This window comes from Carassius auratus, chromosome 3 (assembly GCF_003368295.1).
Source record: "Carassius auratus strain Wakin chromosome 3, ASM336829v1, whole genome shotgun sequence".
Classification (NCBI taxonomy): Eukaryota; Metazoa; Chordata; class Actinopteri; order Cypriniformes; family Cyprinidae; genus Carassius; species Carassius auratus.
The window spans coordinates 8,523,639-8,594,478 of record NC_039245.1 but is presented as its reverse complement, the minus strand read 5'-3'; the positions used below and the strand labels follow the sequence as shown (position 1 = coordinate 8,594,478).

The following is a 70,840-nucleotide window of genomic DNA, read 5'->3' as shown; positions in this document are numbered from 1 at the left end:
TGGAAACTTCATTGCTTTGTGGGATGTAAGTGTGACTGGAAAAAGATCACTTAAACTTGCACGCACCCCTCTAAACACCAGCTCCTTGACCTTCTGTGGATCAGTGACACGGCCCTCTGGATCCAAAAACTGATCCCAGTTATCCAAAGGCTTCCCTCTTTTGACCTCCGGTCTGGGGCCGAGCTCTGCCCCCTGGTGGAATACACGATCTCTTATAATGTTTATGCACAATCAACATTTATACACAAACAGTCAGCCATCGATGCAACTCACACAGGTAATGAGTTCAAAGCCTGGCTCCTCATCAGCTGGGTGTGGGCAATGGGCGTCCTGAGGTGAGCGCTTACTGAGGGGCGACTCGTGATGTGTATGTGGAAGTGCTCCCCGGAAGAAGTTCGTCACTTTGGAGAAGCCCCCGAACGTGGTCGCGTAAGGGTCCTGAATGAACCTCTGTAGATATGACCAATCAGATGGCATGTTAACACGCTCTTGCTTATGGCTCTTACCACACTAAAACAACAACTAGGACTTACAGACACAAGATCTGCACTGGTATCATCAAAGAGGTGCAGCTCATCAAACGACTGCGACAGGGCCCCAGAATCATGCGGGTATGCCAGGAAGAGCCTACCATCCATGGGAGACCTTACAGCAGAATGTGTCACATGAGTATGTAAATATATGGGTACTAAAATGCAAAAGAATAAATTAGTATGCCACTCACGGGGCTAGTCTGATGTAACGCTGCATGGCTTTTAGCAGCTCTCTAGCGCCCCCTTGATGGAAGTGCAGAGGAGGGAGAGGATCGCCCCCTCTAGTGGTCAGCACCAAGAAGTTCCTGGCCAGAGAGAAGCGAGCCCTCCGAAGAGAGTACAGCTCTGAAAGGGGCAGGGAGAAGGAGCCCCACTGACCTACAAAAGACATGAATGTATGTGAGCATGCACAGCAGGGATTCTCAAATCTTGTCCTGGAGGGCCAATGTGCTGCAGAGTTTAGCTCCAACCTTGATCAAACAGTGATTTTCTTATGATCCTGAAGACATTGTGTAGCATGCTCAGGTGTGTTTGATTAGGGTTAGAGCTCAACTCTGCAGGAAAGTGGAACTTGTGGGCCAGATCTGAGGTACCTGTTGCTCTGACTGGTGGGTGCTCATGTCGTCTTTCCTGCTTTACTGTACTGATGACAGCCCAGTCTGGTTCATAGCCCGGGTCAAACTTAGTTTCCTCTTCCCCTCCTTCCCCCTCCTCTCAAGAAACAGAATTGAAAAGAGACAGAAATTCAGGTGACTTATTTTAAAGATGCTTTTAATGTTGTTGCGTTCAACAAGGGCGCATTCATTTGCTTAAAAATACAGTAAACAGTAATACTGAAAAATACTAATACAACTGTTTTATATTTCAATGTATTTTAAAATGAAATGTATTCCTATGATGGTAAATTTGAATATTACTCCAGTCTTCAATGTCACATGATCCTTCAGGAATCATTATAATCTACTAACTTGGTGCTCAAGAAACATTTCTTATCATCAATTATTGTTATTTTTGTCGACACTGTGATACTTTGTTTAGTAGTCTTTGATTAAAAGAAAAAGAACATTTATTTGAAAAAGAAGAATTTTGTTATATAAGTATTTGTATAACATTAATTTAGAAATGTAATATGCAATTAAATGGCAATTTACATTTTCCCATACATATGTGCAACATTTAATGAAAAATGTAATTTCCATTATATAATTTTTATTTCCCATTTACTACACTAGTTTTAATATATAAATTCAATACATGTTTAATGCTAGATTGCAAAATTAAAATGAAAAGTATTCCCCAAATTGATTAGATATATTTAACATGTCCAAGCAAAAACGGTTGCAAAATATTTTTTCTTAACTTAATTTAGACCAATGGGTATGACACTTGGGAATGCATTTTTATCACAATACCACGTGATAATTGTAGCAAAATGCAGTGTGAATTTCAAAATGCATTCTGAACCAAAGTTATAGCAAAAGGGTAGCAAACATGAAGAGCCTACACGTTTCATAGATGATTATTCAGTGTGCTTGAGAATAGTTTACTCTCACTGACAATGCACTGCAGAGACACACTTATTTCACTGACAAACACCAGGTATGTGTGTCTGTGTGCAAGTCCGTTTGTGTGATCATGTTTACTCCATATTGTATTTATAAGAGCAGTTAGCCACATCCAGAAAAATGAATGGATCGCTGTGGCCCTCTGCTGGATGTATTTGGTAATTACACCTCTTTTCTTCTAAAGATTTTTCAGTTACCAACAGATAGCAGAATTCTGGCCCAGAAACAATATCCAGAAACAACTTAAATATTTCATTTTGATTATCATTAAAGATTTTTTTTTATATATAAATAGTGTAGTTGAAGAATTCTGTGGTAAATGGATAAAAATTCTTCATATCCCCCTAAGCACAGCATAATCTGTATCATAATAAACAAAAATATTGTTAAAAGTCACACATCATTTGTTGTTTGTCACATGTATCAGAACATTTCTGTGCTGTGGGTAATAGGAGGATTTTCCACCCGGCTACCACCACAAATATATTTCAAACCTGTGGGAAGCACTGACGTATTAAGAATTTCTCAGGGACTTCACCACTTTCGAGGCTGAATATTCATGACCTTTACAATTAGACATGAATGGTTTTATAGTATGTGTACAAATATCTTCAGTAGGACAAACAAGTTTTGATTTCTATTAATATTCAATGACGTATATTTCCATGACTTTCCCAGGCCTGCAAATCACAATTTACAAATTTCCCCTATTTTTTCTTTTTCTTTCTTTGAACATGTTAGGTTCAATATGTGACATGTGACAAGTGACCTTTGAACTCTGTTGAGCAAACGGAGTGGTCCACCCTCTACCTTTTTGGTGTAGAAGACAGCAGGAGCATTTCTCATATCCTCCTCAACAGGGCTCCACTCCAGTGCCGGCTCTCCATCCTGCAAGAGTTTATATTTGATAACAGCCCTTAAATACTGTCAGGCTTTGTAAAAAGTGTTCATAAATAGACAAAATGATGTATATATCATAATACTTTATAACATCAAATGTTTATTAATACAATATGTTAATCATACCCGCTCAACTATCCGAATGAAGCCAGGGATGGTGGTGTCCTGAGTGCTTCTTTTGGCATTGGTGTGGAGGTAAACACCCTCCTTCTCAAAGATCAGCTGATGAATGACATTTAAAACATCACACTTTTACACCAGGACCAGGTCAGGTCAACAAAACTACAGATTAATCATTTTAAACAAGATGTCAATAATATATAATGATTATCTTTCAGTTTTGATCGTATCAACAGCATTAAATAGCTATAATGAATTTAAAAAAATTCTAAAAACCTAACAATAATTGTAATAACTGTAGCTTTAATACTATAGTGGACATTTCCTGATAGACTACAATAGATTAATAATTCAGCGGTTTACAAATAATTTATTTCAGGAGTGAGATAAGCAACAGATCATCATATGGAGGAATCTCATCTAGCTGCTAGTTGTAATCTATAATCTATAATATTGCTTTAGGTTATGAGCAAAGATCGCCAGTTAACCAGTCCGACCAGTGACGCCGTTCAATAAAATCCTCCAGGCTGAACGAGTTACCCAACGAGTGACAGTGGTATGTGAAATATCAAGCCATCACAAAGACATGACAGTGACTAAACCATCAGGTTTGAACGACATGTCAGTCATCAGCTTGGGCTAGCGCTAACTAGCTAAACCTGTAGAAATACTGAGGAAAAAAAACTTAACCTGACACATTAAATACGTAAAAAGGTTAAAAAAAAAAAAAATTGTACATATAGTTTTATGTGGTGTCATGTCAGATGTGACATCGTTGTAAGTAAGATTAGTGACAAACTCTATCGCTCCTCACCTTGTGACTTTCTGGCTTCGCCTCCATTCCTCCTCCTGAGTTCACGGTGTCTGATCAAAACAATCACACTTCCGGTTTTTTTTCTGGATGACACCGCCCACCTCCGCAGCAGCCAATCAAAAACTCATATCATATGACGTTGTCTTTATTTTGTTATTTTGTACATAAGCTGAGTATCATGTTCTTTCTTAGCATATATTTGTTGATAATTACAGCAATACAGTGATTTGTAATACAAATCAGATATCAGAATTGTGAAAGGGAATCATTGTTGAAAGTCATAGATTTACAACATTTACATTTTTTAATGTCACATTTAGTTTATTTTTGTAATATCGATAACTTTCTCATCCATTTTTTTATCTAAAGAAAATTTGCCTCCCTTGCCTTTCAACTGATACAACAAACAAACATCATACATGCATTCATCTTAAATTATGATCATTGCGGCTTTGAGGTTATGTAAAATTTGGCAGATTATTTTAAATTAATTTCATGAATGCAAGTTAATAAAGTGATGAATGGAAATTGGGCAGTTCAATTAAGTATAGAATTTAAATAAAAATAGGCAAATGGGCGATTACTGAGGAATTAAATGTTTTTTTTATTATTATTATTATAATTTGAATAACTACAGTTTAACTACAAATAGCATGTTTAAAGAGTGTAGCAAAACGTGTTACCTGTAATAACCTTTTTTTGTAATTTCATAAGTTTTTTTTTCAAACTATTCTTATTGTTATTTTATAATGAAAAACTGTATATATTTATAATATTTATAGAAAACATTCAATGTTAGAAAATATCATGTATATCATAAATGGTGTACGAGTTTGAGGCATTAATTGTACATTAATTTTGACCATACTTTTTTTTTTTTTCACAGCAGGAAAACTTTTTTTGAGAGACACCAGGACTGCTGATGACTGGAGTGGTAACAGAAATTGAAATGGATTTATATATTTAATTTATAATGTATTCATTTACAAATTATGAAAGAGTAATACATGTTTTTATTACTACAAGGCTTGATTATTGAAATTCTCTTTATTTGGGGATGAGTCAGTCTTCCATAAATCACCTTCAGATGGTTCAGAATAATGCTGCCAGAGCCCTGACAGGAGATCTCAAATGGGAGCATATAACTTCTGTCCTCCAGTCACTCCATTGGCTACCTGTGCAATATAGGATACATTTTAAAGTACCGTTATTAGTTTTTATATCTTTAAATGGGTTAGCACCATCCTACCTTTCTGATTTATTGGTGATCCATCAACCTACAAGAGCTAGGTCTGCCAACTTGAGGCTCTTAGTGGCTCCTAGATCGAGGCTCAAGACTAGGGGAGATCGAGCCTTTTCCATAGCGGCACCAAGACTCTGGAACAGTTTGCCCACTGATATTAGAACTGCCCCTACTCTGTCCATTATAAATATAAGTTTAAAACTTTTTTATTCGATCTGTCATATAGGCTATATGATGGGTGATGATGTTGTCCTGGTTTGATGTTGTGTTGTTTATCTGTGATTTTGTTGTTTTTAGTTTGTACAGCCCTTTGGTCAATGGTAGTTATGTTTAATTGTATCTTTATAAATAAATTGAAATTGAATTGAATTAAATATATATATATATATATATATATATATATATATATATATATATATATATATATATATATATATATATATATATATATATATATAGGCTACACCGTACAATGGTATATATATATATATATATATATATATATATATATATATATATATATATATATATATATGTGTGTGTGTGTGTGTGTGTGTGTGTGTGTGTGTGTGTGTTTGTGTGTTTTAGTGTGTCAGTATAAATATCATTTTAAATTTCCAAACATTATTTTTTGCCATTAATTGTAATAATCTAGTGACATTTTTTTTTGCAGCGAGTGCTCCACATAGAGATCTGATCTCATCATCATCAGTCTGTCTGGAATAACATGAAGAAACAGAACAAACTGTGACAGACTCAAGCAAGTTTTGGTTAAGTTTACTCTTTAAACTCTCTTAAAACTGATTATTATTTAAAAAAAAAAAATTACAGATCACTATAACTCTTGGAAGTACAAGCAAAGTACCTGAAGAAATGTGACCGTATTAGTTTGCACAAAAACACTAGCCTACTGCACGTGGAGTCCAGTAATCATTATATAGCATTTATTATCAGCTTCTTTCAATGTCACATCAGCTCGTTTTTTCTTTTTGAACGTTACCTTCGCAAATGTGTTTACGCCTGTGTACGCGCAAGACCACGGCGCGTGCACCCGCTCTAATGTTGCCATGTCCGCTTATTTCGCGTATGCGGGGCTTATATTGCTGTTTGAGTTTACAGCAGGCGATGTGACCTGTAGAACTGTGTTGTTCTAAATTCTACACAGCGTTTTATGGAGCGGTTATGACGACAGAGATATGTACTCGTTTATTTCATTAGGCAATAGAAACGATTATCTTGCTGATAGTTAAAATGTAGTGTTGGTTAATCAAGAGGTTTTTAAACTGGGGTCCAGGGACACACAAAGGGTCCACTGAAAAGTTGAGGGAAAAACAGTGTAAAAAATATTAAAAATAAAATAAATAAATAAATAGCAGAAAAAAGATTATATGAATAAAACATTGATTATATTAATTAAAAAATGCACATTTAAATAAAAATATATCTAATGGTATAGAAATGAGTAGAAAACTTCAATAATGTTATGTAAAGAAACAATATTTTGCTAATATTTTAAACATATTTACTGTATATATATATATATATATATATATATATATATATATATATATATATATATATATATATATATATATATATATATATATTTCGCAGTATAAATTGGGTCTTTATACGTGATATATGTAAACTATATACAATAGATGGATTTGACATTTTAAGAAGTGGTCTTTCGCACAAGGATGGTCATATCAGGGGTCTGTGGCACCTAAAACAATAAAATAAAATAAAATACTGGGTAAATCAAAAATGTTTTGTGTGTTTTCTATGCTAATAACTCATCAACACAGAAATATCGCATGAAAAAGAAAAAAAAAGGTCGCTTGTTTTTCAGAACATTTGCGCGTTTCTTTCGCGCAATCTGGCAACACAGGTCTGCTCCGACTGTATCAGCGCTGTGCGCCGTCGCTGCGCTGGAGTCTAGGGGAGAGACAGGCACGGGTAACAGCCTCCTAACAAAGAGGGTTTAATAAAGTTTGGAAGTACAGGACGATTGTGGCAGAGGCGGGAGGATATTGCGAGGGTATGTCTACTACTTGTTTTTCTTTTCTCGAATCATCCTTATGCCGTTTAAATTATGCAAAACGATGAAATAGGTTTTTAGCTGCATTGCTAACGCTGGAGCGCACTGGCCTGTTTATTTCACTTGGCCACTTACCAATGAACTGATCAACAAGCTCTAAATCAGGTAACGTCGTAATGCAAACACACCGCTGATTTTTCCAACTGCATTTTAAAGCTGACAGTGACAAACAAATAAAGAAAAGAGGCAGAAATCATGGGTGACTGTTCGTCATGTTGTCCCGAAAATGCGAGAAACAGGCAGATGTGCTGCATGCAGCTGCACAACAGGCCTCGAATTTTTTTTAAAGCCTTTTACAAAGAACTCATCCTCGTTTTAAACGAGAACATCCCAAGCAAACGTGTACGTGTGCTACACGTGCGAGGGAATGGAGGCGTAGATGACCCTTCACAGTCAGTGGGGGGGTTTGTTGCACAGCAGTTGATGAGCTTGATGATTAGTCAAACAAACTGGTTTCCAAGCCATTCTGCAGTTCCGAATAAAATGCAGGTGTATTTGCCTAAATGAGACTGATACTGCACTTTTGATGATCTATATTTATGCATATTATCTTTTCTTTTCTAGGTAACATCAGCGAGTTTGGGCATCCTCCCATCTCTCCCCTAGTTCTCTCCTGCATGCAGACACCATCACCCATTTCAGACGTGCCTCTTCTAACAGTCCCACCAGCATTAACTAAACCAAGTTCTCGTTACCAAAGAGCGCTAACCACAAAACGCATTTCATAAACACGCGCACACACACATTCTCACACACACACCAGCATTCCAACATTCCAAAATAACCTATTCTGAAAACAGTTCAACAGAGCCATAGGTTGTTGCATAATCACATCATGGCCTCGGTCACCAAATCGTCTAACCCCGAGATCCCCGATAATCACAAGGAGAGCTGGCTGGCGCTGCTCGCGGCTGCTGAGGCTTACTGTCAGACGTCCGGTTGTGATTTGGCGATTTTGACCGGGTATAAGAAGTTCCGTCCTCCCGGGGTTGAGGTGAAAGGAACAAGGAATCATGAAGGGGGTGGAACTCAGGTGCAGAAGTTTGATTATGCTTATCATGTTTGGGGACCAGGGGCCTTAGCTGAGTCTTCACGACGATACATGGATGACATCGCAGTCCTGCACTCCACCACTGTACTGACGGCTCAGAGACACACGCCTCTGAATAAAAAGGAAGGAGGAGCCAAGCTGGGTGTGGATGTGCCGTCTGACAGGCTGGTGAGTGCTGTGTTTTAAAGCATTTTTGATCGGAACACCTTTGTGATTTACTGTGTCCTCTTTCCAAAGAGCCTGACTGGAGATGGAGTCGGGACTGTTAGTCCCAACATGAGGCTCTATTCTCAGAGCTACCCGTCGATCTACAGCTCGGCCGCTGCTATTGGCCAGCCTGGCGGTCAGTATGGGAATGGAGAGCGTGACAGGGAGAAAGGGGTGATGGAGGAACGTGAGAAGGGAAGAGAAAGGACGGAAATTGAGGACTTGGAGGAAGATGATGAGGAGGAGGAGGAGGAAGATTTGGATGGGAGGAGACGTAACCTAAATGAATCAGCAGGTAAATGCATCTGTTTTTTTGTTTCATAAAGGAGGAGTTTGTCATTTCTGAACTCCAATTCGAATTGAATGGATCTCTCTCTCTTTTCTCAGGTGTCTTTTCAATGGATGAGGATTCTCTGTCCCGGGACTGCGAGCCCTTCTTTGAGTCTGATGGGGAGGAGGAGAGCACTGATGGTGAATAATAATTATTATTATATTATTTTAAATGCTTGTATACCAATATTGTGATGTTAAATGGCAAAAAAATAGATTACAAATATATAAAATAGATAACAAGTGTTATTTAATTGTTAGTATTTTAAACTAATAACTAAGTGGATGTTAAGTGATGTTAAAAATAGGGGAAATCAGCATGTATACAAAATATTTTATCTGGTACAGATTCACCACTGTTCAAAAGTTTTAGGGTCAGTAAGGTTTCTTTTTTTTTTTTTTTTTTTTTTATTAATACATTAATTCAGCAAGGACATGTTAAATAGACAGTAAACAGTAAAGACATTTTAAATGTGACAAAAGATAATAAATTATTTATAAAAAATAAAAAAAGTAAATAAAAAAAATCATCATGTTTTCATGAAAATATTAGGCAGCACAGCTGTTTTCAACATTGGTAATGATTAAATAAATTACATTTAAAATGAATACTAACAACATGAAATTATTACCGTTTTATTGTATTTTTAAATTAATAAATGCAGTCTTGGTGAGCATAAGATATTTCTTTCAAAAACTAAAAAAAATCTTATTGACCCCAAAAATGTGCATTCTTATTTTAAAATCCTTATTCATTAATCACAAGCGAATAGGAAAAGTCAAAGAAACTGTTTCAAGCACAGTGACTGTTCATGTAGTCAGTGTTGATTTCATCAAAGAGATCATGATCTGAATTATGATGTGCTTTTATTACAGTCGTTTGTGTATTTATATCTGTTTTATTGCTGCCAGGCTCTCTGAGTGAGGAAGCTCCTCCCCCTCCACGTGGCCTGGCTGTAGGTCACCTGGCATCTCGCTATTCTAAGCCCATGGCAATGGCTCGTTCACTGCCTGTCTCTATACCAGTGTGGGGCAAACACGCCCCTCAGGGCGACTCCCATAGTGGAGAACGGGTCAGTTACACACACCCTCCTACTACAGCTTTATAGAGACTGACAATTCAGATGACCTTTTTTTGCAGAATATGTATGCACTTTCAATACAAAGGATGTGTAAGATTGTAGGAAGCGAAATTACGCCACCTACTAGATCGCTAAATTGTACGTATCATTCATTGGTAAGACAATTTCATAATTTATGAAATTTGAGAAAAACAAAATCTTGGGACACTTTTTTTTTTTTACACATTTTATACAAGATGAAGGATAGGGCGAAAGGAAATCTAGATTGTCAGCATTCGCTTGTTAAGTCTGACGTCACGTAGCAGCGCTTCCGTGTCCAAACGCTCTATCAGTTACCACGAGAAAACAACAAAAGGTGCTATTATAAACTCACAATCTGATAGAATACTAGCGAAAAGGTTATGATCTTAACCTTTAACTCCATACTGAAGTCCGAGATAGCCAGACAATGAAAATATAAATATAAAAAATATATATATAAAAATTATTTGTGTTTGGGACGCTGTGAGCACGAAGACTGTAGTGTATACCGTAAGTTTGAAAGCGTTTAGCTTAAATGATTAATATGAATAAACAGTGCTCATAAACGGCTGCTGGGGTAGTATTTTCAAGTGAAGCAAGTTGAGGCTTGGACCCGGAAGCAGCGCTTCTTACATCATCACTTAACAACCGAATAAATACCTGTACATATATTTGAATGTTTATGGGAAAACTTTCATGTTTGTCAGGGCTGGAAAATGAGAAAATGAAAGTAGACAAAGAGATTCAAATCCAATCAAACGGCAAATGTTTGTGAATCTTTTCTTTCAGTATCTGTTGTGACCCACTTTTGCATCAATAACTGTAACTAAATGTTTCTTGTATCTGCGGATCAGTCCTGCACAGCTGCTCGGAGGAGTTTTAGATCATTCCTCAGTACAGAACTGCTCCTATGAACTTGCTTCAGGTCCTTTCACAACATTTCAATTGGATTAATGTCCGGACTTTGACTCGGCCGTTTCAAAACATTAACTTGGTTCTTCTTTAACCATTCTTTGGTTGACGATGTGTGTGCTTGGGGTCAATGCCTTGGTGCATGACCCACTTTCTCTTCAGATTCCGTTCCTTTAGAATATGCTGTTATTATTCAAAATTCGTTGTTTTGTCAATGATGGCAAGCCATCCCGGCCTATATTCAGCAAAACGGGCCCAAACCGTGATCTTCAAAACATTTCTCCATCTTCTGACTTGTCCACATGATCTTTAGCAAACTGAAGACGGGCAGCAATGTTCTTTTAGGAGAGCAGTGGCTTTCTCTTCACAACTCTGCCGTATACACCGTGGTTGTTCGGTGTTCTTCTGATGGTGAACTCATGAACATTATCATTAGCAAATGTGAGAAAGGCTATTAGTTGCTTAGAAGTTCCCCCAGGGTCTTTTGCAGCATCAGACTTGCTTTTGGAGTGCTTTTGGTCAGCCACTCCTGGGGAGTGTGACGGTGGTCTTGAATTTGTACAATCTCCCTGACTGTGGAGTCCAAACTCTTTAGAGATGGATTTGTAACTTTTTCTACCCTGATGAAGAACAGCAGCTCTCTTTCTGAGGCCCTTCGTGATCTCCTTGATACACTTCCACAAACATTAATAATCAGACTTTGACAGATCCCTGTTCCCTAAATAATACAGGACTGGCAGTCACACCGGATAGTCGCCCCACTGACTGACAACTCTCGTATTTCACATTAACTGCTAATCCTAGAGATTCACATACTTCTGCCGCTCACAGATATGTAAAATTAGATCAGTTTCCTAAATAAGTAGATGTCAAAGTATATATTTTCATCTAATTGATTTGAATGAGAGGATTCACTCTGTCAACTTTCAGGAAGTGTGTGAAAATCCAATCACGGAAATCTGATCTTTTGGGTCATATTTATGCAGAAATATAGTAAATTCTGAAGTGTCCATAAACTTACAAGCAGCACTGTTTAATTAACACATTTAGAATTTAGTTTTTAGAAGAAAAATGGAATAACGGCCATTGTTGTTTTTATGATGTCACGTTGTTTTTAGCTTGATTTCAGTGTTCAGTTTTATTTTAGGTGGGCTGCACGGACCTGGACCACATAGCTGCCAGTATGAAAGCCCTGCTGGTCCCCGGAGCCACAGACGGGACGGAGATGTTCGGAGCACTGCCACGACCTCGCCTTAACACGGGCGACTTCTCTCTCAAGCACTGAGAGACGACCAATGTGTGCGTATGTACGTTTGGGCGCGAGTGAGAACGAACCATGAGCATGTTCGTGTGCGAATGTGATTTAAACCGAACCAGAGAGTTTGATGGATGTTTTTAACAAAGATGTTGCCAAATCTGACGCTTCTCCCACATATCATTAGTACTTCTAGGACACTGAAAGTGGCGAAACCTTTACCAGCCCTTCACATCTGCAGCAGAAGGGGGAGAGGTTCGATTAGCATGTCTTAATTGGAGAATTTCTTTTGACGGATGGTTGTGGCAGACTTTAGTTACATAGTGCATTTCATTGAGAAACACTAACAGAGCAAAAGTACATCATTACATTACTAATCATACCCAGCAACTCTCCTCTGAAGTGTGGGATTTACTGATAGTATATGAGCCTATTTACACGCTGAGATACTCGCACAACCATCACCAGAGGAGCATTGTACATTAGCAGAAACACTACTTGTGCTTGGATATATAGACTGCTGCATTCAGATGTGTATTCAGCAGTTTATATTCCATGGCAAGATTGCCAAAGCTGACTAGATGTTGATGTGAATGCTTGCAAATGATGTCACTGTCTGCCTGTGTGCACTCGTTTTTATTTCAGATACTGTCCTGAAGACTTTCTGAAGCAATGCTTTATAAAGCAAAAGACAATAAGAGGACAAAAAGTTTCGGTAACCCGAATGTTTGGCATTTCTCACCCATAAATAACATGTTTCTGGATTATGGCTGATTAATGGGATGATAACTGATACAAATGCAAAATGTATAATTGTTCATTTTAGTATGACAACGTCTCAAATCTTGATAGACTGAAGGACATTTCAAATGTGAGGGTTTACAACACTACAGATCTCAACCAGCTATGCGTTCATCTTGAACATTTCACAACTGTTCAGTGTTTAAGTAAATACGTTTTGAATAAACAAATAGTTTGTTGTTGAATTCTGTTTCCCTGTGCATCTACCTGCATTGAAAGGTTCAGAGATTTTTGTCTAGGTGTGGATAAGCAGGCTGAAGAATATGTGTCAGTGCTTCCTGTGCTCTGCAGAGGGCGCTGCTGCTCTTCTGTAGTTTTTAATGTAAGACCACCCACAGTCTCGAACCTTTTACTAGTAATGGAAAAGAAGCCTTCATTTAAAATAAGTGTAAATTAGTGTATTTCGTATACTTTTACATATGCTGTTGCTCATTAAAAATAAGATAAAAAACAACATACCCTTCATATATAACACAATACTATTTTGAACTAGTTTATTAGACCACAGAGATAAATATTCATTACAGTATCTGCAGTTGTCATAACATGGAATATAAAATGAATACAGTGACTTGCTAAAATACTGTTTAATATTTTGAATCAGCCTTGTGGTTCGTAACAGGCAGATTCAGGTTCAGAATGCAATTCTCCACTTACGGTTTCAGTAGTTTTATTCTTTTTTTTTTTTGTGGTTAGATAAGTTTTGTATCTTACTCCCTACCAATGACTCTCTCAAAGTCTCCTGTCCTCTTTCTTATATCACCCTTACCCTGTTTCCTTCCAACCCCTCTCTCTTGATGTATTCACACCCCTACTGATCCTTCTTTCGGATCCAGCAGTAGGAGTTCCTTCCCACCCAGAAACCAGGGAAGAGTTTCTCCTTGAAACTGGATACAAAGCGATGAATCAGTCTGGTCTCCTTGAAGCCGTTCTCTCCATCTTCAACAAGGAAAAATTTGATGATGCCAGCTGGCTGGTCAGCGTAGATGCCGATGGTGGGACATAGGGGAGCCTGGAATTCGATGTTCTCTCCGTTATGCCAGACGTGGTAGCAGGATCCGGCCCAGCCCACACCCCATGACAGGTCATTCTCTCCCAGACCACATGGGCCATCCTTAGCTTTCCGCCCTGCACTTTCACACGCTGCCCCAATCACCACCCAGCCCTCGCAGTCCACCTCCCAGTACCCACGACTGCCCAGAAGACCCTCCTTACACAGCACCTTCAGGAGGATATTGGGAAAGTTATCCAAAAGCAGTTGCCTGGTTACTACATAGGCCATGACAGTCTTACACATTACTTTCTGTCATCATTTACTCGCCCTCATGTCATTACAAACTTGTGTAGCTGTCCTTTTGAGTTAAACTTGTGAGTGAGTGATTGAATCATTCAGATGGGTTTTGTGAACCATATCAATAGATCCATTGAAATATTACACTGAAAGATTTGTTCATGAAGCTATACAATCACATACATAGATTAATGGAAGCCCATTTCATAAAAAATATCATGATACATTAAAAAGAAATGCCAAATAATGTGAGATAAGCATGATTATAAAAAAAAAATGTGAGACTTAAATTTAGCAGACGCTTTTATCCAAAGCGACTTACAGTGTATTCAGGCTATCAATTTTTACCTATCTTGTGTTCCCAGGGAATCGAACCCCCAACCTTGCGATTGATAGCACAATGCTCTACCAATTGAGTTACAAGAACACTGATATAAAATAAAACTTCAGAATTATTAGATACAAAAAAAAATTCTACAAAGTTGAGTAATAATCAAGTTATAATTATGAGATTGCAAAACGTATGAGATAAAATGTCATAATTGAGAAAAAGACAAAATGTTGAGAGGGTAAATTATAATTATGAGATCCAAACTGACTATTTTTCTCATCATTATGACATTTAATCTCATCAATTCAATTCAAGTTTATTTGTATAGCGCTTTTTATAAAACAAATTGTTACAAAGCAACTTTACAGAAAATTATGTTTCTACAATATTTAGTAGTAGCTAGTAGTTTGTGCACATTTGACAGGATTTTAGAAATAATAATAATAATACAAGACGTAGTCAGCTAGACGAACTATCAATATTATTAATTAAGTTATTATATGATTCAGTCACACATTTAGCAATAATTGTTAGTTCTGACAATTATTTAGAATGTCATAATTCTGATGTTTTGTCTCATAATCATGACCTAGCTTCCCAAAATTTCGATTCATTTTAAGTCATGTTTTTTTTTATCCGTGTTTGTCTTCATAAAATCTTTTCATCAGATTAAAAACTGAGAATTCATTTATATATATATATATATATATATATATATACATATATATATATATATATATATATGTGTGTGTGTGTGTGTGTCTTTATGTGGTTTATGAAGCTTAAAAAATGTTGATTACTTTCAATCAATGGACAAAAAATGTTCTAAAGATGAATTGACGGCTTTTGGAACAACATGAGGGTGTGTAAATGTGACCCTGGACCACAATATTTTTTTTTTTTTCAAAGTTGAGATTTATATATCATCTGAAAGGTGAATAAATAAAATGTTCGTTGATATATGGTTTATTAGGATCGGATAATATTTGGCCGAGATATCTAATATTGTGCAATCTAAATATTGAGGAAATTGCCTTTAAATTCGTCCAAATGAATTCTTAGCAAAGCATATTACTTATCAAATATTAAGTTTTGATATATTTACTGTAGGAAATTTACAAAATATCTATTGAACATGATCTTAATATCCTAATGATTTATGGCATAAAAGAAAAATTGATAATTTGTTTTTTCCCTCTATTGCAAAAAATTTACCTCAGCGATTTAACACTGGTTTTGTGGTCCAGGGTCACAAATCATGACAACAGCTTTGTGTGAACTAACCCTTAAAAGCATACTTAAAAAGATAATACTGGAAAAATAGATTTTTAGAAATCACACTGCAAAACTAAACAATAACAGCGAAACATATAGAGACAGATTGAGAGACTCACTTACATACCTGTGGTGAATGTTCATATCTCTCAGGCCTGTCTAGAACAGGACACACTTCCTCTGACATTCGTGACACTTTGGCTCCACCTTCTGAGAGCCACAACATTTTCTGAGCAGTTCGGTCATCCAGAGAGAGATTGATCCAGTCTGAGAGAGAAATATCATTTCAGAGGTCAAGCGCCTATTAAACTATAATATAGAACTATATTTAAAAAAACAAGAAACAAAACAGTCCCTGTAATCTTCATGCGTACATTTGATCAGATCAGCTCTAGTATTGGGCTCAGTGATGTTGGGGTCATATGGTGGTGCCTTTTCTGTGAAGAAAGAGAAACAGGTTATTATATTCTATAACATGACTTCATAACCCTATTTAAATGTCAGCTGTATAATGGAGGCCCAAGCTTCATCTGATTTCCATTGTATTGTGATCCTCTCCCATTAACACTATTAAAACATGGAGGTGTAAAGACAGCAGCACTCACCTTGAAAAAGTCATGGCAATGATCATACAAACCATATTGTCAAATTGACATGCTGTTTTGATCTGAGTATACGTGTCTGTTCTATCATAAGAATGGAATGCTCTCCAAACCTTGAGTTACTTAAAATAATATTCTCAGGTGGTTTTAGTGAGCACTGGCCTCTGTGTCTGTGACCATCACGACACCTGCAGTGTTTACCAAGCTTTTATGAATGATCATGCAAAGTGAAGTGACAAGTATTAAAACTGTTACCACATTCTTTATAAATTATAATATGTAAAAATGCTTAACATTCAATTTAAACTTGGTTTGAATAAATATAACATTAAATACATGGTTAATGTAAGCATGAAAATACTATTGTAATGGTTGTTTTTGATAGTGTAATAAATGTTTTATTATTATTATTATGTAAATTCAGGTTCCAGCCCCATTTTGGCATTTCTGAGCAGTATTCAGGCGGACCTTGACACTATTATTTACTTGCCAGTCTACGGGACAGTCTCAAAGCATACCGGCTTTCATCCAAAATGTCTTAAATTGTGTTCTGAAGACGAACAAAGCTTTTACAGGTTTGAAACGACATGGGGGTAAGTAATTAATGACAACATTTTCATTTTGGGATGGAATATCCCTTTAACATTTAAATTTGAAATGACTAGAAAACATAATCTGCAAGGATTGTTTTTTTTCTTTTTTTTTTTTTTTTGTATCAATCAGTTTGGTGAATTAAAGTTACATCTCTGTGTCTTTGACCATCATGATGTCTGCAGTGTTTATCAAACTTCCATGATCAATGATGCAAAATTAAGTAAAAAAAAACTGTTGAACATCTCTTGAAATGCATGTAATATGACATGAAAATATGAAATTTGTTGCTGCACTCGTATATATTTTTTAACTAGGTGTAAAAATGCTCAAAATTGATAAACTACATTTTGCAGGTTTGCAGACATGCTTTTGGAGGGTGAGATTTTGGAAAGGGGGCGCTCTGATTAAGACATTAAAAGTCAACAGGATTGCGTAGTTTGCAGTTACCTGCAGGATTTGCTTCTGCTCTCGACCCTTTTCTTCCTGTAGGGGTGAAAATGTACATCGGTTAACATCAGAGGTAACCATTAAACCACTTTAAAGAAGCCACAGGCAGTTTGGAAAAGACATTGACACTGCACAAGCATTCTAGAGTCTTCCTTTTCCTTACGTTGCTTTTCTGATCCCCATTCCTTACCTCTCATGTGCAATATATATCATCCTATGCTATGCAATTCATCTATACCCCCACTGTTGTTAGCACTGAATCATATAGTTTACCCATGCCTGTCAGGGTTTAGGTTACATCCGAGAAGCATGCTAGACCTTAACTTACATTCACCATGGACACACATCATAGGCTCTGACAGCAGTTTCCAAAAATACATTTTTGTTTCTGCCGCGCTTCAAATTCATGGTGTTAGTGGTGTTGGCATGTTTATGTCCAGCTGGGCTGGGCATGCAGGTTTAACACTTTTCTTGTTACTATTGAGCTTCTCAAGCACCTTCTGAGAAATCCATCTGCAATCCTCTGGCTCATGTATTACAGCTCACACATTTCTTGCCTTCTTTTGTTACTGTGGGCATTAATATGTGCTGCTATCTTAGGTTACCATATTATCAGTTGCATTAAGTGCATTGGTGCAGTTTTTGTCAGTTAAAGTGTTAATTGCAGCAGCAGCAGACTGGTGGCAAAGATGGAAAAGGTCACAGTAGCAATGCAACACAACTATCCATATAATATCCTGCAAATGGAGGTTAGTAGGGCTCAGACTTGGGGCTGAATAGAAAGGGTTGCTGGTTTGAGCCCTGCAATGAGCATTCCTCAACGAGGAGTAGGTTTTGTATTGTTTGGTTAAATATCTGGAAATTTTAAAAGAAATTCTTTAAATGCATTAATTCACTTGACAAGTAACAATGCTAAAACAATGATTTGAGAGAATATATATGAAATCTTTAAGTGTATTTTTACTACAAACATAGATTTCATGTTGGATTTAATGTTAAAATATTTGCAAGGGTATTTCGTTTTACTGCAGTGAAATACTTTTTAAGTTTAAAATTGTTGACAAGAAATGTGAAACTTGTATTTTTATTTTAAATCTTAATAGCAGGTCTGTAATGCTAGTAAAAGCGGTTTGTGCTTCTGGCGATGGGCGGGGACAGAAGTGACTGACATCGCTATAATGGGTCTTCGTGACAGCGTCCCGCACCTCTAAGTGATCGGGTCAGCTGTGTTTCAGCACATATAGGACGGGGACTTCTGTACACCTGTTCAAGACCCCCACCTCTGTTTGTGATCTTGAGAACAAATTGTTCAGAGGTCACCATCATCATCATCATCGTCATCCTTAACATCTTTTATCTAATTTGTCATGCATTCTTAGAAAAAGGCACAAAGCTGTCACTTCAGCATTACGCTTTCAAAATGTGCACTTTAGCTATATTAATATGTACCTTTAATATAAATAAGATATGGAGATTTACATTTTTGCTTTTGTACCTCAGGATGCCACCTCAGTGACAACTTTTTTTTCTGAGAGAGTACATCTGTGAGTTGCCTTTATCAAAGACACAGATACTCTATGCACATTATGACAGGCAAGCTCTTACAGGCCATCATGCAATTATGAGATACAAAGCTCATACAAATGGAGGATAATGAAAACAAGCAAATGGCGCAGTCATTAATATTTCTGCAGTGAAACCTTAGACATAATCCTGGTGCACATATAAATTCCATCAGTTGCTTGGGACTTATAGAGGAATGGACGGTGCAGGAGCAAAGGGAACCGAGGTAGTAAAGGGATCAGGGCCAGAGATTAGCAACTGCTGCTGACAGCTCACTCCATCAGTCATAGCCTGTTTCACCCTCTCTTCGGGACCTCTCCCTTATAGGGGCTGGTATGGAGGGAGTCAGGATGAATAGGAGGGAGGGGTCGAACATAACAGCCATGGTCATGAAGCAGAGCTCCAAAATAAAACAAATTAAAGATGTGAAAATGCTGAGTCTGGGTTCATGCAGTTTGAAGCCACGCTGACAGCTCTTCAAGTCAGGGCTTTCTCCCTGGTGTGAGATTCAACCCTGGTGTTTTGTGAAGGATGACTTGGTGGAGATTGACCATGAACGGAAGAATGCTGTAAACAAGAGCCACACGGAAGGGGCCTGGTTTCAAAATCCCTAATGTCCGAAAAAGGGGCGATTGACAAAGCCTCGTTCACTCACATCTTTCACCAGATGAACACATAACAGTGAAAGCCTGATGGTCTGAAATAGATTGCAAATCAGAAACGGTGACGAGTACTGTGAATAATAATAATAATGATTTATTTATTGCAATCTTTCTCTTGTTATACATTAAAAAACGAATACATAATATTAATAATAAATACAATCTGAACACACTATAAGATTCAGTAGGAAAAACTCAATTGTATTACAAAAAAGAGCATTTTTTTTAATGGAAAATAAGACAAAAATACTTAAGAACTTTTACTTAAGTATAAGAACTTTTTTACTTACAAATATACTTAAGAACTCATCTGAACCACATTGTCAGTGTTTATCAAATCATTTAAATAAAACTGGCATCATATCAACTGGAACAACCGTGTGCTGTTGGGTAACTTTGAACTTCACCTCTTTTTAGCATCAGCAGTTATGTTGATGACCTCAGGGTCTTTGCTAGGCTTTGGTGTCTTTCGCTTGTGATGACTACAGAAAGCAATTTGTTTGTGTTGGACAAGTCTTTAGGGTGCTTTGCCAACCCCTGCCATGCACCCAGCAGCTACGGGCAAACTGGTAGGGTTCATATTTGGAGTCTAGATCAAGGAGACGCTATGCATGATGATTTGAAAGGGAAGGCGATGGATATGATCCTGCGGCCCCCAAAGTGTCGAAAACCACATGCTGAGTGTCGGCCCTCTGTTGATTGCTTACTTGAAACAGGCCCGAAGGAAAATAACATGAACAGACAGATGCACACATAGAGGGATTCATATCTGTAAAGGGAGATTTTAGAGGTGTGACCCATCACAGTCCTGGGAAAGACATTAAGCCCGCTTGGATAGGAGACGTTCTCAGATGGGTAGATCAGATCTCTCTTAACATTGATTGAGTTGATTTCCATGCTGACTTAAGTTAGAATTATGCACTCAAGGTGCACCGAGCACATGTGCTGTTTAATCATGCCAGATGCTGCCCTGTCCAGAAGTCAGACCCAACTAATCTCAGAAGGGAAAGATAAAAAGAGGAGGGCAGGGCTGTGGAGATGAGTTACCGAGGAGGGTTTTACACTTCATTACTTCTGTGATCAAGAAGGCCGCATGTCATCCTTGATAAGTTAATAAGAAACCGGCAAGAGCATCTTTTCATCTTTCAGTACAGTGCAAGCGGGTCCTTTTCTCCTAACAATGAGAAAAGCAGTACTAAAAATATATTATATTATATTATATTATATTATATTATATTATATTATATTATATTATATTATATTATATTATATTATATTATATTATATTTTAAAATGTTAGTTTTATTTTAATTTGAGTAAATATAAAAATCATATTTCTATGAAAACGTGTTACAAATTAAAAATGAAATCACCAAAAGAATTAACCAAACATTTTCCAATTAAAATACAATTAAAATGACAATGATATTGAGATCGAGAGAGAGAGTGAGAGAGAAACAGAGAGAGTTGCTGAGATAACAGATGAGGGCGACATGTGAAAGTAGAAGGGTGAAAGAGGTGCCTGGCAGCTATATTAACACCTGGAATGAATTCTGATGAATTCAGTCTTACTGTGTGATATTGAATTTGGAAACATTTTAATATCTGCAATGGTTTACTTATAGTGTTGGGCATGCACAATATACCTTTACAATATATGTAAATTCTGAGCCTTCCAAATATTTGTGCATTTGACTTCTTTAAAGAACTTCAAATAGTATGTTCGTTTAGAGGATGTTTCACCACATGCTTGTCTTAAAATATATGCAGGCTCAAGAGAATTTGCAAGGTCTTGTTTGACCATCGTTCCTCTTAATAATTTGTTGTCGAACGATTGAGTAGAGCAGCTGCTAAACTCTTTGTCACTGTAAAGACTATTATTATTTTCCGGTGAGATGTTAAGCTGTGCACAAAGGCCTGGAGAGTAACAGTATGATAATAATGTCCAAGGTGCCCTCTTCTCATCCTGTCGCCCATTAGTCTTTCCTGTGTACCTTTGATGTGGGCTGTCTCACACAAACTGTCAGAATAACCCTCCATCAAATCAGCATTGTGCTGACACTTTTAGTTTGTGTACTGTCACCAGCACTGTAAAATACTGCAGGTCTGTGTCTGAGGTGTCTAGAAAGATGTCTGGTTGCATCACCAGGTGCATTCCATAGACACTGCTCACACACACACACACACACACACACACGTTCATGTAGTGTTCATCTGAATGAGGACATTCAATATACCTCTGTTGTTTTCATAGCTAGTAAGAAACAGTAACCTAATCCTGATAAATACAGATTTTTACGCACTTCTGGGCGCATATTTGTCCTCAAAATATAAGTAAAGTGTATACAAAGTGTATGGTATTAAGTATTAAGTGTATACATAACCATGCACGCACACACACAACCACACATATATTTGGTCATATACCAAGATGGAAATGAAAATAGGAATTACTATAAAATGTAAAAATACATAAATATTTATACATATACATACAATAAAATATTTACAAAAAACAAACTTAAATGAAATGTTTATAAAATACATGACTTTTAAAATAAAATAAATGCAAGACATTTATAAAAAATAAAAATTATTATTGTAAAATACAATTATTTTAATGTCCATTTTTAATCTGCATAAATATTATATTACCATAACCACATATACAGTCTTTTTTTCGTCACATAGATTTTCTATTTCTTCCTAATTATTAGGTTTTATTTTGCATTTCAGGTTTATTTCTGTACTTTTGTATTTTTATTTTATTATTATTACTATGTCAATTTTCTCTAGCAATTTTCTTTATCACCTTCCTTGAACATTTTTGTAGTTTTACTTAATTTTACTAGTGCCAAATTCTTAAAAACATAAAGCAACAGCCAGTGATGCATTGGTAGCAAGTTAGAGATCTCATTAACAAAGCGTCCTGGCACACAGGTGAGCCTGTGCTGCTGATAATGAACTGATAGAGGTGAAGCAACGAGAGCAGCCCTTACCTGCTTTCTTTACTTCAGGCATGATTCCGTTGGTGCTTGGGGTACTACTGGGCATTGCAGGGCTGGATGAGCGTCTTTTCGACTCCAAGTCTCTCTGTCTCTGGGTTCCCTTCTTATTCACACCGCAAAAAAGGGGGGAGGAAAAGACACTGCCTATGGGGAGGGGAGGGGGTCTGTAGGTGGTCGAGGTGCTGAATATGAGGTATATCCTGTCACCTAAACCACATGTAGCTCACATTTTCCATGAAATGAGTGAATAAAAGGATATAGGACTACACACACACACAGTTATTATGATTATAAATCTATATGCAATACCATGATGATACGAGGTGCAGAGAGCAAAATAGTGGGGCCTTTTAGCTTATTTCACCAAATGTGTCTAGTACAAAACATTTCAAAAGTGTTTGTTTATTCAAGGAGAAGTCAGTCTGGGTTCTTTGACCTCAGAGTTCAGCAGGGGGTCTGACATTGCACTCACATTACTGTCACGTCTGAAGGACATCTTCACACACAACCCAAGGCGGTTTTTTTGTTTATGTTGTGGGAAATGTTATGTAACCACAGCAACTTTGCTAATCGCGAGGTATCAGAACGTTTTGCAAATGAATCAGAAGGATGATTGAACGCTTTTGCAAGTATTTGCAGCAAACCTTATGTCATAGGTCATGAGACCTCCCGAAATGACAACAGCATAAGTTTCTTAATCAAATGGACGGATTGTAAAAACAGTAAAACTGTACTAATCTGTAGTGGATCCCCTTAACCGTATTACCGGACATTATCACCCAGTAATGAGGCATGTTTCTTCATCTCAAAGCTCTGAGTCTTAAATCACACGGTGATTCTTTAATGCTTCAAAGCAGACTGTCGATTATGTAAGTATCTGTCTTCATTCCTGATAAATGAGTCAGGTGTTTTCTTGTCCCTCAGCCACTCATTCTTTTCTCACTCTTCCTCTTAGCACCCCTGTTCTCTCTTTATCTTTGTAATGAGAAACGGCTTCCCTTCCTGGGAAGTGCTGTTTCATTAGCTCCTCGCGCTTTGAAGACTTGTAAGTTAGGCGGTGGAATTTTAATAGGTGGCAACTGTACGCTATGTTTAGCTTAAACACAGAGCATTGTGTGGCTATGTGAATGTATAGGATTTTTTAAGAGACACCCTACCTCTCTTCCAAATAGCATCGGCGGAGTGACAGTGATTTGTAGGCTAACTTGCACATAATTTAATACTGTTTGTGTTCCGCATAAATCAAAACAGACTATATATAATCTGCATTTCTTATTTCAGTTGTTGTGATTTAAGCCTAACAGAATAAAACACTGCATACATTATGTGCAATATTAATAATAATATCACAAATGTAATGTTACATTTTTATTTTTGTTATATTCTATATATAAACATTGCATTATATTATATAATATTATCATACCCCAGACAGCAAGCATATACATATATATATATATATATATATATATATATATATATATATATATATATATATATATATATATATATATATATCACATACATTATTACATTACTAAAGTACTATGAATATATAATTACTATGTATATACATCATATTTAGTATTACATATGATGTTATTATTACTTTCTACACAAATCACAATTATATAGAATATTAAATTATATTAATATATTATTATATACTATAATTATATTACTTATGTAGGGGAGGATCTAATAATTGCTTAATATAGTGTTATATTATTTTTATTATATATATATATATATATATATATATATATATATATATATATATATATATATATATATATATATAGTAGCACTGACCACTTGACCAACGTCAATGTCCACTAAACACAAGCTCTGAATACTTTAAAATCACACTGGTATCTCTGGCGGGTGTACTCTGATTAACATGTTGTCATGGCTACACAACTGGTCACAGTGATGGGATGTGAGATTTACGATTGTCCACTGAGAGAGGCCTCTCCCAAACAGAGGTTTCCGTTTCCTTTTCCTGCAAACGTTCATGCTGTAGACTCATTTGTCATGCAGTTCTTCTTTTGGACACCCGTAAAGTGGATTGGGTTTGAGTATCAGATGTTATAAAAAATGCTGAGCAAGTGGCACAATGTATCTCCTGAAAAAAAAAAAAAAACTTTTCAGTTTTTATTCAGAGATCGTTGTTGTCCCAAATACAATACAATTGCAGTAAAACTGGCATATCAAATTGTGTTTGTTTCTCTAATTTGGGATTTTTGTGATTGTGCTCAGAAAAATCCAGCAGCAGGTGAAGAGCGAGAAAGTAATGCACTTCCTGTGGCACACACACCACTGTTCTGTCTCAGTTTCAACCTTGTGCTTCTTGGTATCCACACATTCATCAGAGCTGCGATGATACTTCTACACTGAATCGGATCTCTATGTAAAGAAGTTCATGAGTTACCTAATACCAAACATTTACCGAGGTATAAACGTTAGAGATTTGTAAATCCAGATGTATCCTTTTTTTCTTTTACTTCTCATTAGCTTCTCACAGCTAAAGCCTTTGAAACTAATCAAGATCTCCTGCAGCGCGGTCCTCTGACCTGGTACAATATGAGCCCACCAGAGCGGTTTACAGAGGCCTGTAAGCACAAAGGTGTCAGACCTTTGCATACCAGCAGATCCTTTTACTTCCAAATGACTGAAATTCATTCAAGCTCTCTTCTCCTTGCTTTAGAGTTTAACCGTGACATTGACACTGGCCTGGACAGAAAGAGATCAACAGTGATTGATTGAGGTCATGGACTTGTAGATGTCCTGCTCCATGGCACTACACGATCTTTCAGAGAACATGGGTGGGTGGTGTAGTTAAGGATTTAGGGGAACACGATAGAGTGTTGTCGCACTGAGCCTCATTAGATCCAGATTTACCACTCACTGCCAATGTTACAGCTGAACAGACCCAAGACAAACAGACCCATGAGCTGAGCATGACTGACGGATGACAAAGATAGCCTCAGGTCTGTTGGAGTCGGTCTAGAACATTCTCTCCCCAAGTTCACTTCTGTTTACAGCACACACACTAATAGCGGCTGGTTAGCAACATCTTTTTTTCTGAATCTCAAAGAAGAAAACAAAACAAGCACCAGTGATTATTTTGTCTAAAGCCCTTGAAATGTTTAAATACTATAATTATACCAATCAATAGCAAATAATTGTTTAAAGTCAAACTAATTTGAACTGAAATAAGATTTAGGATTTTGTATATGTTTGCCAGCAGGCTAACCTATCTGTTTTCCGTTTGAATATATTTTAAAATGTAATTTATTCCTGTGATGGCAAAGCTGAATTTTCAGCATCATTACTCTTCAGTGTCACATGATCCTTCAGAAATCATTCTAATATTCTGATTTGCTGCTCAATAAATGTTTCTTATTACTTATTATGTTGAAAACTGTGATACATTGTTTTCAAGCCTCTTTGATAATAAAGTTAAAATAACAAGCATTTATTAAATAGAAAAACTGCAACTTTTGAAAAAAAGTTAACAAAATAAGTAACGCAATAAAAAAAAAAACTTTTGACCCCAAACTTATATATATTATAATTATAATGTTAAACAGCAACTTCACTTTTTAACAGTTTATTTCTTTGAAAAAAAAAATGTCTAGCTAAATACTTCAGTCTAAGGACCAGGCAATCAGGATGATTTAAAAAGCAGTATATGGTATCGTTTTTTACTATTATGTCACATTGTGTTTCAAATACGTGTCGAGGAGGGCTGGAGAATGTGGTGGCAGAGAGAAATGGGAGGGAGACTCGGCACATTGCTCTGCTTGGGAGAAAGAGCACCAGAGGAATTTAATTCGTGCCATTGACATTGCATGAACGCGTTACTTTTTTGTTATTTTTATTTTTTTTAAAGTTAATAATCTCCAAACGCCAACACTGGTCACTTCCTTCCAACGGACTTTGTTACAACATACAATGTTTAAAGTCATGTGGCTGTACAATATGCATTGAAATTTTTAATCCGATTTAATGCCTAGTACCTTTGAATATATTACTGTCAGCTGGAAGGTACACTTTTGCCTTAATGATATTAAAAAAAAAATATTTAGACCCAAGAGAGCCTAACCAGTCATTTTTGTGATTGCAGGAAATTTTTAGTTTATTTAGGGGTGAGCTTATACCATAACCATGATGAAAAGATTTTTGGTTTATGGTAGATGACTAGGAGCTACAGATAAGAGCATGAAAAGATTTTAAAAGATTTTAGATTTATTAAAGCTCTCCATCCACCAATCACCCATTTCAAAATACCTGTATTATTCATCTGAACAGCATCACTTGTAGTACATAACCATTCTGACAACATCAATGGTCATCAATTTATTTTATTATACCAGTAGTAAAAACACAATCCAAGAATGCAGTTATAAGTTAGTTTTTCAATCATTATCTCTCTAAAACGATCCTTTGTTTGAAAATGTATGGGTCATAATACGCATCAATTAACTCAAAATCTTCTTTAAATGATTATGTACAACACAGGAGTTTATGTTGCCATGGGAATCATCGTCCTCCACCATTGGCTGCCCCACCTCCGGCTCCGCCTCCAGACTGATCCTGAGCTCCAGACATCATCAGGAAAAGAACGAGAGGGACAATATACATCCACTGGTGATGAAAGAGAAAAGAAAAACACAACAGAAAGATTTAACACATTTGTAAACTGTTTAAAATGCAACAGATGACGGTTCCTCTCCAGGGTCAATGATTAGGTGCAGGACAATCACAGGCCGTTGAATTAATTGGTTTAAAGTTTTCCCAAGCAAATCATTTTCAGTTTCATCCTTCCTTGCTCTCTCTTTGTCCAACCTCCACCACTTACTGCCTCTTACAAATGACTTTCCACTGGGAGGGAGAAATCGGGAGAAATGAGACTGAAAAGAAGAAAAAAAATCAGGAAGAGTGAAGCAGGCAGCATGGGTCATGAACATCTCTGAGCTCGAGACTACAGTCACCTGCCAAAATTACCAGCCAACCTGATTGTGAGGCCAAAAGTCCCTTATTAATTAAAACACCACTGATCTGGTCATGACCCAGCAGGAAACTTACATAAAAAAGCATAAGGACACACACAAACAACTGAACATCAAGCCGAAACAAAGGAAGGATCAGAGGATTGGAGTTTGCATGTATGTAAGTGCGTGTGCTGGCCCACACACACACACAACACTGAGAAATGCAGCTGGAGTGACAGAGTAACCAGGTAGGCTAAAATGAGATTTCAGTACTTGAAATGAATGGAAATCAGCTCTGCTCGCTGGCGCCCCCTGGTGGGGTCTGTGCTGAACTGGTGGCCATGAGGAACACTGCACCTCCCAGAATCAAATACCACTGGAACACAGCACAGACCGGCACAAAGTCAACACAGACACAGCACAGACACAGCACAGTTAATGCAGAACAGCCGACCATGACACACACACTGCTGGAGAATTAAGAGATCAGTCACAAAGAGAGATGTTTAGTACTGACAGGCTTATTCAGGACTGGGCAGACAGACCAGGAATTTCAACACAGAGCAGATCGGCAAATGAAATAATGGTTAGCTCAAAATACAACCACAAAAAACATATAGCAGCTTAGGTCAGCTGACACTGCATTCCACTGTTTACATAACACAAACACGAAATAAAAAATATACTAATTCTAAAAACAAAACAAAAAACCTATTAGCAAGAATAGAGACCATTCGTAAAAGACGGTCAAATAAAGAATGAAGGGAGAGTAACAATAGAAAATATATCACTCTTTTACTACGTACCTAGCTGGGAAAAAATATCACATTAATAATTAAACAACTCAAACCAGTACAAACAAATACAAATACTCACATATTTGGCAAAGAAGGATTTCTGCTCTTGTGGGTTTTTGCCTTTCTTTTCCATTTCCTGTTCCATCCTCTCAATGTAGGGTGCTGTTTCAGGGCTGAACCAGAGCCAGAAAAGACCAATTTAATTTTCAGAAGAGCTGATAATAATAACATATGCAGACAATAGAATCCGTGGGTGTAAAGTTTACCAACTTGGAAATGGTCAAATAATAAAGTACTAATGTAGTTAAGACACTTTTTCTTGTCAACTCATCATGGGGCCTCTGTAAACTTCCAGGGGTTCCCCAATAACTCTTAGAATTATTTGCAGTTAGATAAAAACAATCTTAATAGTGTACAATATTAAACTGACATCACATTTTTTTTTATTACAGATTTACCAAAGGTATATATTAGCTTAGACAGGAGGGCCTTGAAGTCAAACTAGTGTGAGAAGTAGCAGTCTGAGTGTGTGTGTGTGTGTGTACTCACACAGGTGCAGTGACTGGTGCCACCACACTTATTGTTGTGTTAAAGACCTCCAGGTCAACCTCGTCCTCCACCTCTATCCCACGACATGACCCGGGGATCGTTACTATGGAAATGCCCACAACGCATCCGCTGACATCAGTGTGAAGGGTGATGACATCACTGAGGTGGGACTCCACTAATGAGCACTTGGGAGAAAAGCAAGACAAGAATTAGGCTGCTGATACACGGGGCAGCTTCGGCCAGTGTTGCCATCGACACACAGACCCATCTAAAGTATCCTGATAGAAATATGTTAACCATCCTTAAAGAGAAAGTGCCCAAGCAACATTGCTCACAAAGTTGCCCTGTGTATCATCAGCCTTATAGCTGAAAATATGTTGAAGACAGTTGTGCTGCTTAAAAAATTTTTTTTAGGGATGCACAATATATCGGCCACCATATCGGTATTGGCCGATAAATGGCAATTTTTCTGTTATCGTTATTGAACCGATAAGAGAATTTGGCCGATATCTTAGCGCCGATAAATAATGCATTATTTCCTGCAGAGACACTTTAGATGTGCACTGCTCACCCATGATGGTTTTTAATTGCTTGAAATATCATCGGAAACACTTTCGAAAAGGAAAATACAGTGAACTGCAACATTAAAATGAGAACACTATTATAATAAAACTTTATGAATTCGTTTGGTTTCTTTGTTTCAGCGCGTTGTTGCAGGAAGAGCCAAGAGCGCATCCACTACAGAAGTTACACATTCTGATTAACACGTAACTTAGTTGTGTGCATTTAGTCTTTTTGTACATATACAAGTTGTAATATTATATTTATGTTGTATAAATATCTGAATATTTGATACATTTCCCTGTGTTAAATAAGCTGGCAGCAGTTTACCAGTGTTTATTCAGCTCTTCAGCAAATGCAGCTTAAACAGCTTCAGCACAACATTAATAACTATAATTGGGAATGTCATAAACATAATATTATAAAGAGAAGATTACCGCAATAAAATTTTTTGTGAATTATTATGTTTGATTTATGTTGATGTGTTTAATACCTTTTAATGTTAAGACTTTTTTGGTAACCAGGCTCTCGAAAATCACGTAAAAATGTGGATTTAGATTTATTGGCCAACATCTCGGTTATCAGTTTCATATCGTTGCATCCCTAATTTTTGTGGAAACTGTTATTTCTCAGGTTTCTTCGATGAATAAAAAATTTCTGAAGAACAGCTTTTTTTTATTTTTATAAAACTTTAGTGAGCCACAACTTTTGATCATTAGTGTGCAAGTATATATACAAAGATTTATAATCATATATATCTATGTTGGTAGATGCATGTTGTGGCATTAACAGGAGGTTGACTTACAGCTCTTACGAATGTAGTAAGGTACCCTTCAGACTGTTTCTCTGTCTGTCGATCCACTTGTAGAGAGACTCTAGGCACACGAATCCTGTACAGACCGTCTACTGCTGCCACATCCTGAAGGACACAGGTAGAGAAAAAAACATATTATACCAGGGAGACAGCAGACAAGACACTGACATGACATTCTTCCCTCCTCAGCCACAAATATCCTCGCTCTTCTTCAAATATCCTCTTCTCACCTTCAGTGTATTCCTGTCTTTCTCAGAGAGCTGGTTTTGGGAGAGATACACACCCTGTTCTCTTCCACCCCGGAATTGCAGGGCACCACGAAGGCGAAATCTGGGAACATCGTCTGAAACCAAGACAAACAGTGACTAAACTACAAAGAAACATTAACACGAGCACTAATTGTTAATCAGTTGACCTTAATACTCACCCACTTCAAATGAGTGCTCTAGTGGCACAGAGAATCCGCTGAAATCGGTGTCCACCGCATCTGCTGACTGGCACACAAAACAATTCACCTTCAGTCACTACCCTTCATTCATTCATCAGTAAACAGACAGATCAGATTAGCATGCTAACACGCTCGCTACCGAAGACAAACAAATACACGTGGAATGCGCGTCTCGTGACTGTGAGGGTTAACACGCATGTGTTATGTGCCACTTACCCTTCGACCATTATTGCATTCGCCAGACTGTGTCCATAACAGCGTTACAGATGACAGGACGGACAGAACAAGCGACAAGACCCTTATCATGGCCATTTTGTCGCAAGCCTCTGTGCAACGGAAGTGCAGCGTTTCAAAACAAAAGTCGAGGAAACAGTAAAGATGCTGATCTAAGCGCACTTTACGCCGTTCAATCATGCAATGGAGAATAATTATTAATTAATTATGATGAATAATTATTCCATATAGGACGAACCAACTACAAAATAAAAATGCAAGCACCTTTTATTTAGAAGCTCAAAGACGCCCATATCAAGCGGAGATGGCAACACTGCCGGAGCGAGCGGCTGTTGTGTGCGCTGTTGACCGCTAGAGGGCGCGCGTTGCGCTAGGGCGCTGTTACATTGAAGAGCGGCTCAGAGCCTCGTTCTCTCGCCGGGCGCAGTGGCGCGCGCCTGTAATCCCAGCTGCTGGGAGGCTGAGGCTGGCGGACCGCTTGAGTTCAGGGGTTCTGGGCTGCAGTGGACTATGCCGATCGGGTGTCCGCGCTAAGTTCGGTATCGATATGGTGCTCCTGGGGGAGCCCGGGACCACCAGGTCGTCTAAGGAGGGGTGAACCGACCCAGGTCGGAGACGGAGCAGGTCAAAGCCCCCGTGCCGATCAGTAGTGGGATCGCGCCTGTGAATAGACACTGCAGTGTAGCCTGAGCAATATAGCGGGACTCAGTCTTTTGTGTTTTTCATCACTTTCTCGTTTTAAAATAGATTGCATTGCATTCGTTTATAAATTTATTATTTTGATTTAACTTTTAATTTTATTTGATACATTAGACAACATTTTATATCTTACATATATATATATATATATATATATATATATATATATATATATATATATATATATATATATATATATGCTGATAAATGCGTTTTATTTGCAATATTGCACAACATTTGGTTCATTTTAATGCGATCATAGGGGCCAGATAATATGTGATGTACTGCCCCCTCTCTTTACGAAATTGAAATTACAGCAGAATTTTGTGCAGCTTGAATCACTCAACCAGTAGTAGTCGCTGTTCGCCTTATTTTTCATTTTCAATTCAGTTTATGAAAGGGATTTTCCCCTACTCTTATAATCCGTTGTAGTGTATATATAGGCCTATTTATACATAAAATATATCATAAAGTGATATATATATCACTTCATGATTACTTTATCACAATCACTATAGTGTAAGACCAAAATGTATTTCCAAAAGACTTTGACGGAAAAACTGGACAAAAACACATTATTGAAAACCATTGAGGTCTTTAAAGGCAGGCCTACGGCATTCAATAAAATGTGTGCTCATTTACAGGGTTTTCTCTCTGTCTTTGTTTTATTCTTCCATGTGGTCACTAGGAAGAATAAAATGTAATGTCAGGAGTTGGACACTAGAGAGTGGTTTAGTTACACCAACGTAGAACACATTTCAACATTAAATGATCGATGGCAAGGCCTTCTCCAGTCATATTATTATTATAGGATCTTACCGTCAGTATTCAATATTCATACTATAGTTCATAAGGCCAATGGGGGTGTTCTTTAAACTACCGAAGCACCAAGTTTTTATTACCACAGTTTTAAAAATGTCCTATTAAAAACTGTCTTTGCCTTCATAATTTTTTTTTCTCCTTTTCAAATAACCCCCACCCCGCTTTTTGTTCTTCTCAAAATTGCATCAGTCCCTCTGTTATGACGGGATTCTTTGACCACCCTCAATATCGCAGCTAAAATGTTGGTTACCAAGAAGGCAACAGTGGCAGTCGAGAATGAAAAGTAAGCTTGTGATATAATAAAGCTTATGATATGTGATGTGTGGAGAAAACAAAGAGAGTTTGAGGTGATAACATGCAAAGATTATGAAGAAACACCCTGCTGTATAATGCAATCATCTGGCAATGTTGTCCTTGGGTCTGACATATAATATAATAACATTTTTCCAGTTACAGTCATTACAGACACGACCAACGGTATGTCTGCATAATATTTCAATGTTCTACAACCACCTCAGAACTTACTGTTTTGCCTGAACATCTGTCACTGTAGTGAACCTATAAGATAATAACTGTATTGACAAAAGTTACAGAATGGACCATCGGGGCCACAGGTCAATCCCCAGCTATTGCAATCAATTACAGTAGCACACAGTTGTTGTGCTCCACAACCTCATTTTGTTCTGTAGTGTTCTGTTCCTATTGTGCTGTAACTCAAAGTTAATGTTTATCTTACACTCTTTCCCCCAATCGATAGTGTACCAGTTTGCACCACTCAGTGTGGGACCCACAGACTGCATTTAAGACCTAAGGCAGGAGAAAAACAAACACGCACGCCCTTTCAATTACATTAATCAGATGCCACTGAGGTAAGAGATACAGTGCGGCGTATTGACATTTCCATAACTGAACACATAAGAGCGCCTGTATGATTAATAGACTGTTTCAGCAGAAGGGCTTGGGCTCTCCATGCACTCACGCCATGTGAATTCCAAGACATTCCCACACTGAAATGAATATATTCCTTTTCCATCTAGTCATAGGTGTCTGTCAGCACGCCCTCAGACAATGGTACAGCCCCACACTCCTGCAGGACTATAATTAACCATCTCCTCACCGTAAAAACATGTCTGTTACTCGTGTGTTGACATGTTATCATAGAGCGGAGTAACATTTTCTGCTTGCATTTCATGATGAGAGTCATTCTGTTCTTATTTATTTTGACATATGATTTATATTTTCTTTATCAAGCCCTTATTACGTATAATTGAATCAAATAAATTAAGTTAGCACTCTATGAAGCATGAAGTATCTTGTTTCCTGCCTGTTGTCTTCAATATATCACTTTCCTTTCCACTGCATGTGTCTTGTGCTTGTACGTGCGTCTCTTCTGTCTCTTCTCCTCTGTAATATTTATCTTTTCTCCTTGACACCTGCCTGTCAAGTTGCACTTTCTATAAATAGCACAGTCTCTGCCCCAAATTAAAGTTCCAAAGAGCATTTATTGGTGTGTCAAGCTTAATAGAGTGTCACTGAACTCTACACTTCAAGCATTTGCACCAGGGACATGACTAAACTCTGATCTCTGCAGTTTTGCCTTTAAAGAGATCTGTAGACCATGCACAGGACATTTAGTGATCTTTGCTTTTTTGCATTTTTTTTTCAGTTTCTAACACCATGATCGCTTGTTCATTTTGCATTCTTTTTGTTTTAGTCGTTTGATGTCTTTTGAAGAAAATATGCATTGTAATGTCATATAATTATTTTAGTCAGTTCATCCAATTTCAGTTGACAAATAACATTTTAGTTGATGACTAGTCTAGTGTTATATAAATTGAATAGAAGACAAATATTCAAATATTTTTATTATTTATATTATTTACCGTTTCAAAAGTGTCTGTTCATTAAAGCTGCATTTATTTAATCAAAAATAAAGTATAAACAGTAATTTAGTAAGATGTTATTATGATTTAAAATGAATTTTATTTCATTTTAAAATGTAGACTTCTCCTGTGATGGCAAATTTGAATTTTCAGCATCATAAGCCCAGTCTTCAGTGTCACACGATGCTTTAGAAATAATTCTAATATTATTTTTACCGTAATTTTACAGTTTTATTACCGTTTTCTGAATTACGGCTTTTTTGTAAATTAACGGTAGTATACTGGCAGCAGGGTTTCCAGCAGTGTACTGTAATTTTACAGTTTCCAGAATTACAGCTTTTCTGTAAATTAACGGTAATATACTGGCAGCAGGGTTTCCAGCTGTGTACCGTTATTTTACAGTTTTCTGAATTACAGCTTTTTTTGTAAATTAACAGTAATATACTGGCAGCAGGGTTTCTAGCGGTGTAACGTAATTTTTCAGGAATCATTACTGTATTCTAGTTTTTTTTTTTTTTTTTTCTAAACCGTAGAACTGGCAATTTTGGCAATCATTAACTTTATTAAAAATATCTGTATTTTAACAAATTCACAAACTGTCATTTCATTTATACTAAAAAGTGGCAGCAAATAGACAGAAAAGAGAAGACCAAGGGGGTATTTCTTATAGAACACTATTTATTTAAGTGCCCAACCAATAATTCAAATGCTTTCTCAAAAAAAAAAAAAATAAAATAAAATAAGCAATCAAAATGGAAGAATCAGTCTTTGTATGTGTTAGAGAAAGATGAGATGAAGAGAGAAGAAAATTAACCAATTTAGAAAACAGACAATGTGCAAAATGAACCCTGCAGAAGTCTGTGGACATATTTAAACTAATTTAAGTTGACCATATAAAACACAAAACAAGCAGCCATTTTAGGTCTAGCTTTGTGCTATGAGTATGACAATATATGGGCATGGGCTTGGAGTGTACGTTCCCCTAAAAACAGCCTTTAAGAAATGGCAAACAACTTCTGAACAAGAATCTTATTTTGGTGTAATAAAAGTCAAAACCTGGCAAGGATTTGTAGAACAGTCCAAGAACGTTTCAGAAGCATAAAACTGTCACCAACTCTGATGCAAGTGTAGCCAGGGAGGGGTGTAGTCTGAAACATAAACATTGAGAAAAATCCTTTTTAAGTTAAAATATCATCAGCAGAATTTTAATAGAACATAACAAAAAACATGTATACTGTATAACAATATAAAAAATTTCAGAAACTTAGGACCCTACGATTTCCACAATGTGAAAAACATGGAGGCAATCACGGAATCCAATCATGAAAACGGAATTAGGCAAATAATGTGGATTGTCACAGAATTTGTCACATTTGTGATGAATATAATAAAATAGTGTTGTACACTAACTGAAATCGCGATGTGGATTAGTGTATTAATGAATAAAAGTTACAATATTATGTTAGAAGTTGTACTAATAATTTTTGTAAAGTTATCCAAAGGATTAATTAGCTAATCAAAAAAAGGAACACTAGATTAAAGGGGGGGTGAAATGCTATTTCATGCATACTGAGTTTTTTACACTGTTAAAGAGTTGGATTCCCATGCTAAACATGGACAAAGTTTCAAAAATTAAGTTGAACGTTTGAAGGAGTATTTCTGTTCCAAAAATACCTCTTCCTGTTTGTCACAAGTTTCGGAAAGTTTTTTTCGAGTATGGCTCTGTGTGACGTTAGATGGAGCGGAATTTCCTTATATGGGTCCTGAGGCACTTCTGCCGGAAGAGCGCGCTCCCGTATAGCAGAGCACTGAGAGCACAACAGACTTCACTGATCAGAGCGAGAGCGTCGCCAAATGTCACAAAAGAAGTGTGTTTTTGGTTGCCAGGGCAAGACAACCCTGCACAGATTACCAAAAGAGAAACAGCATTAAGGGACCAGTGGATGGAGTTTATTTTTACAGAGCATCAACGGAGTTGTGCAAGTGTTTTTGTTTGTTCCCTGCATTTCGAAGATGCTTGTTTTACAAACAAGGCCCAGTTTGACGACGGATTTGCACATCGTTTATTTCTTAAAGGAGGGGTGAAATGCTCGTTTTCACTCAATATCCTGTTAATCTTGAGTACCTATAGAGTAGTACTGCATCCTTCATAACTCCAAAAAGTCTTTAGTTTTATTATATTCATAAGAGAAAGATAGTCTGTACCGATTTTTCCCGGAAAAACACGAGTGGCTGGAAGCGTGACGTGTGGGCGGAGCTAAAGAATCACGAGCGCCAGTAGGCTTTTGTTGAGAGCATTTGGAAGCTGTGACATTACCGTGAGGAAAAAAACATCCAAAACAAACCATGGCTATCAGTCAGATTCAGCGTATATTTATGATCCAGAATCAGATCCCGAGGCTGAAACTGAACGAGAGCAGCAGCAGCAACGACTCGTTCCGAGCAGGGCTCGAACCCGCAGTTTTTGTGTAACCTGGGACTGGAACAGTTGCAACAACATAGGGGTTGTAATGAGTGCGGACTGTATCATCTTCAGGGTAGTTCTCAGTGCCACTGACGACTTTTTTTGGGGTCAAATATAGGTTTGTGGATATTTTATTTATAAAACCGTTTCTTTGCTGTAAATTATTTTATGCAATGCAATGCAAACTACAGGGACGCAACGTTAGTAACCAAAATGAGTCACATCAGTCTTTTTCAACTGACTACTTTTAAATGTTGATTTTTTTTTTTGTTAAACAAGTTTAAATGTGAGAAATATTCTATGTGTGTAAACTGTGAAATAAGTTGTATTAAGAACTGTATTTAATGAAAATGTATGTGTAACTTCACTTGCCTAGATGAAGTCCCATTTGAAGTCCATTCGATTTTTTTGTAGAGTGGCAACCTTTGGATTGACTGTAGTGGACTTCTTATTCACCACCTTCCCCGTCTTCTTGGAGACTACCTTGCCTCGGCAGGTCTTTGAGCCTCTTTCTGGGTTTATTCCATAGAATCATCTAAGGAAAGTTGCATTAAAAATTACCAAAGTGTATAATAACCATTTTTCAAAATTCTGATTAATTAATTTGGTTTAGAATTTAGATTAATTTTGTAAAACTTTATAATAAGTATAAAGTAATAAAGCACTTATAAATCATTTGCAAACGATCTATATATATATTCTGACTCGTTTGGATTTAATGTGGATCTACATGCCTTTCTCCTATTTTCTCCGTGTCTGGCATGCGAATAAAACCACATTTGACAGTGTTTCAGATGATGAACTGAAAAAACTGAAATGGAAGAACACAAGTAGAACACAGGAGAAAGGTTGAGGTAACTAGTTTGCAAATAATTTATTACTTTACTACTGTATACTTATTATAAAGTGTTACCACAGATTCTAAGAGAGTGATAAAAACATACGCAAAAAGGAAAACACTTACCTTTGAAAAAATTCTAACCTCTAGCCTCTTGATACTGCAGGTTGAAGATGTAGTACACAGCAAACACTGTTGCAACTGCAGTCAAAAATGTTGACTGGACACTCACAAAAAAAAAGAAAAAAAAGAAGCAATTTTAACAATTGTGCACAACAGCAATGTTAACAATTTTATATCTCAGCCATCAGTAAATGTTTCTTCTTCATCATGTGCAATGACACACTAACCCAGCAAAATCAGATGAGGATTGGCAGGTAGATTGAGTGTCTTCTCAACCTCAGATGCAGATGCTGCAACCTGTAGAGAACACACAATACACAAATAATAATATTACATAATATAATGTGGTGAAGTGGAAAGAAGAAAATTAAATACTTACATCTGCATGTGAAACCAGTCCATCTTCATGTTCCTGGAAGTGGGACATTAACGTTAGAATCTTGACAAGCAGGTGTACCATATCTTTGTTCTCATCCTGGGACATCCTCCAACTTTTCATTAAAAACACTTAAAAATATTCTGTCTACTGCTCTCTCCTCTTCCTCTCTCTCTAACTCTCTCTCTCTCTCACACACACACACACACACACACACTCCCTCTCTCGCTCTCTCTCTCTCACACACACACACACACACACACACACACACACTCTCTCTCTCTCTCTCTCTCTCTCTCTCACACACACACACTCTCTCTCTCACACACACACAAAACTGTATTTGAGGCTGAGGAACAAGTTAGAATGTAAGTGAATGAAGTAACGTTTCCTCTGTGATATAGAGATTTGTGCCAATAAATCCAGTGCAAAATTACAATTAAAATGTGCTCACATACAAAGCCCACTTTATTAACAATAAGTTAGAATATATTTAGATTACACTCTAACTAGTTTTAGATACGACTTATATTGAAAGACTAATGTGTCACTCCGAAAACAAACGTTTCTCACCATAACGTTAACGCTAACGTTACTCTTTCCATCTATCAAGTCAAGTGCTCATGGAAAAAACGATGAGTTTATGCTTCCTAAGTAAAATCAAGTTTACAGGCCTATTTTCGATTTCCCAATATATAAGGATAATATATAAGTTACCAACTTTATACGCACCTAACTTAGCAACATTAATGCAAAAAAACAAATCCTCCATTGTAAACTACACTGGGTTGGCGCCAAAGCAAAATGTAAATATAATTGTGCAAATAAGTGTTTCAGAAAAGCAGGAAAACACACTTACTTCATATTCTCGTTATCTGCAATCTGTAATCGAGATTATATTTGAGATAATATCCGTTTTATTCACTGAGACTGATGATGCTTTTCTCTGGTATCAGACGCTAACCGTTGCTCCCCTCCCCCACCGATCACGTGATCATCTTCTACCGTTGCCGAATATGTTCAATTCATATCCAATGAAATAATCAGCGAATGCAAGTATTTTATATTTAACTATTTACAAGTTTAACATTTACAGGATTTTACACCAGGAAAGAAAAAAAAAACGATGCAAATCCTTCACAAACACACACATACACACTTAACTTTCAGGAGAAATTTGTAAAAATTGCATACATGCTAGTTCACCGTCTTGGCAAGATTTGTCAAAGGTAAATTAAAATATTGTGCCCACATTAAAAAAACGCTGCAGTTTAAGATAAAAATGTATTCAGACTTTGATCTGCTTACCTGTAAATGAGCCTCAACTTGAGATGAAATCCATAAAACTTTGACTGAATCCATGCTCCTCCATGCATCAGCTAGCCTTTGGTTCCCCCTCTCCCACCGATCACGTGTGCATTTACGGTAAGACACCGTAATTTTAGAAAACAGTTCAGTACTGTATATTTACGCTGTTAATATGCTGTAAATTTACAGAAATTTTTTACAGTGTATTAAGTTAAACCTATATCAACATTTACGAAAAGACCTGGCACTCAAGAAATAATATTATAATGAGCATTCATATATTTTTATTATATTATTAAGATATGTTGACTAAATAGTTCTTTTCATATGTATGTGTTTGGGTGAGTTTTTTAACCCACTACCAAAGCACTTGAGCCTAACTGCTTTCATTGACTGTTTAGCCTTGTTATTTGTAAAACTGTGAAGATCTATGAGACCAGCCCAATGAATGAAAGAACTGTCAGCACTTAACGCTTGTTGAAAAGAAAGGGGTAGTTAGAGAGCTATAAGGTCAAAGGTCAGCCTGGCAAATGTAGTTAACCTCGGGCAGCATTTCAGCAGCCTGATTCTGTTCTTGACAAGTCTCTCTGTAATTTTGAGAGGTAAGAATCACTTCATAGATAATCACAGATGTCATGCAGCTCTACTCTAATGTGCTTTAAACAGGCTGTCAGTTCAAATATCTACAAGTATGTCATGCCATTAGCGAACAGCCTGGTTCACAGTACGCCCCATTAACATAGAGACACCCTGTTTGTTATAATGTTATACTTTTTCACCCTTGTCTCTGTCTTTCGTCTGCTCCTCCTGTCCAAGCTGTATTCCCTTAAGATCTCAAGTAACACTGGTTCTGTCGCTCTCTCTCCCTGTATCGCTCTTTTCTCTCCTCACCCACCCACCTCTATCTTTCTCAAGGATGGGGACGACATGCTTGCCAAGGAAGGAGGGAATAAAAGGGATGAAAGATGAGTAAAGTGTGGGAGAAAGAAAAGTCAGGGTGACCGACATATGACCAACCGCCATGCCTGAACCGAAGAAGCCAGGTAAGCCTCTTTAAGTTCATTTTCAACATCGATTTCACATTTAACACAACAGTGTATTTTTTTATCACCACTATTGGTCAATTTATGTGTCATGTTAATGTGAATGATGCTCTTATGCTCTGACTGGCAGAATGCTTGAGTGTCTGGCCCGCTCTTAACATCCATAAAGACTTCCATTTGTTCATAATTTCATTCATCAAGCTGCATTAGTTCAATCTTGATCACTTGTGCACACTTTTTGTTAGCCAGCTATCTGCTAAAGCTGAGATATGTTGTTTTAGTTGCTTAAAGCGTAAGTCATGGGTCTGGATGTATAGATTACTGTAAGGAGATGTTTAGATCGTCTCGGCTGTGCCAGGCGCTGAAAGATGAATTTTGTAGGTTGGGTTGGCAGCAGCAGGAGTGAGAGGTCAGTTTTCAGTTTGGCAACTAGACAGAGAAGATACCCAGTTTGAATTATGATTGTGATGAGTACACGCCATTTAAACAGATTTGTAAAACACTACGCATACACTTGTTGACTGTGTATGAGAAAAACCGAACATAATACACTAAAACTACCATGGATCAGACACTACCAGACTTTAAGGTCATTCTGAACACAAACTCACACAGAAACATGTGCCTTGTTGCTGAGAGACTCATGACAAATGACAACAATAGGTGTTCTAAAATTAGCCTGAGAATTCAAACATGTTTGATATCCTCGATCAGGATGGGATTTTCTGTGAAATTGGTCAAATATGAATTCCCATATCTGCAGACTGGCTCTGACTTTTGGCAACTAAAGGCAACGCCCACTGACTGTAAATCTGACAATGATGTGTTGTCTCTTCCAGCTTTTTTATCATTATTACTAATTATTAACCAATGCACAATACTGTTCTGCACCTATAATAAAACTAAAATGATGTTTGGTAAGGTAGAATCACGTTCCAAGAGGACTCAAATCTCATTATATGTAAATACTCAGAGGATGTCAAATAAAGCTGCATGAATTTGGTGTTCCGCCTGCAGAGATATTTGACCTTAAAGACCGTCATTCAAACACTCAATTCTCAAATGACTCTGTAGGTGAAATTCTGATCATTATGAAAATGAATCTATTGATTGAAGTAGTGCACAGTTAAAAATCAATAGCATATCAATTGTGGTCCTTAAATTATTAATGCTGATATTAGGAGTGGGTTGGTTCTGAAAATACAGTAGGATTTCATTTGCTGGAAGTGACACAGAGTTAAAAGCTTTTCCTGACACACCTTTTTATGGAGCTTTTAAGGAAAGTGAATTGCAGGCATTGAAGTGTGACCAGCAGATGGAATCATTAGCATCAGATATCAGAAGCTGATGTCAAAGGATACCCATGTTCAGCCATGTAATGGAAGTTGTAAACTTGTGTGTGTGACTGAGGTTCGAAAATATGACCTTCTCGATTGTTATCGTTGAGTACATGTCTAGAGGAAGAAAGAAATAACAGACAAGCACCGAAAAATCTTCAGGTGAAAGAAGCAGCGCTGTTCATCCTCAGAGAAGTTATTACTCCAGCAGCAGCAGGATAATAAGCAAAACTGCTGCTATATGCTGTAATACCCAAAATGCATAATGTACAGGGAAGTAATTGTGGCACTAAGCTGCTTAAATGCTGTTAAGAAAAACAGATCCGAATGTTTGTAATGACTGGAAATGGAACTGGAAAAATAGAAAAATTGAATAATTCATAAGCATTCTCAGGAAACTGAACCATTTATGCTAAAAATAAAAAAATAAATAATTTTAAATTATTGTATATATATATATATATATATATATATATATATATATATATATATATATATATATATATATATATATATATATATATATATATATATATATATATATATATATATTATACAATAATTAAAAATAAAATATTATTTGAAATCTTCAAAATAATTATAAAATATTATTTGAAATCTTCAAAATAATTATAAAATTTAATTATTTGTTAAAATGACTAAAAACTAATTTATAAAAATAATTTGACCAGTATAAGTGCTAATAAGTGCTAATCAGAAAATGCACATAGTGAAAACATATATATATTATTATTATTTTTTTCCGGTATTTTTCTTTACACATTAAACTGTTCTATAATGTTCAGTATTCTGTCAAGTACGCAATGGGCACATATTTAGCAAACAAATGGCTGTCTCCTGAACACAACCCTTTTAAAAAAAAAACGAGGTCAGTTCAGTGTCTATGGACTTATGTCACCGTCCCTTCTTATGATTCAGTTTTTCCTTCTAACTCAGTCCCATGACTTTGTGTCAGTCCCAGTCTGAGAGCATGACATCAGTCAAATAACTGGATCATTTCATTGGAGCGTAGCATGCTTGTTCTCTTGTCTATCCTTCTGTCCCTCTTTCATTTTCTCATTTATCCTACCTCCACACTTCGGACCACACACACGACGCCCCTTTTTTTAGTTTATTGCTTTTTAAAGATCACACTTCCCACCCTCCACTCAAGTCCCCCGGTCACATACACAGGCCACTTTGCTCAGAGTGGGGAACTGTCAAGATAAAGTCTGTCTGGATCTCCTGAAGCCATAGTGACTGGCAAGAAGCACGATTCCTTAATAAATAGCTTCCAGAATAGCCCTGTGGCCTTGAGCAGCTTTTAGGAGGGTATGTGATTTTACAAATGGCATGTTGGCAGGGGAGAAGTGTCCGGAATTGTGTGCCTCTGCATATTGCTCCATGATTATGGATACTCTGTAATGATAGTATTACTGTAATAATGGGTCAAGGCTGTGAGCTATAAATTGTGCATTTGCATTAATATTGGACTGGGGCTGATATAAAGCATGTGAAATGTCACATTAATATAAATTACTTCACAAAGAGTCTAATATAATATCCAGGCTTTACCATAATAGTCAAATGTCCGGCCTGTGATAGTTTGAGATGAGTGCAGGATTCCTTCAGACTTCTCAAATGTCCTAAAACGATTATTTGCTTATGCTGTTTAAGCATCTTCTGTGAAAATAATGAGGCTGTTTTTGCAGAAGCCTGTGTTGCCCTGCCAAGCTGAAATAACGTCATTTCTGTCCTGGCAGGACAACAAGAGTTCGGCTCCCTGTAACCCTGCTAATGAAACACCCAGAGTATTGAGAATTAGGAAAGGTTAAGCCTCTTACTCGTCATCTGAAATGTCATTATTATAGTGCTCCCTTTTCCCAAATCTTCCTATTTTCACCACAACACAACACAGAACAGAAAGACACAGACACTCTCTGTGAACTCTCTGATCCAAAATGGTCATGTTCTTGCTCCATCCTCTTTTTTTTGACACAAATACACACAAAAATATTGACTTAACTATATAGCAGTGGTTCTCAACCCACTAGAGGGCCTCAGCACACCTCCAAGAGGGCTGCAAGATGCCTTAAAATGATTTTAAATAATTGATGTAAACAAATATATATATACTGTATACTGTTTATATATATATATATATATATATATATATATATATATATATATATATATATATATTTGTCAAACTCCATGATAGTTTACCAGAGAAAAATTGCTAAAAATAAATAAATAAATAATAATGATAATAAATTTTTTCTATATACGTTATGCAGTTTTTCCATACAACTTGATTTGAAACTTTATTTAATGTACAAACTGTTTTTCCAATATCCTTAGACATCTCCAAAGGAAGATTTCATATACCCCCAAAAAATAGTTAAGTAATCCCACCCCAACGCCCTAACACACACACACACACACACACACACACACACATACAGTGACAGGGAGTGATAGTTGTCTCGACATTCAATGTCTCATTTCCAGCTGGGGTAGTGTAGCATTACCTCATACCCGTTACCATCACAATGCAGTCCTTGGCATGCGTCTCCTTCATGATGGATCACACACAGATGTCAAAGCTCATTTTTTTGTGTGTTTTAGAATATGTCCTCCAACTTAACCGTAATGGGATATGTAGTGCATGAACTGATATCGCTGTATGACTATTTTCATAAACCCTGTTGCAAATTCCACACGCCAGTCTTTCTCAGTCTTCCTGCTGAAGATCTGGAATCATGAAATATTCAAGAGAACCCAATGACCTTGATTAGCTGGTTCATGAGTATTTGATTAGATTTGAACTAAACTCTGCAGGAAGGTGAAAAACCACAGTGCTGATTTGTATGTATTTATCTCTGTTAAATCATCACCCTTTACTGCACCACCCAAAATCTCAGCACCCCCAGTATAAATGATTTCCATTTATGTAGAAGCAACATTCCCATTTAAACACAGCATTTTTAATGTTTCTGTCAAGAAATTACAAATGTAAATTATCCTTTACATCTGATGAAAAATAAATATTTTTTTTTATGTATGAAAAATCTTTATCATCCTTCCGTCTTCAAAAACTTGCTCAAAACTTGTATCTCCTCCCTATAAAAAACAAAGAGGTTAAAAATATCTAATCTGCTCTTTTCCTTAATGCATGATGATCACTGACTGGCGATTTCAGTTATATCTTTGCTTGGTTTATTAAAAATGCAGTGTGCTATCCTGAGAGTGGAAGAGAGAAAGATATCACTGTCAGAAAGTAAAGAGGCCATAATTCATCTTAGCATCATCACATCATAAACCTCATCTTTTGACATTTATTTTATGTGATAGCCTGTCTTTACTTCATAAATATAGGGCAAGAGAATCATTTTGATTAAATATTTTATCTTATTTTGAACTTCGGCTCATGTAAATCATTTTGTTGTATCAGCTGAAGTGGTCTTCAGTTTGATTCATTCATGTAAACTATAACTATTAGAAATGATATAGGTTGTGATTACATACACGGCATGACCCATAGAAACCAGTTTATTTATGTTCTCAGAGTTTCTACATCACCATCTCCCCAATCTTCATCTTTATGCCCACCACCTCATCGTTTACATATATGTAGGAAAGAGAGGAAAGAGATATTTACGATCTACATCCATAACTTAGATCATCATTGCTGTCACACAGATATTGTAGCATTTCTCTTAAGTGTTTCTTTCCTCGCGCTGCCAAAAGAATCAATCACTCCATTCTCATAAAACATGGAAACTTCATCATGTGCGGCCGACCCACCCCACACTTGTATCCACTCCAAATGCTTCTAATGCCAAAGACACTTCATCACGCACCCGCTAGTAAAAATAGCTGCTTTCAATTTGGATCTGAGGAGCTGAATGAAGCCTGAGGGGGGAAAAACATCTTTTTTTGTGATATCCTTAGAAACACTACATATATCACTAGGCTGTCCCATCGGAGCCTGTTTATCCTGAAATTGAAATATTTTAAAAGGAATTCATTATATTAATTCACCATAGACTTGAAGTCAAGGCCAGCAGCCAGTTGCAACAAACTCCTTCCATTAGGAGAACCCCTGTTAATAAAAAAAATTAGGGGTTTCTTGACTTAATGGGTTTGTTTCAACTGGACCACAGACCCTGCAAGACCCAGACCAGAACTAGATATCAATACAGATTCAGTTTGTTTCCAATTAAATGCATTTGATTCATTTCCAATTCACTTTGATCGATTAACTTTGGCAAAGTTCAATTATAATGTCCATTTAGAAATAATAAATGATCTCTCAGGTAATGTTAGAAGAAATGATGATGGGATCTTTCTAATCTTGTATAAGCAAACCAATAACGAATTAATCTATTCTTAATTAACTAATTGCTAATTGCATTTGTTGTATAAATCAATGAATACAACAATAAAGCTCTTTAGTTACTTCCATGACAGTGTATAGAAAGTTTGTGAATGATTCACTAAAAGAATCGCTTTATAAGAGTCATTTGTTTGTGACTAGAAATACATTATTTGCACTTTGCTTTTGATTCACTAAAATAAGTCATTTATTCATAAATCTGATGACACCGGTTGCTTTTAGCTTGTTGAAAAGTTTGAGATCATGAACCGAAACCCAGATCCAGGACAAGATGTTTTGAATAATATGCATTTTTAAAGTAACAATCACCGTTATTCATTACGATACATTTTTTTCTCACCTAATTTGTTGACAGTTTAAAACATTAATTTGGGATTGCATTGGCAGTATATGATGAATAACAGTACGGCAGAGGGCAGATATCACAGTTTTTCTTGTATTAGTCACACTTGAAAGACATTGGAGTCTGACTCTAAACACTCAGACATCCTTTCAGGTTTTGTTTGTGTAACACTCTATGTGACAAGTCGGAGTGCACCGGAAACATATATGTGCTGATATGTGAAGGGCATTTGTCGACATTAACACAGGATGGTGTGAGTCGACATATTAACTCAAGCCCACTCAGAGCGAGGCCCCTGCTTTCAGTCATCACATCCAGTGATGTGTCTGAGAGACTTGACAATGTTGTGAAAGTCTTTCTTCCCCCACTGGCCTGTCAAAACGGTTGAAATCAGCTGTGTGTGTTCTTATATGACATGCTCTCTCGTTTGTTCTTAGACAACTGAATTGTCCTCCATTGCATCTGTATTCTGATTGGTCGGGAGGGTCCATGCTCAGAAAAGGGAAGTAGTGAAGTAAATGTCATAAGAGATTAGCTTTGTGAATATTCCACAGCGGTTAGTCGGCCAAACAGAACGAGGAAGCGACGAGAGAGAGGAGCACAGAGGAGCACAGAGTGATTTATCAGCAAAGTGGAGGAGAGAATACTAGCGCTGTAGGCTAATGTAACTAAAGTGAGCAAATTCTGAGCGCAGCCACGAATACGATAGTTCAAATGCTGCTGCTGGAGTTTAGCCTGCTCTCAATTTCAGGGCATTGTGTTGTTGTTTTGCTAGGTTTCAGAATAGTTGTGTGACCCAGGGGCCAGTGGGGGTGGCGTCTCTGAAACAACCGTGGATCAGACAGAAATAAACAGCGACATAAAAACGGAAAAATTGTCCAGCCTATATATGAAGTATGTGAGGATGGAGATATATGTAATCATAGATGTTATATTAATGGAAATAGATTCACATTATCAACACAGAGAGAGGCATAGGAGACCACCCGTTTACACTTTTTTCATGTTGTTTATGAAGCGTACTTTAAGATATCCAAGTGGTCTCCGTGACAATTTAATATGACCACATTATAAATTCAGTCCATCTCACTGACCATATGATCTCTGTCTGGCGCTCTCTCTTTATCATATCGAAGCCCATTTCTGCCTCCCTTAGTGTAAAAAAAAAAGGACAATTTGAGATACAGTATTACATGAAGTCACGTTGTGAGATATCAAGTCACAACTGAGAAAAATTACAGTTAGAGCGTGAGATTTTAAAGCTGTCATTTATTTACTTATTTATTTATGAGGAAGAGCAAACAGGTTTTAGTTTCTTTTAGTAATTTTTATGTGCTTGTCATTGTTATTCTTTTCTTTCTTAATATATATATATATATATATATATATATATATATATATATTTTAAAAAAACCTTTATTTCAAGCAACAACAACAACAACAAAAAACATTTTAACAATTGTTTTTGTTGTTGTTTTTGTTATGCCTAATAACAACAATGATATAATAACATTTTGAGACACATTTTAGGATATTGCTTTTGCAAAACTGGGAGAGTAAATTCCCAGTATGCTTTAGATGCTCAAATCATCACCAGCAAGATCAGCTGAATTTTACCAAGGAAATAAAAGATGATTAATGGATGTTTACTTGAGTTCAACAGATGAGAGCATGAGAATTATATTGGTTTCCGTAGCGACAGCAAACTTTACACACAGCACTGCAGTGGTGTTAGTGATGGATTTAAGAGGAAAGTGCCATTTTAATGAAAAGCTGACTGGGTCCTCCACCTCAGCAAAGATTTTAGCCAAGCAAATTAACACTGCCAGATCAATTCATCATGGGTAATGTGAGAACTGCCCAGAGCATTTGAGCATTTCCCAGTAGAGTTGTTACAGGTCCCTGTTTGTGTATACTCATGACCTTCTGTTGTCTGGTGAACATGGTGCTCTGTCCTTTTTCGGGTGGACATCTTAGCCAGCTCCTAGATCCTGAGATAAAGGAAGCATTTGGAATAAACTGTTGGATCGCCACATCCCACTCCTCCTCTGGGACGAGGAGATATACCAGAAGTATCTAAGCCCTATTAACATATTGCAATCTGAAAGACAAACCTAATCAAAAATAGACGTGCCGGTACTTCGGTATGCAAGCAGATCATGCAATCTGACCCTCAGGGCCGAGGCCAGGTGCGGTGTCTCATATCCTTAAAACTACAGAGTGAAGGTCCAACCAGTCCTTCCAGGTTCTGAGTCAATTCCAGGCCAAGATTGTGACTTGCAAGGTGATGGTGCCACGATGTAGCAAAGCTGTTTACACCTGCTACTGACCAGTGGAACAGACAGAGGAGAGGCTCAGATGCCTGCTCTCCAAAATAAATCTGTCCTAACTCAATATACTGTAAAAAAAAAAAAAAAGAAAAAGGACACGCGCAGACTTGAAAATAGATTTGGCCAACTCAAAGGTGTTTTGTTATGAGGATGTATGCACATATATAATCAGTGTTTATTCATTTATTTATTGTTCTGATTCTGGCCTGAGTACAATTTTACCTGCTCAGACAGTTTCATGATTTACATATGTGTACGTATATCCTGTTGATACATCTAACAAAACTAATATGAGATTAGCAGTTTTGACTTGCGCTTAACATGAGCCCTTTTGAATACTGTCATTAAAAATGTCATTTCTTTCAGGTGCCAAGGGCGAGAAGGTGGGAGCTCCACCTGCTGGTTTGTACTTGCATCTCTTTCCTCTACTAAACATTCATAATCTGTTTGACGAAATGAATCATTTAAAAGCAGTCAGACTCACTCTCAGTATCTTCTTTTTTTTCACAGATAAGCCTGCCGAAGGTGGGTCACCTGTTTTGAATCTTGTCATGAATGCCATTTGTCTTCATTCAGTCTGTCAGGCACACAAGGGGTAGCTTTGCTTCTACAGATGAGCTTTAAGTGTGTGTGTGTGTGTGTGTTATGCCGCTTATGTGCTCTGCAAGGGGTTAGGATTAAGTGAGAGGTGTGCTGAATTATACATTAATTTAACCTGTTCTAATTAATCTTTAAATACGGCAAATACATTAATCATACCTGAAACCAGCTAGCAGTAATCTTAGAATCTTTTTACATATTGACACACACACACAGACACACACACACACACACACACACACACACACACACATATATATATATATATATATATATATATATATAGTGCATAGATTAATTTTTAAAAACGAACATATTACATAAAGACTTAATAATATGGTTGACTTAATTCCTGCCTTTATTAATAGCTGGCTGGCAGAAATACATTTGAATTTAACTATGTATACATGCAGAACCATATTTATTTACTATTCTGTAACTACATAATCCAGTGAATGTACATAAATTACAGTATATGGTTTCTACATAAATAATATTAGAGCCTACTTTACTCGCTGCTGAAAATGAGTTATAAACAAAAGCCCAGCATATGCTGTGATTTAGAAGATAACATATTGCTGTGCTGCATCCATTTAAAATCATGTACATTTTTTATTACGATTTCTTTCCAAATTAATGAGATATTTTCCAATTGCAGTGGGAGATGCTGTCACTAGCATTTAAATGGTAAAAATGTGAGACTGCATTAAGCACCGTTATTCTAGAATAACAAAACAAAATGAAACAAAATGAAATTAGTCAGTGATGTTACTGGTTCCTTTTTAAGTGTGACTTTTTAAGAATGACCTTTCCAATATTTTCTAACCTGATCGTGACCTATTATATTAACGCAGCGCAATTCGAGAATAAATAAGCATGTGCATATATGGTATGTATTTGCAATTCTCGTTTCATATTATAAAGTATTTGGTGTCATAAAACGAACATTTGCACTGGGGTACAAATCATTTCCTCTGGAGGAGACCCTACAGTGACCCCAAACAGTAAATGCCATTGCATTACAACTAAATATCAAAATAAATCACATATTCTAAATCTAATACACATATTTTAATCAAATCTAGTGTTCAAAACTGCAGACTTTTATCCTTTTGTGTGTCCATTTCTGTTTTCACTTTCTCTCCAGCTCTAGGTTCCAGAAACAAGACAGTGGGATGTTGTGTATTACAGTGTTAGTGTTTAACTCGTCTCTCTGTATGTGCTGCCTTAACCTCATTATGCTTCCATTGTTCTTTTAATTTAGATGATGAGGGCAGTGACGGTAAGGGAAAGAAACACTCCTTTTGGCTCGCTGTGTGTGTGTGTTTGAGTTTATTTGTCAATGTGCAAGTTCCTTTCCTGTGACTGTGCATGTGACCAAATGTCAGTCACTGTCTCTGTCGGTGGTCCACAGGTCTGTCACAGGGGTTCTGACTGGCAAAAGCAAGACCAAAAGGCAAACAAGTGGTTTGAAATATGAGATTGCTTTGGCGAGCAAACATTTCCAGTCAGTCCATTGTTCACTGAATAGTGCGCTGTCTTTTAAAGGCCGTATTATTTTTTTGAGACTCAACACAGTCTCTGCTGTATATTCCAATTAAGTTTTGCCAAAGCATCCAGATCAGTAGAATGTTATATTTTAGCCCTTGCAGGTGCTGTAAGTAGTTTTAGGAAAATAAAAACCACTCAAAAAAAAAAAAAAAAAAAAAAAATATATATATATATATTTTTTTTTAATCTGTCATTGATTACACATTAAATGTTGGATTTATTTGCTTAAATATTAGCTGTGACTAAAATTATTTACAACGTCTTAAATTATCCCTTTAATTATAGTTTAGGTCAAATGAGTTTACTTGGAGAAAATTATACTTTGGATATATACTTTTTTATTAGATTGGGTATCAATGTTTGCTAGTGTGTATAAACCAAAAGGTTTTATTTCAAGCCATTTTACAAAATATATTTTATGAATATTTTGTTGTTGTTGTTACATTTATGATATCATCTTGATGTCTTGCAACCATGTTTTATTTTAACCTCTTGGAACCTTTTTAGAAATGTGGTGACCATTAAAGAAGCCATGGTTATGCAGTTTACTGATACTCTGAAGTGGTTGTCCCTCTGAAAGTTTCCCCATTGGAAATATTTGGATCTGTGTATGAGATCCACCACTGAAGTGTGAGGGTCAGGACCTTCAGCAACATGAGATTAAAGACACCCAGAACTGGACAAGCATTTTCACAGTGTACATGTTTAGTGGCTGACATTAGAGCTCAACTACTTCTACATTTATCTTATCTGGGTTAAGTGTTTCTGGGTAAATCATCTTCAGAAAATAGGATGGTTGGTTAAGAGAGCCTTATGCAAAACAATTGTGAATATAAGGCAAACTATGCATTGCACTGTGACTTTTTATCCTTGTTCATTTTATCAAATTAACTTGCATACACATTAAAAAGAGAGTGAAGCTTTTGTTCTCTAGTTTTATGGAAATGCATGACATCATCTGGTCCTGATCCAACCACAGATGGTACTTGTAGCCAGTTGCTGTGGATTTTTTATTAAAGACAAACTTTTTGGCTTGTTATATTGTCTGTTTCATACTTACTGTGAATTTTTCTATAGATATGTTATGATTCTGAAAGGGATATGTTAAGGAATGCAAGAATTGGTTTTAAATAATCAGCCATCAAAGCCATCCATTTAACTCGATTTTAACCAGCATCAACCAAAAAACATCCCACCCACCCATCAGTACCACTATGATTATAATGGATTGCAGGGCACTGAAGTTGATTGGTATTGACTGGATAGTGAAGAAAATAACTGAATTAACAGTACTTTCGTCATTCTGAAAAACTGAAGGACGGAAGGACATCAGTGTCTTCATATGTGTGTTAGTATGTACAGTATGTGTGTACATGAACGTCTCCTAAAAGGTCAGTTTTTAAAGAGACATAATATAATGCAATATAAACTTCCTAATGGTTTTCCTTCAATCTGTTTTCTCTCTTTTTCTTTGATACAGAATTGCCTGAGGATGGTAAGACACACAAATCCTTTAGCATGTATTGTCAATGACAAATACATGAAAAAAAAAGAAAATATATATATATTTTTTTATCTCTCATGCAAAAGGAAATTGTGCAAGTGTCTTTCACATCCATGATCTCAGTGCAGACCCTTAAAGGATAGTTCACACAAAATTAAAATTCTGTCATCATTCACTCACCTTCAGAAAAACACTGTGAGAAAAGTAAGCCATACTGGTTTGGAAAGACATAAGAGTGAACCAAAAATGACAGAATTTTTATTTTTTGGGTTAACTATCAGTATATGGATCTGGAAGGGCTGAAAGGTGAAAATCAATAGGCAATAGTTTGTGAGATGGTGCTAAATGTGTTAGGGAAGCTTTACTCCAGGCTGCTCACATGTCAATATGAACAGTAAATATCATGAATGATTCACTGTTTTCAGTACTGGTTGACTATAGCCTGTTTAGTGTCCCTTTAACGTGGGCTTTCAGCAGTTCATATGAGTTTACATTGTTTCTCTGACTCTGCCGGTAGAACATGTCCCAGGAGAAGAGCAACAGGTGTCTCAATTAAGTGGCTTGTTTGTGGAGAAGCCTCAGAGTGTCACTGCCATTAAAGGTAAGATTCTGAACTGTCCGCAGCTTGAATGCACCCCAAGACTTAGTCTGCGCATTAGAGGTGGGATTTTAGAGTCATTGAATCATTCTTTCAGTGTATTTGTTCAAACACTGATTCATTAAAGAATGATAATAGTGTCTGTGTTTATGAATGAATCATTGAATCATTTACTTAATTCATTCAGAACATTGATTTGTTCAGGAATGAAGCAAGTGCTTGTCACTATATGAGTGGATCACTGATTGATTCATTCAATAAATTCCTTAAAAACACTTGCCAGGAATGAAACAAGCTAATTTATTCTTAAACAATCATAAACAAATAATAACACCAGTTCATTCTGGTACCAAATGCTACTATTCATAGATATGGAACAGTTAATCAGTGTTGGCTTCTTGTGGAAATAATTAAATTGATGGAGAAACAATACACAAGGTAACTGCCAACTTTGTGGCTATAATGTAACTTCTTATTAATTGAACTGTAAGTAATCAAAAATATGTTAAAACACTGCACTCTACCAAAACTTTTGAATGATTAATGTTTTTTTTTTATATATATATATTTTTTAATGGATCAATCCGTTTGTGCTTTTTGTATAATAAAAAAATCCATAAATCATTAAGAAGTATGCACCTGCTTTTTTCATTCGAACTGTAAGAATGCAACCAATATCAGAAATACAACTGCACTAAATATATCCTATATTCATAACAACAGCACTCTAGCTTGTGTGATATTGCTTAATATAGTCACATAAATAACGCTATATGGAAAGTTCAGCAATGTTTATACATGTCATTTTATTTGTAACAGGGAAAAATGTCACATTTGTGGCTAAGGTGGAATCCTCTCAGATGCTGAGGAAGCCTACTATGAAGTGGTTGAAGGGGAAATGGCTGGATCTTAGCAGCAAGGTTGGAAAACACCTCCAGTTCAAAGAAAGCTATGACAGGAACACCAAGGTGTGTGAGGAACAGTGTGTTTTATTTGAGATTTGTTCATTACAGATCAAGACTTAACATTTATTTTACTTAATGCCAGATATACACCTATGAGATGACCATTGTTAAGGTTGTGGATGGAGATGCAGGAGGTTATCGTTGTGAGGTCACTTCCAAAGACAAGTGTGACAGCTGCACTTTTGAAATCTCCGTCGAAGGTAGTTTCAGTTATAAGTAAATTAATTTTTTTTTTTTTTTTTTTTTTTTTTTACATATTCTGATGTACAAATAGATTCACAAATTTTCGTGTGATCAGTAAATCTGGCTAGTAATTAGAGTTTGAAACACCTGATATAGGACAGTTATAATGCATATAATGTAGTTTTCAGATTATTAAAGTCAGTTACGTGCCTGGTGTGTGTATGCTCATGTTACTGTAAGTCTAGAGTTGATTCATTATTCAGTAGGTATTTTGCTGATTAGATCCTCTCCTGTTAGTTTCACAGCACTCAGCAAATCAGCATCGCACATTTATTAGCTTTGACAGTAATCAGATTGTGGAGCAAATCAAACACTCACAGTTTCCCATCATGTATTTCATCTTCTCCTTCAGCTGCTGAAGAGACACAGCAAACAAACATTTTGGAGGCGTTCAAACGATCGTAAGTTTGTTTGTGTGTCTGTGTCTCGTACTCATTTGTAACGTCTTGATGTCACGTTGTTGTAACACGCTCCTAAGATGTATGGTCTTGGTTTGGAAGGAGTCTCATTCATGTTGTCAGTGTGACTTTATGTTTAGATGCTGCTGTAAGTGTATACACAGATTTAGCGGCTCATGCTTCTCACGTTCATACAAACTAGATTATATGATATTCTTGCATATCATTGAGGGAGCTGTCTGTTGCCAGAAGCTGCTCTTCTGAGCAGTAATGTTTTTCCTCGTGTCTGAGAGTTTGGCTCCAGGTCCAGCTCTGGGAGGTCTGTGTTTAGCCCTAGGAATGAGGCAGGCTCCTTGATCTTCTCTTCATAGGTTTGACTCCCAGGGACTGCTTGAACTAATAAAATGTATATCTTCAATGCAATGTTAGTCATTTCCGATAAAATTAAATTTAAATGTCCGTTTAGATGCTGCATGTATCCTTAGTAAAATATAGTAAAGGTTCCAAAAAGGGTTTTTCACAGCAATGCCATTTTTATTTATTTTTGTGAAGATCATTTTAATTATCTATGGAAACTTTTGTACAATAGAAAGGTTCCATGGATGTTAAAGGTTCTTCATGAAGCCATAGATGACAAGAAATTGTATTTTTAAAAGAGTATAACAGTAAGCGTCTGTTATGTGAGTTTATAAAATACAGTAAACTGTATTTATTATAAACATGATGCACTCCTAATTGTTTATTTATCATTTTCTTGCTCTATTCCCCTCTATCATCTGTAGGGGAGATGCAGGAGATGATGCAGGTGAACTGGACTTCAGTGGTTTACTCAAGAAAAGGTTTGGAAGATGTTCTACACCCTCTATATTTTCTTCTTCTTTATGTGCAGTTGGAGTTCTTCACTTTCACTTTGACCATCATGCTTTCTTCAGATTCATACATACATAGTAACCACTGCCTAATTATAATTAATGCTGTCATTTATTCACTGAAGAAGTTTAATATGGTTTTAACCGTAACCATTAGTTCTGTCTAGGGTCTGAGAATTTTGGATAAGTTAAATTTCTTAAATATGCATGTATATTTAATGATACAACAGAGCAGCTTCATTTGAGTAGATCATAGAAACTTAAGAATTTGAGGGAAACACAACATCACTAGGACTCAACATAAAAATAGTGAATCTCACCCAAATATGAAGATTAACCGTATTTTTGGATTCCATGTGCCTCAGAGAGAGGAAGCAGAAGGAGGAGCCTGAGACTGATGTGGATGTGTGGGAGATCCTGAAAAATGCCAAGCCATGTGACTATGAGAAGATCGCCTTTCAGTATGGCATCACTGATCTCAGGGGCATGCTCAAAAGACTTAAGAAGATGAGGAAGGTGGAACCCAAAAAGAGCGATGGTGAGACACATGACGGATGTACCGAGTCATGGTCCCTCACACATATACATACATACATACTAAGGGTTCAAATCCAACCCTAGTGTGCAATTTTGTTAATAAACCAGACAAAGTGGATTAGGAATTGGTGGGCGAGTATTGTAATGGACTGAATATGTTAGTGCTGCTTCTGTTTTAAGCTTTCCTAAAGAAGTTGGATCCTGCTTACTCTGTGGAGAAAGGAAAGAAAATACAGCTTTGTGTGGAGCTGTCTGACCCCAACACTCAAGTCAAATGGCTGAGAAATGGACAGGAGATCAAACCTTCAGCCAAGTATGAGCCTTTGTGTTTGTGTTTAAAAGTACTGGAATAAATAGTTTTGCAAAGCACTTTAAGAGGTGCACTGGTCATCACTGATGACCACTATTGATGGTTGATGCTCGATGCCTTACACAAGGTTTGTGCTGATTCTGAATTACTCTCTTTCTGTTAGATATATCTTTGAGAGTGTGGGTGGTATCCGTAAGCTCACTATTAACAAGTGCACCCTCTCTGATGATGCCGCATATGAATGTGTGGTCGGAGAGGAGAAGAGTTTCACTGAGGTCTTTATCCAAGGTACACTGTCATTATCTTCATCACCATCTTCATCATCACTGGCATCATTAGCAAACCCCCTTTTTGTAAATTAATTTGTTCTGTTGGCTTATCAGTAGCTGTCCTGTGTCCTGACTGTCCCTAAGTGGACGACATCTGCCTTTAAGACTCTGTCTATGCTTTCCGCCGTCCTTACCTTTGTTTTTGTTTTTTTGTCTTGTTTTTGTTCCTGTGTCATTTTTGTCTTACGTATTTCTTCATGGATATGTGGCATTGTAGCTGCCATCAGCCCCAGAAGCTCCTGTGTACTTTGATGAAAATGGTGTTCGTTTTACAGTGTTTGAATATATTAACCACTTATTGGTGTGTTTATATGAACAGAACCACCTGTCACCATCACTAAGATGTTGGATGACGTCCATGTGGTGGTTGGGGAGAAGGTGGAGTTTGAGGTTGAAGTGTCTGATGAGGGAGCCAATGTGAAATGGTGAGATACTGGACCAAGCTGACATCACTTACCTCGTCAGTTGGTCAGCAACAGGCGTACAAATAAATTGACCAACTGCACAAATGAAATACTTAATACATCACTAGCTGACTAAATTAATTTCAGTACTATCAATGTCAACATTGCTAATTATTGTCATTAACATTAAAAAGCCATTATTAGCATGAAATGGGCTAAACAGCAAATTATCCGGCTGCTTTTTTGTTTGCCTTTTATTACCAACAATTACAGAAAACAATGACTCATTCAACAACCACTATGGATATGTCAAAAACCACAAAAACCTCTTAGCTTTTAATAAATGCCACATTTAGCATATTGCAATATAAGTATCATATTTCTAGATAATTTTCTACTGTATCGAAGGCCGGGACGATAATCTTTGCTATTGCTCTACATCTCTCCATCCATTTTTTCCATCCATGTTCTTTTTGTACACGTTCCACTCTCTTTCTTACTTTATCTTCAGTAATCTTGGCATAGATTGCCTTCCTCGGTTTCTTATGAAGATTATTTCCATCTTTGTCTCTCTCTGTTTCGCTCGCCCTCTGTCTCTCTTCGTCTCTCAGGATGAAGGATGGAGTGGAACTGAGCCGAGATGGAAAGTATCGCTTTAAGAAAGATGGGACAAAGCACTGGCTCATCATCAATGAGGCAACCACAGAGGACGTTGGGACATACTATGTGTACACTAGTGGGGGGGAGTCCAAGGGAGAGCTGGAAGTAGAAGGTACTTCTTTTGATAGAGTAAAAATGACAATTCTCCCTTCCTAGTCCTTCCACCATTTGGCTGATGTTTCTGTATTTACTTTTTAGTATTAATTGCCTCATTGTCCTTCTTTTTTTCTCTATTATAGAGAAGGAACTGGAGGTTTTGCAGAGTATAGCTGATCTGACACTGAAGGCAGCAGAACAGGCTGTCTTTAAGTGTGAAGTGTCAGATGAGAAAGTGACTGGCAAGTGGTTTAAGGACGGGGTGGAGGTCACTTCCCGCAACCGCATCAAAATGACACACATCGGCAGGTATATTGGTCCACTTAAAGCCACCCTTATCGATTCATGAATAAGTAAGCTCACCTCGTCCTTGACCACACCAATACTGTTTTATGCCAGGACGCTAAAACAGATTAGTCATTGAAATATCCATCTTACTGAAAGAATTGTGTTCTTGGAGTAAAGTGTTCATTGCTTTTTGGGTAAAAATATTGTGGCGTACACCTCTCATGATGTGGTAACATTTTTAATCTTGGTATCTCAGGACTCACAAGCTGGTGATAGATGATGTGAGGCCTGAAGATGCGGGAGATTACACCTTTGTACCAGATGGTTATGCTTTTTCTCTTTCTGCCAAACTCAACTTCTTGGGTAAGAGAGAGAATCAGATTTTTTTTTAAATTAAATTGTACATTTCAAAATGTACCTATCTCTATAATTTGTATCCACAGAGATCAAGATTGATTATGTACCCCGTCAAGGTAAATATCTGTCAACTACAAATCTAACGATATAGTATGTGTAATGGCGACAGATTTTTAATGCCACACTTATTTCTTTTATCACCCAGAACCACCCAAAATCCACCTGGACACCACTGGCAGCTTTGTCAACAAAAACACCATTATCGTCGTTGCAGGAAACAAGTTCCGATTTGATGTTGACATTACAGGGGAGCCCCCTCCCACTGTGTGCTGGAAAAAAGGAGATATGGTGAGAGTTTCCTGGCAAATTGTCACATACTCTCATCTTATGCAAAGCCAACAGCACATATGGGCTTGTTTTCATATCAGATTCAGTGAGAAAACCCTGCTGAAAAGCCCAGCAGTGCTGGTCACCAGCATATGTTGTATTTCGAATTGTGTCTCTACCACCTTACCTTAATCATCAAGAGTCAATCAGCTGACCCAGAAGGACCATCCTGGCAAACCCAGTGACTCATACTGTGCTGGTAAACTCCTAGACCAACGCAAAACCAGCATGGATTTCATGCTGGCCTTTCCAGCAGGAAAATATTCTCAATTTATGGAAATAAACTTTGAAACGTAACTTGCAACTTTGAAATCTCCAGTATATCAGCATGCTTGATTCAAAGCATTACGTTTGTATGATGCAGGAGCTCTCTGAAACTGAAGGGCGTGTGAGAGTGGAGACCATGAAGAACCTGAGCTCCTTTGTGATTGAAGGGGCAGAGAGATGCGATGAGGGCCTCTATCATATCACTGTAACCAACCCAGCAGGAGAAGACCAGGCTGATGTCATGGTTAAGATTGTTGGTGAGTTTATGCATGTTAACCATCTGCTACCCTCTCTTTCTGTGCTTATTAGCTGCTTTGTCAAATCTCTTCATTACAACTACACGCCAGTACTTTTTCTGTGCTGTGTTCAGATGTGCCTGATCCACCTGAGAATGTGAAATGCACTGGAGTGGGTGAGGACAGTGCTTCCATCCAGTGGGATCCCCCCACATTTGATGGTGGAGTTCCTGTGAAAGGTAAAACAGATCCTCCCAATGTGTTTGTCTCAAACCTGACATCCAATATTACAAACTTGTAATATTTTGTCAGTATGTTGAGAGTTTTGCTTTTTTTTTTGCAGCATACCAATAAAATATTTAATTGGGTTATGGATTATATTGATACATGTGTGGGATACCGCTTACAATTTTGGTATACCTTCAAGGTTACCTCATGGAGAGGAAGAAGAAGGGTTCTTCCAGGTGGACCAGGCTGAACTTTGACATTTATGAGTCCACAACATATGATGCTAAGAAGATGATTGAGGGTGTGTTATATGAGATAAGGGTATTTGCAGTTAACGGTATTGGCATCTCCCAGCCCAGCGCCAGCTCCAAACCCTTCATGCCCATTGGTTAGTTCCTCATCAGACTGTCTGCTATAACTTATCAGTTTAATTGACTTCTGTTCAGTTCATTTCAATTTATTCAACATTCATTCTCTTGGATTTCCTGCTCCTTCATAGCACCAACTAGTGAACCAACACGCCTGACGGTGGAAGATGTAACAGATGGTACCTGTGCTCTAAAATGGTTTCCCCCAGAAAGAGTTGGAGCTGGTGGCATTGATGGGTACATCATTGAATATTGCATTGAGGGAGGTGAGGCACACGGTGGCCTTTGCTATAGAGCTGACATAGAGTGCCGTCTCAGTTTCAAAACATTACAGTGAAGTAATGGTTTTTGATCATTTTTTGACATGTTTACATATCTTGTTGGTTTGCCGCTTTCTTTGCTCCTGGTGGAACTCACAGCCAGTGAGTGGGTGCAGGCCAACAAGACCCCTGTTGAGAAGAATAGCTTCAGGGTCAAAGGGCTGCCTGTTGGAGAGAAGATGCTGTTCAGGGTGACAGCTGTGAACATCGCTGGTCGTAGCCCCCCGGCTGTGATGGCGCAAGCTGTCACCATTCGGGAGATTGTCGGTGAGACTCGCACACATGCACACGAACAACATACAACACATTTTTAGGAATCAAAACGTACATTTGTGGAGTTTAGTCCATTTCAAACTCCTGAAAACTGACAAAATAAATATTTAGCCAATGTACACTTTTAAAATATTTACAAATATTTGTATTCATAAAATGTAATTTAATTAATTAAAAAGTCTTCTAAAAATTAGGAGAAAATAAGGCTTAATATTTCTGAATACAACAAAACAACACTGGACTTCACTAACTTTAATTGTGTGGAAATTTTTCCAAATATCTTCCAGTTTTCATTTGAGCTACTTCTAAGTACTCAAATGCAGATTTGACACAACACACCTGTCTGTGACGCATTGAACACGAAGTATAAAACGCCCCACTGTCTGTTGTCATTTTCAGCATGTTTTCTTCTGTATTTTTCCTCTCTCAGAGCGTCCTAAAATCTGCCTCCCTCGGCACCTTAGGACTAAATACATCAAACGAGTGGGTGAGAACGTCAACCTTGTCATTCCCTTCCAGGTCAGTCGTGCACATACATTCTTCTGCCCTGTACTTGTGTAGAGCTACTTTTCTGTTCTGTTCTTCTCTAGTCTTTGCAGCAGATCAGATTATTACTTACACCATGTCATCTGCTCTCAAGGGCAAACCGCGTCCGGTGGTGACCTGGCTCAAGGATGGCGAACCTCTAGACACCAAGCTGGTGAATATCCGCACAAGTGATGTGGACACCATCCTGTTCATCAGGCAGGCGGCCAGAGAGCACTCTGGCCAGTACACTCTTTCCGTGCAGATTGAGAACATGGAGGACAAAGTCACACTTGAGATCCAGATTGTAGGTTTGTGTCAACAAAATGATTTGGTTGGGAACTGCACAACAACATAATTTCAAATTCAAGAGTTACAGAGTCATGGTTTGCCTGAATTGTTAGTTTGACTAACAAATCTTAACCGAAAGCCACGTATATTTAAGCTGGTTTAGCATTCAGCACACGCTTCTTAAAGGGCCTTTTTTCATTCGTGTTCTTGGGTTTAACAAATACTGTGCAACCAATTAGAACAAAATGCAGGGAATATGTGATATTTTTTAAACCATTTAACATTTTGATCATCTGGTTTTGCAGCCTGATCTCACAGTCAAAACGTACATATTTAGACGTAAATTAAAACTGTCCAATGCGTATGTGCCCTTACGTATTTACAGTGTCATTTACGTATTATCTGGACGTAATTACAGGTTCGATACGTATCGAAATGTACGTAAAAACGACCTCAAATACGTACAGATAGAACGTGTTTTCTGACCAGTCAGTTATCCATAGAAATTTGCTCATGAAGCTGCTTTTCAATGCGTATCTGATTAATTTGTTTAATATTTATGTATATTTTCCCTTTTTATATATTTTTTTGATAAATGTAAGATCCCTATACACGACCCGAACCTAAACCTAGTACTAGGGGTGTCAATGGTTAACCGGTTAACCGATTAACCATTAAAAATCGCGTAACCGAGTGAAACATTTTGCTCGGTTAAGTGACGTCAATGGCGTGCATTGAATTTAGTTGTAATACATTTTTGCACCACCAGAGACCGCCAGAGCGCTCCCAGACATTTGTAATGTCCACAAGAAGAAGTCATTTTTCTAATATGAAGCGGGCAAAAAAAAGTACAGCGTTGGAGCACTTTAAAATTTAAAATTAAAAGAGTGACGGGGCAAGTAATGCAAGTATTGCAATACAGTGCTTAGATATACTTCAAGTACAATCTCGTTGTTGTAATATCAACAGCCAACACCCGGGCATCATTTGGCCAGTCAGGACACACTGGATGCGTGGCAAAAGCATCTCAGCTGCGTGGCGTGTCTGTTTTTAATTCGGCTCCCATGTTAACAGGTTAGAGCTTGCCGACTGCCTGCGTGAGACGCGTGGCTCAGGCGCGGCTCGACGCGTGCATGCTAGAAATAGAACCGACGCCTTGTTGTAAGCGTTTCCAGGCAAAGTATAATAGGAAAATATGTTTATATGTCATTTTGTACACAAATACATATTAATTCATGACATTTTGATATTTGAAAGTCTATAGGTTGACATAAATTCAGATATAAATGTAATTAAAATAAATAAATAAATAACTATCGATTTTCAAATATTGTACGTGTCAAACATAGTCATAGTCATAGCCTTAGCGAGGCGGCCGCGGAGTCTGCTTGTTACCTTTTGCCTTATACATTTTAGGCTTATTCTCAAATTCAGATTGTGTTAATGGGCGGCATTATTAGGCAGTTTTAATAGGACAATTTGACCGGAGAGATAAAATTTTGTCGGACATTTCTTTTTTTTTTCGGCCAATGTCCGGAAATTACTATGGTTATGGTTACTATGGCACACTATGGTTAACCGAGTATTAACCGCTAAGGGCCTCGGTTAACGGTTAATGAAAAACTTGAAAACGTGCAGCCCTAAAACCAACCCATTTTATAAAGAATGTTAAAAGAATAAAACATAATAAAACACAATTTTAGTAAAAATATAACATTAAAACGATATTTTGAGCCACTAATGTTAATCCTACACCTACCCCTAAACCTACCCATAACCATTTCTTAACATAACGTTACTGTTATAAACAAACAAATAATAGACAAACAAACGTTACGTTAATCATTTATTTTTTAGCGAAAATATCAAAAGTGGTACCAAAAGTAGTTCAAATTATAAAGAGTTCCAGTCGCAGTCCTCTATATGGAGGTAATAGTTTTTATAGGGTACAGAGCAGAATTTAATTTATTAATCCATGAAATTATGTATCTGTCTTCTCTCCGTGAAGGCGCACCAAGGGGCAAGGAACTCGACCGGAAGTTGAAGTCGGGTGGGGGCTGCCATCTTTTAGCAGAACTTCACTTGCGTTAGCATTCCCATTGACTCCCATTAATTTTGGCGTCACTTTGACAGCGAATATCTTTACATCTGAGGCGTTTAAAGACTCTGTTTGTCCATTATTTATTTCTAAAGATACACGACAATGTATAAAGGACTCCATTACCTTCTATGTTACATTATGGCCCCGTAGAAACAGTTTTTGTAAAAATAGGCTAACGATTGCGTCATAACCACTCAGCTCTCTGTCGCATTACCGTACAGACAGGAGGAGAAGCTCGCAGGCAATTAACTTAATATGGCGTACTGGCGTTACATTTTAAAATACTATTCAAAATAATTAATCAGAATACTTACTCCTGCTCACTCACGACAAAGAACTCCCCGCTCAAGCTCGCAGTCTCTGCAAGATTAACGATGGCAGTTTGCACGCACTAGAAGATTTACATCTGTCAGACAGGTTGCTGACGTCATCAAGCTTTGTTTGAGTCTGCGCGTCAGAAACGGAAGTACTAAAAAACGCTAAAACTGGGCTTCATTTGTCTCAATTGAGTTCCAATGGGGTCGCTGTGTCCATTTCTTTTACTGTCTATGAGGCGCACTGTCGCAGTACTCAGATGTTGTAAACTGAAACACGACATGTCGCAATCTGTGACGAATTGGATGAGGACCAATGAGCGTTCGATATCAGTGCCGTAAAGCATGTCGTAACGTGGCGCACTGGCGCTATTTTCAAATTCGAATCATAACGAGCGCGAGTTTTGACTGTGACGGACGCTGTTGCTGAGAATGAAGATGAAGATCAATTGATAAATGGCTGAATTTGCATATGTTCCTTGCAAACATCTGGATTCTAAAGATATGCAGTACAGCAAACAAATAAAATGGATGTGATTTGTAATTGTATGCTGTGCTTTTGTGTATCTATGGTTTGCAGCATGCACAGAATTGTTATTTCCTATTAAGCAGACGAGTAAACTGCTTACAATAAATTGAATTAAAACATGTATTGATATGACAATTAAATACAACAGATTTAAATCATTAAAGCCACGGTTTTAATATTAATACATGGGAATTCATATACATTCACACTTTACGTTAGATTATTTACGTTTTTTAAATGCTAACACGTAAGTATTTGTACGTTTTACTGCTATAAATACGTCTAAATTGTGCGTTTCTATGTGCATGAAAACGTAAGTAAATGTACGTGTGGTAGAACCACATTTAACATAAAATACACACGTATTCTCATGAGATCACGTTGCAGCGGTTTTGATGATCAGAACATTTGGGGAGAAACAGGAAGCGACAGGATTGGGATAAGACCTTGAACCCCCCGAAGTGTTGTTGTGTGGTACATTGAAGCACTGCCCACCAGGCTGTGCCTCTATGAAATGTTTGACATGCCATCATAAAAATGCAACGCTCGTGGCAGGATGCTCAAAAGACAAGAGGAGATGTGATGCGATGGCTAAAGACATCCGTCACAATGTGTGTGGATGTACTGGAGATGGATTAATGATAATAAAGATCTTGCTAACACTAACAGTCTAGAAAAAGAGATCTAGGTGAGCCATTCCTAGTTTTTTAAAGTTGTTTTTAAGGTTGTTGAAGATGCTACACATTAATTTGTGAAGATTATAGAGATCACTAGGGCCACAAATATACAGCGATGACCTAAAATTAAAGGATTAAATGGAACAGTTCAAAAGGTTCATTTCCTGCGAAGTGAAGTGTGAGCCAGGTTAATTTTGTTAACCCGTAGAAAGTGTTTGAGGATCACTTTCAAAAGTGTCGCTGAATTTCAAACTTCTAAACTGTCAGAAAGGATTCATATTAAACACTTACTCTTTCACCAGAATCGAGGATGTCATAGGTCAGTTCGGTTGCAGGGATTATTCTGTGGGGTGTTGTTTGGATTATTCCTGGTGTTGAACGGGATTAGGATAGGATTAGGGGACACTCACTCTGTGTTCCCGCTGGGAGGTAAGCTAATGAGAGTGCAAAAACCCTTCAGATGAGCCAGACAGCCATTTAGTCACAGTTTGCTGCCAGCATCCCAGCAGCCTCCCAGGATTAATGCCAACCGCTCCCAGCCGCAAACTCCAACTCTCTCGCCTTCAGTCTTTTTTCTCTTTTTTTATTGCTTGATCTCACTATCCTAGCCTCATGCTCATGTGATCACTCTCTTCTACTCTTCTCCCTCATTTTATCCCCTTTCATTTTTATCATTCCTCTGCTCACTCACTTGTAGCGTCTTCTCCGTTTAGTGCACATTAATTAGTCTCATGGTTAAAATTAGAACAGTGTATTGGTTTAAAGCTACATTAATACCTAGGTTTTTTCTTTTTCTTTCCTTTTCCTTCCCGTTCTCACAGACAAGCCTGGGCCTCCAATTGCTGTCACTGTAACTGATGTTTGGGGCTTCAACGCTTCTTTGGAGTGGAAGCCTCCAAAAGATAATGGCAACTGTGAGATCACTGGCTATACCATTCAAAAGGCCGACTTGAAAACCAAGGTAAACCAGCTACAATACCTACTGTATTATTGGCCAACAGTGTGTGAACACTTCTTTTTAATTAGCTGTTTTGTTAGGCTCTTTAAATTTTAATGCTATGACATGCAGTGCCATTACAGAGGTTTGTGTGTTTACAACAGTTTAGAGAGGACCGTATTCCTCTCCTTCTGCACAGTTAACACCATGTATGCTTCAAATCAATAAATAAACATGCTTAAATGGTTGTGAGTCACCCATAGTATGGATAAATAATACCTTATATCTTGAAAAATAAAATATTTTATATGTAAAAATATTAAATTTATTGACAAAGCCACATTTATGTTCTTAATTTGAAATACATTTTATTTTAAGTATTTTTAAAAAGAAGTAGCACAGGAAACCAATCACCTTAAGGGGATATTCTAACCAATATTGATTAGAGAAATGTTTGTATCTAAGATTGTATCTACAAGGCAAATAACACCAGTCTTTTTAATCTGTCTTTCCCTCATTTACCTGTTAGGAGTGGTTCACAGCTTATGAACACAATCGCAGACCTACTTGTACCGTGTCTGATCTGGTGATGGGGAACGAGTACACCTTCCGCGTGTTCAGCGAGAACATCTGTGGCATGAGCGATGATGCTTGCATCAGCAAAAACACAGCTGCCATTACCAAAACTGGTACCTACATACTGGTGGTTTAAAAAAAAATAAAAAATCAATCTTGAAACCCTGACTGTCGTTTTACATGAAGATTATTGCTCAGGTGTCTCTGCTGAAGCAATACTTTTTAATGTGTAATCCATTTCCTTTCTCTTTCTCTTAGGTCTTCAACAAAAGCAGCAAAGCTACAAGGAAAAAGATATGTGTAGCTCTCCTAAGTTCATCACACCACTCATAGACCGGTCTATTATCGCAGGTTACAGTGCTGCCATCAGCTGTGCTGTCCGTGGGTACCCAAAAGTAAGTGTTGGTACAGTGCCTGACTATAAAAAACCCATTCACCCATGCAGTCGCTTTTAAGCCCATTAAGCAACAATGCACTCTCTTTCTCATTCTCTTTTGTTCTCCTCCCAGCCAAAGATTATATGGATGAAAAATAAGATGATTATTGGAGAGGATCCAAAGTATATCATGCAGAATAACCAGGGCGTGCTGACTTTAAACATCCGTAGGCCCAGCTTGTTTGATGGAGGGAAGTACACATGCAAAGCCATCAATGACCTAGGAGAGGATGAAGTGGAGTGCAAGCTGGAGGTTCGAGGTATGGCCAAAAAACTCCATCATCTCCACTGTGTAACTCTGACAATGACCAAAGACTATAGAATAATCAAGACATGTCATTCGTATAGTTTTGAAAGGGGAAAAATGCAACGGTCAATATGGCCGCTCAATCACAGGAAGCTCCGCCTTCTGAATGAAAGAACCAATCACTTATCGGTAAAGTCAGCGCATCACTGCAGCTGCCGTTAGAAGCATCCCAGTTGCTATAGAAACAGTGTGCGTTCTGAGACGTGGGTTTAGGATTGCGCATGCGCTCGGCCTGATCTAGCCTGAGAAATAAGCTTTTTATAACGCTATTTGAGCAAAGGTAACAACGTTTATGACACAGTTGTTGTCAGATTTCTTTGGTGATTTCTAATATGAAATTTAATCGTAAGCTTAGTGAATAGTTTTTTGAGAATTTTATGTTTCCCAATTCAAAGAGACAGGGGCTGGACTTGGTTGCCCTAGAGCCCCCTTACTCAAATCTTACCCTGGAGGTCCAATGCATTACAGAGTTTAGCTCCAACCCTGATTAAAGTCACCTGTCTGCCATTTTCAAATGATCCCAAAGACATTGATTGACACTGATTAGCATGCTCAGGTGGCATTAGGGTTGGCAGGATTAGGGTTAGCGCTAATCTCTGCAGGAAAGTGGATTTCGAGGTCCAGATTTGAGGATCCCTGCCCTAGAGGCATTTCAAAGATGGCCGCCGAGTGACATGACTTGTCTTAAAAGGACTTTGCTATGACATAGCGATGCACAATATTTGCTTATATTGGATATTTAATTATGCATTTTATGTCTAAATGACATTTAGTCATTCACTTAGTGTTACTCATTAAAAAAATCAATAATTTTCAATTATTACACTGTTAAATTTAATCTTTAAGAAAGCTCAAATCTATCATACCGTACATTATAATGCTGTGATGCCAACTCACATAAAATGACTGACTTTTTTCATTCCGCCCCTGTACTATTTCCTAATGTAATATTGTTTTCTCTTCAGTCATAAAAGAAAAGGAAGAAGCGAAGAAGTGAACACATTCATGAAGATACCCTTAAGACGGCTGTCAGACAACATCATGAGATTAAAAAAAAAGGTTGATTTAGAATTAAATTGTCATTATGCAGTCTTTTCATCTGTGTTTTAAATTTGAACTCTTACAAAAAGTACCACGGTACCATTTAGTGACATGGTACTTTCAGCTATGGTGATATGGTAAACTAAGGTATGACCATAGGGAAAAACTATGGGAAAAACAACTATGGCAATATGGTAATACCGGTAGTGTAATCGGGCTGATAGCCTATAGTATAATAGCTTTTCCTTCTTTGTCGGTATGTAAAGTTAAATTGCTTGAAATAAAAGCACATGAAAAATACAAAAATTGTTGTTTTCATTGTAAACTTAAAAGTTAAAGTCGCATAGACGTTTGTTTATGTTTGTGAACAAAATGTCATTCATCCCATATGTCTGCTGGCTGATCAAGGAGAGTTAGAGAATCAGGGTCTCATTAGCATATCACACCAGAGACTCATTTACGCACCCATCAACACTGCCCCAATTAGCTCTCTCCCACGTCATTACTGAGCAAACGAATTACGGCTAATTTACACAGCCGCAAAACAAACACACCGTCCGTCGCGGCTCTGCCGGGAGATGCTGCGCCCAGGGATTAGCTCGATCCAGGACGGTGTTGCTGAAACCCTGATCCGTGCGACACAAGGTGGCCTTGAGAAATTGGCTAAAAACATATAGATATGAAGTGTAATTTACGTAAATGGCATGTACGTTATTATACGATGAGTAAAGTGGAGACCGTTGAATTTGACAGCTTGTTAACTAACAACTTAAGTGCAGGAAACAAACAAAAGCTTTTAGAACTGACCAGCAGAGAGCGCACCTAACTTACTCAACAATAGCTTCAGGACATTCACATGATTACAGCTGTAATTAAGTTCAGTTTGCCCCTTACTTACAACTGAAACTTTATCAATTAATTATTGGCTGACCGTACATTTAAGTTTTTATCTCCACTAAAAGTTCACTTTAGGCTATTGTGTTGCATTCCTTCTTTTGTTTGTTTGTTTTTTTTGTTGAGAATGTATGATGATAAAATCATAAGATGTGCACAGTGGGAAAATGTGTGTTGTGATCAACCTGTGTGAAGCGAGGTAAATCAAAATGAAAACGTGTTTTTGTTGCTGACAACAATTAAAAATAAATTTGGGAACAAATACACACTTGTTAATACACGTTATAGGTTTTCCCCTTGACTTACCCTTGTGCATTTTTTTTTTCTTTTTTCATATTTTGTTTTTCCTACATCGTGACCCAGAAACATTTTAGCGTTTTTGGATTTATCAGGATGTGTCCCTTTACTTAGCTTAATGATATTGTACAATACAGTTATAGGCTATTGTTTATAAATTTAACCCTTTAAGTCCTAAGCCTAAAAGAGATATAGGCAGCTCAATGTATATAGGCTGTAACCAAATAAACGCAGACAGACCTTACATCCAGCTGTCATGGTCTCGTCAAAGCTCCACTGTATCTTCCCATGTCCCTTTACTAACTCCGTGACATTCTGTTGCCTAGCAGTCTTGCTAATTCTACAGTCATGGCCAAAAGTTTTTTTCCACAGGTTCTCTAGGGGATTGAGATCCAGGGAGATCCAAGCCACTTCTTTATCTCTCATGCTTTGTGATATGGTGCTCAATCACGCTGGAAAATGCACTAATCATCACCAAATTGCTCATGGATCGTTGGAAGTGGCTCTTTCAGGACGTTTTGATACCATTCTTTATTCATAGCAGTGTTTTTGGGCAGAACTGTGAGAGAGCCTTCCCCTTGGTTGTAAAGCAGCCCCACACATGGATGGTCTCCGGATGCTTCACTGTTGGCACAACACAGGACTCATGGTAGCATTCACCTTTTCTTCTCCGAACAATCGATTTTCCAGATGTCCCTAACAGTCGGAAGGGAGCTTCATCAGAGAAAAATAACTTTGCACCAGTCTTCTGCTGTCTAATCCTTGTACTTACTGCAGAATTTCTTTCTTTCTGTCTTTCTTTCTTTTATATCGAACAACAACCCCCAAAAAATAAGAAAAATAAAAAAATTAAGTAAAATATGGACATACAACAACTGTGTTACCACATAACGCAATATCAAAAATAAAATTACATGTGTTCGAAAAGGAGCGGGATGAAGCAAAAAGCGTGTTATTTTCCCACCCCTTTTTATAACCAAACAAAATTCCATCATATATGAATTATCCCACCACATACAACATATCCTTATTGCACAACAACCATTAAACAAAT

General features: G+C 37.3%; 5 protein-coding genes and 2 long non-coding RNA genes across 14 annotated transcripts in view; 2 read left to right on the top strand and 5 right to left on the bottom strand.

Moving 5' to 3' along the window:
* LOC113046625 (TBC1 domain family member 17-like) overlaps positions 1–4,048 on the bottom strand; it is a 7,581-nt gene extending 3,533 nt beyond the window's left edge. The window contains exons 1-8 of the mRNA XM_026207481.1: positions 3,933–4,048; positions 3,125–3,220; positions 2,909–2,986; positions 1,127–1,244; positions 725–911; positions 534–645; positions 274–450; positions 67–192 (exon numbers count right to left, since the gene is read on the bottom strand). Of these exons, the coding sequence (XP_026063266.1) occupies positions 67–192; positions 274–450; positions 534–645; positions 725–911; positions 1,127–1,244; positions 2,909–2,986; positions 3,125–3,220; positions 3,933–3,959 (921 nt within the window). The 5' untranslated portion in view covers positions 3,960–4,048. The remainder of the gene's footprint in view (positions 1–66; positions 193–273; positions 451–533; positions 646–724; positions 912–1,126; positions 1,245–2,908; positions 2,987–3,124; positions 3,221–3,932) is intronic.
* A 792-nt stretch (positions 4,049–4,840) lies between these two features.
* LOC113046645 (uncharacterized) lies at positions 4,841–6,289 on the bottom strand. Its single transcript, XR_003276133.1, has 3 exons — positions 6,176–6,289; positions 5,182–5,309; positions 4,841–5,107 (listed from the first exon to the last, which is right to left on the bottom strand). It is a non-coding gene; the product is annotated as an uncharacterized LOC113046645 (long non-coding RNA).
* A 776-nt stretch (positions 6,290–7,065) lies between these two features.
* Positions 7,066–13,120, top strand: LOC113046632 (uncharacterized). Of its 2 annotated transcripts, none has more exons than XM_026207494.1 (6): positions 7,066–7,216; positions 7,841–8,495; positions 8,565–8,829; positions 8,922–9,005; positions 9,777–9,937; positions 12,027–13,120. In XM_026207494.1, exons 2-6 carry the CDS (start codon positions 8,112–8,114, stop codon positions 12,162–12,164), a joined length of 1,032 nt encoding a protein of 343 aa, XP_026063279.1. In that variant the 5' UTR covers positions 7,066–7,216; positions 7,841–8,111; the 3' UTR covers positions 12,165–13,120. The 2 variants fall into 2 exon arrangements, with proteins under 2 accessions (XP_026063279.1, XP_026063288.1); XM_026207503.1 differs by having other exon boundaries at positions 7,091–7,381.
* Positions 13,121–13,415: 295 nt separating this feature from the next.
* LOC113046616 (tripartite motif-containing protein 16-like protein) lies at positions 13,416–22,828 on the bottom strand. Its single transcript, XM_026207470.1, has 5 exons — positions 22,700–22,828; positions 17,476–17,511; positions 16,207–16,269; positions 15,960–16,099; positions 13,416–14,157 (listed from the first exon to the last, which is right to left on the bottom strand). The coding sequence occupies exons 1-5, from the start codon at positions 22,752–22,754 to the stop codon at positions 13,747–13,749; spliced, it is 705 nt and encodes a 234-aa protein (XP_026063255.1). The 5' UTR covers positions 22,755–22,828; the 3' UTR covers positions 13,416–13,746.
* Positions 22,829–27,057: 4,229 nt separating this feature from the next.
* LOC113046600 (ER membrane protein complex subunit 10) lies at positions 27,058–31,247 on the bottom strand. 2 transcript variants are annotated; one of them, XM_026207458.1, is made up of 8 exons: positions 31,091–31,247; positions 30,854–30,920; positions 30,657–30,769; positions 30,418–30,531; positions 29,052–29,236; positions 28,582–28,675; positions 27,979–28,081; positions 27,058–27,358 (listed from the first exon to the last, which is right to left on the bottom strand). In XM_026207458.1, exons 1-7 carry the CDS (start codon positions 31,184–31,186, stop codon positions 27,995–27,997), a joined length of 756 nt encoding a protein of 251 aa, XP_026063243.1. In that variant the 5' UTR covers positions 31,187–31,247; the 3' UTR covers positions 27,058–27,358; positions 27,979–27,994. The 2 variants fall into 2 exon arrangements, with proteins under 2 accessions (XP_026063243.1, XP_026063235.1); XM_026207450.1 differs by lacking the exon at positions 27,979–28,081.
* Positions 31,248–37,373: 6,126 nt separating this feature from the next.
* Positions 37,374–39,822, bottom strand: LOC113046591 (uncharacterized). 3 transcript variants are annotated; one of them, XR_003276128.1, is made up of 5 exons: positions 39,622–39,822; positions 38,317–38,349; positions 38,165–38,234; positions 37,941–38,034; positions 37,374–37,511 (listed from the first exon to the last, which is right to left on the bottom strand). It is a non-coding gene; the product is annotated as an uncharacterized LOC113046591 (long non-coding RNA). The 3 variants fall into 3 exon arrangements; XR_003276127.1 differs by lacking the exon at positions 39,622–39,822 and adding an exon at positions 39,173–39,361; XR_003276126.1 differs by lacking the exons at positions 38,165–38,234; positions 38,317–38,349; positions 39,622–39,822 and having other exon boundaries at positions 37,941–38,143.
* A 701-nt stretch (positions 39,823–40,523) lies between these two features.
* On the top strand, positions 40,524–68,892 carry LOC113046573 (myosin-binding protein C, fast-type-like). 4 transcript variants are annotated; one of them, XM_026207397.1, is made up of 31 exons: positions 40,524–40,664; positions 49,440–49,475; positions 49,584–49,598; positions 50,938–50,955; positions 52,705–52,719; positions 53,246–53,329; positions 54,146–54,294; positions 54,374–54,491; positions 54,887–54,935; positions 55,715–55,771; positions 56,167–56,339; positions 56,519–56,651; positions 56,812–56,936; positions 57,297–57,402; positions 57,993–58,153; positions 58,281–58,446; positions 58,682–58,788; positions 58,869–58,898; positions 58,988–59,130; positions 59,534–59,693; positions 59,807–59,911; positions 60,100–60,288; positions 60,400–60,534; positions 60,688–60,855; positions 61,292–61,380; positions 61,502–61,697; positions 66,120–66,259; positions 66,765–66,924; positions 67,070–67,206; positions 67,321–67,507; positions 68,520–68,892. In XM_026207397.1, exons 1-31 carry the CDS (start codon positions 40,643–40,645, stop codon positions 68,549–68,551), a joined length of 3,405 nt encoding a protein of 1,134 aa, XP_026063182.1. In that variant the 5' UTR covers positions 40,524–40,642; the 3' UTR covers positions 68,552–68,892. The 4 variants fall into 4 exon arrangements, with proteins under 4 accessions (XP_026063182.1, XP_026063200.1, XP_026063191.1 ...); XM_026207415.1 differs by lacking the exon at positions 50,938–50,955; XM_026207406.1 differs by lacking the exon at positions 52,705–52,719.
* The last annotated feature ends 1,948 nt before the right edge of the window (positions 68,893–70,840 follow it).

Excerpts from the sequence above, each read along its gene's own strand:
- LOC113046632 (XM_026207494.1), top strand. The coding sequence starts at position 8,112 with ATGGCCTCGGTCACCAAATCGTCTAACCCCGAGATCCCCGATAATCAC. Across the intron at positions 9,006-9,776 it reads GGAGGAGGAGAGCACTGATG|GCTCTCTGAGTGAGGAAGCT; the intron begins GTGAATAATAAT and ends TATTGCTGCCAG. Across the intron at positions 9,938-12,026 it reads ACTCCCATAGTGGAGAACGG|GTGGGCTGCACGGACCTGGA; the intron begins GTCAGTTACACA and ends GTTTTATTTTAG.
- LOC113046616 (XM_026207470.1), bottom strand. The coding sequence starts at position 22,754 with ATGCCCAGTAGTACCCCAAGCACCAACGGAATCATGCCTGAAGTAAAG. Across the intron at positions 16,100-16,206 it reads TAGAGCTGATCTGATCAAAT|ACTGGATCAATCTCTCTCTG; the intron begins GTACGCATGAAG and ends TTTCTCTCTCAG. Across the intron at positions 14,158-15,959 it reads GATATGAACATTCACCACAG|GTGCTGTGTAAGGAGGGTCT; the intron begins GTATGTAAGTGA and ends ATCCTCCTGAAG.
- LOC113046600 (XM_026207450.1), bottom strand. The coding sequence starts at position 31,186 with ATGGCCATGATAAGGGTCTTGTCGCTTGTTCTGTCCGTCCTGTCATCT. Across the intron at positions 30,532-30,656 it reads AAGACAGGAATACACTGAAG|GATGTGGCAGCAGTAGACGG; the intron begins GTGAGAAGAGGA and ends TGTGTCCTTCAG. Across the intron at positions 29,237-30,417 it reads TTACTACATTCGTAAGAGCT|TGCTCATTAGTGGAGTCCCA; the intron begins GTAAGTCAACCT and ends TTTTCTCCCAAG.
- LOC113046573 (XM_026207397.1), top strand. The coding sequence starts at position 40,643 with ATGCCTGAACCGAAGAAGCCAG. Across the intron at positions 58,447-58,681 it reads AAAATGACACACATCGGCAG|GACTCACAAGCTGGTGATAG; the intron begins GTATATTGGTCC and ends TTGGTATCTCAG. Across the intron at positions 67,207-67,320 it reads CTGTCCGTGGGTACCCAAAA|CCAAAGATTATATGGATGAA; the intron begins GTAAGTGTTGGT and ends TTCTCCTCCCAG.